Source organism: Misgurnus anguillicaudatus, chromosome 13, assembly GCF_027580225.2.
Source record: "Misgurnus anguillicaudatus chromosome 13, ASM2758022v2, whole genome shotgun sequence".
Classification (NCBI taxonomy): Eukaryota; Metazoa; Chordata; class Actinopteri; order Cypriniformes; family Cobitidae; genus Misgurnus; species Misgurnus anguillicaudatus.
This window is the reverse complement of record NC_073349.2, coordinates 2,391,112-2,463,200: the sequence shown is the minus strand read 5'-3', so window position 1 is coordinate 2,463,200 and position 72,089 is coordinate 2,391,112. Positions and strand designations below refer to the sequence as shown.

General features: G+C 38.0%; 1 protein-coding gene across 2 annotated transcripts; it reads right to left on the bottom strand.

Annotated features, from left to right (window-relative positions):
- Positions 1 to 13,075: 13,075 nt before the first annotated feature.
- LOC129430776 (pleckstrin homology domain-containing family G member 1) lies at positions 13,076 to 67,847 on the bottom strand. Of its 2 annotated transcripts, none has more exons than XM_055188311.2 (18): positions 67,637 to 67,847; positions 40,893 to 41,341; positions 37,984 to 38,081; positions 35,391 to 35,460; positions 27,602 to 27,648; positions 24,870 to 25,020; positions 24,631 to 24,762; positions 24,114 to 24,296; positions 23,511 to 23,606; positions 20,793 to 20,879; positions 18,219 to 18,252; positions 18,052 to 18,141; positions 17,894 to 17,932; positions 17,514 to 17,536; positions 17,239 to 17,409; positions 16,682 to 16,801; positions 14,554 to 16,399; positions 13,076 to 14,336 (listed from the first exon to the last, which is right to left on the bottom strand). In XM_055188311.2, the coding sequence occupies exons 2-18, from the start codon at positions 41,226 to 41,228 to the stop codon at positions 13,342 to 13,344; spliced, it is 4,518 nt and encodes a 1,505-aa protein (XP_055044286.2). In that variant the 5' UTR covers positions 41,229 to 41,341; positions 67,637 to 67,847; the 3' UTR covers positions 13,076 to 13,341. The 2 variants fall into 2 exon arrangements, with proteins under 2 accessions (XP_055044286.2, XP_055044284.2); XM_055188309.2 differs by lacking the exon at positions 67,637 to 67,847 and adding an exon at positions 57,919 to 58,189.
- Positions 67,848 to 72,089: the final 4,242 nt, after the last annotated feature.

Genomic DNA, 72,089 nt, shown 5'->3' with positions numbered 1-72,089 from the left:
CACTCTCGTTTCCTCTCTCTCTCTCCACAGGTGATCGCTAAGGCACAGAAACACTGTTACTGAACTTTGAATGTTTCTCACCGGCTCCGCTGCTTACAGCTTTCTGGGTAAGTATCCGTTCACAGTCGGTTCTTCAATGATTCACTCTCGTTTTCCTCTTTCTCTCCACAGGTGATCGCTAGGGCACAGAAACACTGTTACTGAACTTTGAATGTTTCTCACCGGCTCCGCTGCTTACAGCTTTCTGGGTAAGTATCACGTTCACAGTCGGCTCTTTACTGATTCACTCTCGTTTTCCTCTCTCTCTCCACAGGTGATCGCTAGGACACAGAAACACTGTTACTGGACTTTGAATGTTTCTCACCGGCTCCGCTGCGTACAGCTTCCTGGGTAAGTATCACGTTCACAATCGGTTCTTCAATGATTCGCTCTCGTTTTCCTCTCTCTCTCCGCAGGTGATCGCTAGGACACAGAAACACTGTTACTGAACTTTGAATGTTTCTCACCGGCTCCGCTGCTTACAGCTTTCTGGGTAAGTATCACGTTCACAGTCGGTTCTTCAATGATTCGCTCTCGTTTTCCTCTCTCTCTCCACAGGTGATCGCTAGGACACAGAAACACTGTTACTGAACTTTGAATGTTTCTCACCGGCTCCGCTGCTTACAGCTTTCTGGGTAATTATCACGTTCACAGTCGGTTCTTCAATGATTCGCTCTCGTTTTCCTCTCTCTCTCCACAGGTGATCGCTAGGACACAGAAACACTGTTACTAAACTTTGAATGTTTCTCACCGGCTCCGCTGCTTACAGCTTTCTGGGTAAGTATCGCGTTCACAGTCGGCTCTTTCTGTAGGTCAGCAGGGGGGCGAAGGTCACACACCACCTCGCCGGGTCGAGCGCTGCCCTATCCCCACTGTCCGTAGGCCGATCGAATCCCGGATAGGGGCGCCCTTTCGTAGAGACCACGGGGGCGGCGGACCCTTTCGCCTCCGACTCTGCGACAATACAAACACAGGTAAGCTTGCACCACAAATGCTTCTAATATTTTACTCACAGTCCTTCACAGCTCTTGGTCTGCGTCTCTTCGTACTCTTAAAAACAGCACACAGCGTATGATGGCAATGAGGTCTGAGGTCGTTGGCCCCTCCGTCCTCCGCCCAGGGAAGAGAATGGATGGTGCGGGGCTTCTCTGACAAGACACACAGCAACCCACAGCAAATACACAGCACCACTCTAACGTGAAAAAGCTTATGATCTGTAAAGTCTCACTCACCACACTGTAAGTGCAACACCACAAGGGAAACGCCCGATATCCTCCACTGTGCTTGGGGCTAACGTAGAGGCGATGGCAAACCGACCAGACCAAAGTCGCGTTGCTGTGGCTGTATGGACGTATGCTTCTAGCGGCTCGCCCACCACGCTAATTATAGGGGTAGGGCCGCCTTCCTAATCCTGGAGGACTCCAACGATCACACAATGTAAGTTTCTGCCAGTTATGCTACACCAACGGACATACTCACAGCGGATGGCCTTTGTTTACGTTGTGCAACGAGGTCAAATCCCTTCTCGCTTTACTCCTTCCAAAATACTAGTTGGACCAGAGTTCCTTTTCTACCCGTAGGGTTATTCATTAAATCCAGCCGGTCCACCGTAACTGCAACAAGAGAGGGGGGAAGAGAGAGAAATATAGCCAGTCACCACGTCTAACAATGAGCACAGCTCCGTTCCTCAGCACACACTAAAACTGCCAACTGTCATCTAACTGTGCTTTTTATACTTCTCTTTACACTCCAGTTATCCAATTACCCGACGATCTCTTTAACTAGGCACAGCTGTGCCCAATCGGCTGATTACAACCTTCGCGGAGCCGCCGGATGTCCGGTGTTTCTATTTTTCCGGTCGGGGCGGAAACATCCGGGCGGAACCAAACTTCCTCAACTTTTGGTTCCGCCCTGAAAAGTCGTCACCCCGTGACAGGATTTTTTGGCAAAATTAAATTAAGAATTAAATATTAATTGCATATTCTTCAATGTTATAAAGTAAATATGGATTCATATATGTTACAAAGTGATTTTCTTTTCTTTTTTGACAAAGACTTAAACAGTTACTGTTTATTAGGCTCTATAGGACATAACAAATTGTTTATTATAGTACATTACATTTGGGATGGCACCGGGGGTGGTGAGTCAGATGTCACTGAGTAAAGAGCATACTGAGTTGTCTTTGTCTTGTTTTTGCAATGCGGCCATTTTATTTATGTCCCCACCAATGCCAGGAGCAAACCTACGCCCTTGAAAGAAATATAGCGCTATTTGTGGCACACAAACGGTTAACAGATGAGTCCCGCCTCCAAAATTCACATCGCTAATATGATTGGCTTTACCTTTCCTTAGTCCCGCCTCTCTAACTTATTTCGCTTTATGATTGGCTTGTCTACACTCGTGCTGCATCATTCGCGCTTCAAGTGCCACAGCTGAGCCTGAACGAGGCGCGATGTCCTTGATTTGCAGGCAGCTACCGGTAAGTGTGTGAGAAAGAAAGCATTCTTATATTAACAGTTTTATGCACAAAATATGGGACACGTTGTTACACATAACGATTCAGGGACATTGGTTTCCATGGCAATCCCATATTAACCTGAAGAGTTGCAAACGTGTAACAGTGTAGTGTGTATGTAGTTTAAACAGACTGCTCATAAAATAATAAAGCACAAACAATAAAATAATTGCTAACTGCAGTAGTAAGCTTTTTTGTTTGCGTTTTTTGTAATGGCTGTTAAATAAGTATAATGTGTTACACTGGAGTGCTGGAGTAGATTGGGAAGAAATCTGATGGTTCAGTATTTTACTTGCCCAGTCAGAATTTTCACTGACATCACAAAAAAGTAAAATGTAAAATACAAATAAAATAGGCCTAATCTATATTAGTTGTTTCTGACATGTGTAACCCTAATAAATATGAAACCTAAGATTAAAGGTGCCATAGGATGTGTTGTCATAAAATGTTAAATTGTTCTTTGACAATTACATAGAAGGTATGTTGCTTTATTAAGTGCAAAAATTATCCAGAAACGTTTTTACATGTTTATTTACAACCCTAGAATTTGTCATTTGAATGAAATGGTCTATTTTTGCCCTGTTTGAAAGGGTCATGAATAATAATGTTGAGCTCTGCTCTGATTTCTCTGCTTTGAGGCTCATGCCAGAAGCTCACATTAGTAAACAGACCTTATACTTTGAGCCCTTATCAGACAAAAATACATTTTGAGTAACAACTAACAACTAATCAGCTAAACGCTAGCATATGATATAGCATTTATTGGCATGTAGCGCTAACTCAGCAGTTACAACTCTGTTATTAGCATTTTAACAAATTTGTAATTAATATGTAATTTAATGTTTTCAAAACATGCACATTGTGTAATGGCTTCCTTTGCTGCTCTATAAACCTAGACTACTAAGGAGACCATGGTGTCTGTGTGAACTGATTATTTCGTAGACATCTTTTGAAAATTAAACAATTGCGTGAGTTTGAGGAAGATAAAATGAATTAACTTTTTTAAATAATTTTTTTAAAAAGGAACTCAGAATTGTGTTAATATATATACTTTTTGTTTAAAAAAAAAAAAAAAAAAAACATAATTATGAAAGGTGCCCTTTATTTCACTTGAGCCCCTGCCCCTTAAAATGTCTGTGCACGTCCCTGTTGCAGATTCTAGTCAATGCTTGGCTTTTCCCCCCACGCTTTACAATTGACCTATGGCTAAGACTGGCCCCCCCACTCACTCGGACAAACAATCAACATTCGGTGACAGGCGCTATGGCAGCTGTCACAGTAGGAGACATTTCACAGGAGGCAATTGATGATTTTTGGAGACAGAGAGACTATATATCATCTCGAAGTTACCAAAAGGGCCTTAACTATGTATTGGAGGTTTATATTAATAATTTTATTGTTGAGAAGTTCGATGAAAAGCTTCAGCATGCATTTCCAGGACAAGCCTTTTTACCATCTTTACCAAGTGTAAGGGGAGAGGGGGTGGTGTAGCTACAATATACAACAAAATTTTTAAAGTAAACCAAAAATCTGAAGTAAAATTTAAATCATTCGAACTAATGTTGTTAAATATGGAAATAACCGATCGTAACCACAAACAGCTCTCTTTTGCCTTAGCTACAATCTATAGACCTCCGGGCCACCATGCAGATTTCCTTAAAGAAATAGCAGATTTCCTGTCTGAGCTTGTAGTCACTGTAGATAAAGCTCTTATCGTTGGTGATTTTAATATTCATGTGGATAACCCAAAAGATGCACTAGGACGTGCATTTATGGATGTTCTAAATTCTCTCAATATTAGACAAAACGTGACAGGGCCAACGCATACTTGTAAGCACACATTAGACATAATTCTGTCACTCGGGCTCAATATTAATGACATCAAAATATCACCTCAGAGTGATGCAGTTTCTGACCATTACCTTGTGTCATACACTGTACTTCTAGATAGGATCAGTCAATCCACAACATGCTGCAGATTAGCCAGAACAATAATTTCCACCACTAAAGATAGATTTATTAGCACTCTTCCAGACCTGTCCCAAATTAAACATGTAGCAGATAACTCTGACGACCTAGATATTGTAATAGAAAACCTAAACAATGTCTGTTCTAACACATTGGATGCCGTTGCTCCCATTCGAAAAAAGAGAATCAAAGAAAAACCGCCAGCTCCATGGTATGATCATCACACCGCAGCACTCAAAAAGGCAACTAGGAAAATGGAAAGAAATTATAGAAGCACAAAGTTAGAGGTATGGCGTGCAGCATGGAAAGAGAGTGTTAAACAATACAGACAGGCTATTAAATCCGCCAGATCTACCTATCTTAGCAAGCTTATAAATGAGAATCATAATAACCCTCGTTTCCTCTTCAGCACGGTTGCAAAACTGACTAGAAATAAAGAACAAACAGAAACCAATAGTAAACTTCAACACAATAGTAACGACTTCATGAACTTCTTTTCTAACAAAATTACGGCTATAAGGGAAAACATCGTAGCTACCCAGGCAGCCACCACTCAACCCGTTAGTTCACTTAACACTAGACTACCATACGAACATCTTGATTCATTTAAACCTACTACAATAGATGAGCTCTCTAGACTAGTTACATCATCCAAATCATCATCCTGTATATTAGACCCCGTTCCCACAAAACTGCTTAAAGAGGTATTCCCTGTAGTGTCAACCCCGGTTCTAAATATCTTTAACTCATCGCTAGAAATAGGATACGTTCCAACAGCTTTCAAACTAGCAGTTATTAAACCGCTGATTAAAAAACCGCAGCTTGATCAGGGAGAGCTTAATAACTTTAGACCAATCTCAAATCTCCCTTTTCTTTCGAAAATATTAGAAAAGGTAGTGGCAAGCCAGTTACGCACATTCTTGACAAATAATAGTACATATGAAAAGTTCCAATCAGGATTCAGGCCCCACCATAGCACAGAGACAGCGTTGCTTAGAGTTATAAACGACCTCCTATTAACATCCGATCGTGGTGAAATCTCAATTCTTATATTATTAGACCTTAGTGCAGCCTTTGACACAATAGATCATACAATCTTACTCAATAGACTAGAAAACTATGTTGGTATCAGTGGTCAGGCGCTAGCCTGGTTTAGGTCGTATCTAACCAATCGCTATCACTTTGTTTATGTAAACGAGGAAGAGTCATATCACTCCCTGGTTAAATACGGTGTACCGCAGGGATCGGTTTTAGGTCCTATCCTGTTCTCGTTATACATGTTACCTCTAGGAGACATTATCAGGAAACATAACATAAGTTTTCACTGCTATGCGGATGATACCCAGCTTTACATCTCCTCACATCCCAGCGAAACACACACGTTTTCTAAGCTAACAGACTGCCTTAGCGATGTTAGTGACTGGATGGCACATAACTTTCTTAAGCTGAACTCCAATAAGACAGAGATACTTATTATTGAACCGAATCGCTACAAACATAATATGTCAGATTACAAGTTGCACATAGATGGCTGCACTGTGGTGCCATCTTCCACGGTTAGGAACTTAGGTGTGATGTTCGACAGCAACTTATCCTTCGATAGTCATATCGCCAACGTCTGCCGCACAGCATTCTTCCATCTTAGAAATATCTCGAAAATACGCCATATACTGTCTACATCTGACGCAGAGAAGCTTATCCATGCTTTTATGACCTCTAGAATAGACTATTGTAACTCACTACTCGGGGGATGCCATGCAAATCAAGTAAACAAGCTTCAGCTAGTTCAAAACGCTTCCGCAAGGGTACTTACTCGATCTAAAAAGTATGACCACATAAGCCCAATTCTGGCATCTTTACACTGGCTACCAGTTAAATATCGCATACAATTTAAAATATCACTAATCACCTACAAAGCTTTAAATGGCCTAGCACCCTCATATCTTAGAGAATTACTATCAGAATACAATCCATCACGCACACTACGGTCGCAAAATTCTGGTCTCTTGATTATCCCCAGACTATCAAAAGTGTCTAAAAGTGGAAGGTCATTTTCCTACTTAGTCCCTAAGCTCTGGAATGATTTACCAACCGATGTCCGAGAATCAGACACAGTCGATAATTTTAAATATAGACTTAAAACATTTAACTTAAACAAAGCATTGGCATAATTTTTATATTAAAAGTAAAAAAATAGAAATATTTATCTGTACGGAACAAAGCACTCGCGGTCATAACACAGATCAACCAAATAAATAAATAAAAATCTTATCTTAAACTATAGTCGGATTGCGATTTTTGAACTTTCGTGTTCTTGTGAATATTTTGCCATACAAACCCGTTTGCCACTGAAACTGCATTAACGACGACAGTGGGGCCTCCAGCCTTAGTCAAACGGGTTGGCACGTATGGTTGGGTTGTGATTTTGGCGCTTTCTTTGTATTGCAAATAGTATGCCATACAGACCCGTTTGCCACTGAACCTGCATTAACGACGACAGTGGGGCTTTTGGCCTTAGTCAAACGGGTTGGCACGTATGGTTGGGTTGTGATTTTGGCGCTTTCTTTCTATTCGAATAGTATGCCATACAGACCCGTTTGCCACTGAACCTGCATTAACGACGACAGTGGGGCTTCCGGCCTTAGTCAAACGGGTTGGCACGTATGGTCGGGTTGCGATTTTGGCGCTTTCTTGTGTCTTGTGAATAGTATGCCATACAGACCCGTTTGCCACTGAACCTGCATTAACGACGACAGTGGGGCCTCCAGCCTTAGTCAAACGGGTTGACACGTATGGTCAGGTTGCGATGTTGGCGTTTTTTCGTGATCTTGTAAATAGTATGCAATATAGACCCGTTTGCCAATGAACCTGCATTAACGACGACAGTGGGGTTACAGGCCTTAGTCAAACGGGTCGACAGGTTTCATTTTCTCTTAAAAATCGGAAGGTGACCCTTAGTTACCATATATACCGTCGCAGTGGGCCCCCAATTTGCAAAATCCTCAACTGTGGATAATATAATTATGCCGCAATAGTTAGTCTGTCTGAAACTAAGCTGATTCAACCACATCACTGTGTGACACTTGCATTACATGTGAACGGCCCCTACGCTAATATGATTTTGTTTTTCTCTCCCTGTCTCGTCCCTGGGTCCCATTGACCCTGAGGACAATGGGACAAACAGACCCAGTTCCGGTGGATGTGGAAGTCGGCACACCTCTGATCTACTGGTCGTCCTTCAATGTGATGCCCAGCTGATGCCTGACCAACGACCACCGGCAGGACCCGCTTAATATCCGCTTAATCTCTGCTTAATCTCTGCTTAATCTCCGCTTAAGCTCCTTATCCGTTAATATGTGTGTATATACATGTATATCTCCCAAGGGTTTTTCCCTCCTAGGACTTTTATTTTTATTTCCTCGGCTAAACAACCCGGGGTTGTTGTTTTTTTCTCCTAGGGGGTTTTTTACCCCGGGGAGGTAGCCTGCTTGGGCTTAACTTAGCTTCTTCTTCTCGACGTTACATTAGTAATATGCTCGCTCATAATGTCGCGTCATAGCCGCAGCAAATTTGACTGCTTATGCTATTGTGTATTATGTTATGCTATCTGTCGTTTTTCTGTGCTTTTACTGCTTCTATTAATGTAAAGCTGCTTTGAAACAATTGAGTATTGTGAAAAGCGCTATATAAATAAAATTGAATTGAATTGAATTGAATTAAGTTAACGTTACCTCTCCATTAGTTTGGTGCTACAGTATTAACATGAATCATTCAGCCCAACATTGCGATTACAAATACACTGCAAAAAATGACTTTCTTACTTAGTATTTAGGGGTCAAGCACCGAAGGTGCTGAGACACCTATTGGAATTGTACTTTCTTCTTCTTCTTAGCCATTGGTGTCTATGGCAGCCCTATGAACCATATGTAGGAAAATGATGAAATTTGGCACAGTTGTAGTGGTGGTCATAAATAGTCAGGTGGCCAAAAATGGGGTCTCTAGCAGTAACTCTATAGCGCCACCAGCAGTGCAAAAATTCAATGTTCAAATGGTTATAACTGCAGATCTGTTTGATCTATGAAAATTCTACTTAGCACACGTGATTGCTCTTCTCATGCTTATTGTTTTTAATACCTTACAGTAAGACTCCACCCATTACAGTAGCAGCCATTTTGAAATGTACAGTATTTTGTTTTTTCGCTACTCCTCCTTCAAATTTGGTGCAATTGTTATGAAATTTGGCACAGGTGATCTTTGGAGTGAGCCGCATAGAAATGACCGAACAAAATTTTGATATTTATCTTTGTTTAAAAGTAATAAATGCACAAACTTAACGAGGTTGACGCAAAAATGGTTTTGAAGCTGTATCTCGGTCATTATTTTATCAATCGAAATGAAATTTGGTACACGTCATGTCAAGCATAAACTGGGGGACCATGCCGAATCTGGTGACAGCGCCACCTATGGGTCATGAGATATGAAAAAAGGCTATTTTTGCCCATAACTACTGAATTGTTTGTCAGAAAACTATGATTGTGGTGTCTACGGATTCCTTGGCTCATGCCGCATCTGTGGATGTGTATTATGCAGGGATTGACCGGACCGCTTGTCTGCCATTTTGAAATGAGTCATAAATTGCTATAACTTTTGAAGTATTGGCTATATCGGCGAAAAAATAGGTAGGGAGCTTTGGCATTATGTCCTGAAGGTACCTGGGAAGTCAGAGTATGGCGCCACCTAGGGGTTATAAACAATAACAGTTCTTATAGAACTGCCTATAACTTCTGAATACTTTGTCTGATATTAATTTTCTTTGTGAAATTAAATTCACTGGTTTATGCCGATTGCAACGATACCTCATTTGTCATTTTCCAACATTCTATTAATGTGTTATTGTAAGGCATATGGTAAATGATCTTTTCGCTACTCCTTTTACAAATTTTGTTTATTTTATGCCAGGTTCTGCTCGTAGGTTCTTTGGAGCAATCCGCACAGAAATGACTGAACAGATTTTTCTGGCACCTAGGCATTTTTTTGAGAAATACCTCTGTAAAGTTGATCGTGCCTGTGATGTTGTCTATTTGTCATAGTTAATTACTGTATATTACATTTTATAGCATTGCTCTACAGAATGTTTTCCTTGTCTTCAATCTCACTTGAGCTTTTTGATTCTCATATACATTGTATTTCTGTTATTTCTGCTCTGCAGTGTCATTTCTACATCTTTGGTAATTGGCATGTGTCAATCCTTGCATCTCTGTAATTTCTTTTCTGCTGTTCCTTGAATTGTGTCAACTGAGTGGCGTGGTGGGTAAGGCACACGCAATGAGATTCTGAGTTCTTGGGTTCGAATCCCGCCTGAGGCAAGTGTTCATCGCTTCTATTACATTTTGTTTTCGGTTGCTTCTTGGCACTGCGGTGGTTCTGCTCTGTGATTGCTACGCTTTGGGTTCTTTGCAGCGCCTTGTGTTCTTGATGCACCTTGGGTGCTCAATGCGCCCTGGGTGATTGATACGTTGTATGTTTCTTGCTGTGCTTTGGGTGCTTAATGTTCTTTGTGTGCTTGCTGTGCTTTGTGTGCTTTCTGTGCTTTGTGAGCTTGCTGTGCTTTGTGTGCTTGCTGTGCATTGTGAGCTTGCTGTGCTTTGTGTGCTTGCTGTGCTGTGTTTGCATTGTGCCGAAGGTGCTTGACCCCGTGTTGCTGCTTGCAGCTATATTTTTGTCTTGTTTTCAGTAGAAATATCTAAAACTTCTTAAATCAAGATGTATTTTCATGAGCAAAATGACCTAAGAAAATAATACTAGTTTTTAGACAAAAAATATACAATTTAAGTGAATTTGTGCTTAAAACAAGCAAAAATAACTGCCAATGGGGTGAGAAAATTTTACTTGAATTAAGTGTTTAAGAAAAAAATAAATCTTATTTCACATTTTTTTTCTCATCCCATTGGCAGATAATTTTGCTTGTTTTGAGGGCGGTTTCACTTGGATTGTATGTTTTTTGCCTTGGAACTAGAGTTATTTTCTTGGGTCATTTTGCTCATCAGGAAAAGGCATCTTAATTTAAGAATTTTTAGATATTTCTACTGAAAACAAGACAAAAATACTAAGTGAGAAAGTCATTTTTTGCAGTGTAACATTTTGTTATCTCGATTATTTACAGTTACGTTAATGAAGCTAAGTGACATGATGTACAACGCAGATGCTAACGTTAACGTTTTCTAATGTTAGGCTAACGTTACGTTAGAGATATTAAAGATAACGTTCAAATACTTGTTGACTTAGAACAGATGTAGACATCCTTGTTTAATTTATCCACGTTTAGTTAATGTTGTGGTCTACCGCATAACTGAATCTGGATTAAGCAGACACTTATCTTGGTAGAGATGTGGCTTGGAAAAGGGTTAAAATACACACCGTCGCCCAGCCTTTCGGGATACCTAATGTCGGAGTTGCATGTACCCCATGCAGACCGTTTGACCATTTTAAACTTAAAATGACAAGAAAAACATATAAAAACGAATGAAAACTGACTAACTGCAATGCATTTCAATGGACGTGCGAAAAGATTGTCAGAGTGTATTGGGTTGCTATGTGCACTGTGGCTTATCACATTTGGGGGCGTGGCTTAACCATAGGTCAATTAAAGAGGTCTCATGATAAACTAATAAGATATGAAACAGTTATATTTTAAAAGGAGAAACTGGATGCTGAGGCTGAAGAAAGTTTTTGTTTTAATTAAAGGTTTATTTGTTGCCTAAAACACTAATCCTCAAAGAGTTATAACTGGCAGTTATAAAAAATACACAAAAAAGCAAAATCTTAACTTAAGTTCATGAAAACATTTCAATGGCAATATTCATGAAAATGTACATCTTTACAAACATATATTTTTTAAAAAGAGCAAAAGTGCACAAGAAACAATTCTAATGAAGAATAGCAGTCCCCATCAGTTGAAACGGAAAACAAAATATCCTGAAAAAAAAATACATAAACTTACTTCATTCATCCACATTTATATTCAGTTAATGGTGTTTAGGAGGTCAAGTCAAGTGAATAAATTTCTTCTTTTAATGTAACATTTTGAAATGATAATATCTTTGAACAGTGCTCATTAAAAAAGAAACAAATAAATGAAAAATGCAACATTCACAGCACTTTTAAACCTAATTTTTGAAAATCATACCAAATGAATAACCAATTCAAACATTTAATAAATATTGTTTCATTAAAGTGAAACAGACATCTCAGCATTTAAAAATTCGAGCAAGACCAGAAATGTTCAAAAGTGAATAAATAAAAACCATAAAAAGAAGAAAAACTGAATTGTGCGAATGAAAATCTTTGGGATGACAGACAGTGTGTAAGCCAACCAGTGTTTTTTTATAGGTGGAGACAGAGTAGAGCCAACCAATGCTGAATTTTTTAAACACTAAAGACAAGGAAATTATAAGACAATAAAAAACATTGAACTCAAATTTACATTAAATTACAGTACACTTTTATCACCTCACATTCTCCAACATGGTCCCTGAACACAAAGTATCCTAAAATTTAAACACTATAAATGACATATTTCTGTTTGCCTAGTGATGGTTTCTGTCATGTGCAAAACAAAACAGACAAAAATCACATACTAATATTTTTTTCTCAGGTTTACTCATATTAAGCTAATGTATGTAACTAGTTTGTTGTAATGTGTGTAACTAACATTTTATCATGAACTTACTTAATTGCTGTGTTTTGAATAAACAGGACATTCCAGCCTGATACATCTATATCTAATGTACATTATAATAAAATATATATGAATTCTATGCATTCTTGGCCTCAAACAATCATAACATGCAAATATTACAAAATACACAGATTTGTCACTGCTAATATTAGCATAGTGCCACCTACACAACCAGATTTACATATGGCATTATTCTACTCAATAAGAATGAAAAATCTGCATTATTTTCATATGAAGGTACGTGTGTACACTGAGGCTGTGTCCGAAATAGCTCTATATACCTTTAAAGGTGGTGTGTGTAAATTTCTAGTGGTGAGATTGCGAATTGCAACCAACAGCTTACCCCTCAATTTTTAAAATGCATATGGTAGCCATTACAGGACAAACATGTTGCCATCTGAGAAAACGTAGGGATGAAAGTTTGTCGGTTTAGGGGCTATTGTAGAAACATGACGGTGACTTCCATGTAAAGAAACCCACGGTGTATGTGGCGTGTGCCAAATTTACTTCCGTGTCTCCACACAAGATGGTACTTGCCGCGCTTCCACCGCTTAGTATCCGAATTCACTGCCGCGTTGTCATTCACTGGTTTTTAGTGGACTACATTAGCAAACTAATGTAGTGGATAGGGAATGAGGGTATAGGGGGCTATTTCGGACACAGGCTGAGATAAAAAAAGATAATTGAATTAATATCACCAATCATGTGTTCTTAGGCGACATCTTAAAGATTGATTGGTGACATTTACAGACATGTACTAGAATAATATAACCAGTAGTTGAGAGTATTGTAACAGTTTAAGAGTTGTGCCTATGATTTATTTTTGAACTATACATAAACTTGGAATCCTTATATGACCTGAAAGTTAGCTTAAATAAATGCAGATATGAGAAGAGGAATGCTGAATCCATCATTTACAAATTGTGTGTTGTTGTGTATGGTGCGTAAGTCATTGAAGTACATTTCAATTTGAACGTTTTCTGTATGCTTTCCGTTGTGTCTTTAAGGTGTAACATGTTCCATGTGGATGTTTAGATTTGCCACGTCTCAGTTTTTTCTGGCATGTTGTCCATCATCAGTTTTATGCAAAACTGCTAGAACCGAGACACTGGAACTTTTCTCTCAGTGACTGTACAATTTTTGGCTGATTTACACCCTGACTGCAGTCAGCATCATTCCACTGGTAACCCTGTAGGGTCATCTCAGAGTTAGCTGAAACCTGCTGCCCTTTCCCCAGGGTTTGCGTGCTGCTCTGAGGCTGGCTGCAGTACTTAACGGCAGTTCCAGGCAAAGTGTGCAGCTCTTCATCTTGCTTTTGTTCTTCACCCTCGTCTTCGGAACGGATTTCTGCGTAATCATCATCATCATCTCCATTGTCCTTAAAGTTGGCCAGATAATTCTCAGTGGCAAGTTGAGCATTCAGTGGTGCCTGTCTGCTCATCACCAGTATTTGCTGCGAGTCTCGCAGAGTGATATCACAGGGCATCGAGAGATCCGAGGTCATCTGGTTGGGGCATTCAGGGAGGCTGTGTTGCCGAGGCATGTGCATCCTTGATTCGTTTTCATGGACCTCCCACATCCGATTGCACAGCCCCCTGCCGTTCTCTTTTCCAGTCTGCTCTACCAGTGAAGATGAGGACTGGCAGCGATTGTTGGATGAAACTTTAGCGGTACGTGGTCCTATTGAAGAGTAAATGTGATCGGAGTCATCTTGACTCTGTGTTATCACACTGGCACTCCAGCGCTGATTGGGTGGTGTGCTTGGAGTGGGTGGAAGTTTCTTCAACGAAGGGGTTGAGCATGCAGGTGTCATTTCTCTTTGCAAGGTTGAAGTGCAAGATGCTGTTTCCACAGGCCAGGACACAAAATCAGCAAGTTCCCCATTGCTGTATGTGCAGTTCAACCAATCAGATTCTTCCATCGAGCTCTCTAATAAGGAAGGAGAGGAGGTGGTGTTGGGGAAAAGTGGATGAGGGCCTGCGATACTGGCAGATGACTTCAGTACTGGAGGAGTTGAAGGGGAACCCTTAAATCCAACTTGTTCATACAAATGTGAGTATTCTGCTATTCTTGCACCTGCACAAAACAAAGAAAAAGGCCATAAAATCAATTGATTTGTTGGGTCAGTTATGCTGCAAGCACTGTCATGAAGTGGTATATGGAATAGAAGAAAGTTTGAAAAAAATTACACACTTTAAATTTATTGTTTGTATCAATGAAAAACACTTTTGTAAACAAGAAAATAATGACATTAACCATGCCTATAACAGTATAAGAGAGCAATATCTCTTACCTATAGCAGTACCACCCTGTTTCTTCTCCTCCAGTATGGCTGCCAGGTCTTTCTGTTTGCTTATCTTTAGCCTAGCACAACTGGGTTCATGGTCCATGCTCTTCATTTTAAGTAACTGGTTGGCCTTTTTGATCTTCTGACTGTACTGCCTAGCCATGAGGAATACTCTGTTCTTGCCCTTCTCCCCTTGCTCAAGAACCATATCACAAATGTCCCCAGGAAACAACAGGTTAGAGGAGCCAGACCCTAAACTATTAAACATGGCCTGTGGCTCTGGGTCCTTCTGTGAGGGAATGTCTTCATCATCCATACGGAAGCTTCCACTGCTTAACCTTGCTAGTTTGTTACGGATACTCTTTACAGTTCCAGGTTGAGGCTCAGGGGTGGGAGAAGCTGCAGGAGAAGAGCATGCTTTGTCTCTTTCCTCCAACTCATTTTCTGTAAGGGGGTCTGGAATGTTGAGGACGGGAATGTGGAAAATTGGAGGGGGGGTTGAAACCTGAGGTGTAGGTGATTCAGGTGGAGCCTCAACTGTAGGGGTGGTGGTTATTAAGGGGATTTTGCATGCTGAGTCAATTGATTGTTGCCTGGATCTGGCTTTTTTGCTTGGAGATTCTTGTGCTTTGCACTGAGAATCATTAACTCTTTGTTCTAACCTGTTTGCTTTACTTGGGGAGCTATGTGTTTTCCTTGGCGAGTCCTTTGCTTTGTGTGGAGAATCGTGTGCTTGTTGTGGAGAGTCAAGTGTTGTGCATGTGGGATTTGTTCCATTAACAGGAAAGGCTGCGGGAAGTCTGTCCGGTTTCTTTTCATTGTTCCGGATGTAGTTTTCCAAATCATTCCAGATCTCATCCACTTGCTCCAACATGTGATCAGCTTTGGAAGATTTTTCTACATCAGAAAGTGCAGCAGGGGGACTTTGGGGCTGATCAACTATTGTGTTGTTCCTGGTATGTAGGCTTTCTTCAGAAACAAACCCTTTTAAAATCTGGCTAGCCATGAGATCTATCTCAGATGTCTGCAGGCTTTTTGGTTCCTCCTGATCCATATCAGCTGAAAGTACAGGGCGTTCCTTGAAGACAATGGTGTCATAGACATTCTCCTCGTCCTCAACAATTTGTAACTCACACTTTTCGAACACCTCTCCCTCTTGACCAGAGGACCTATTGCTCTCACATGAACTCTCGGTTTCCGTTGGAGTAATTATAACTTGTGGGGTTATCCTAGGTTTAACCTCTGCTACTTTAGGAAGGGCAACTTGGTCCTTGCGAATTAGCCCCATGGCTTGAAGCTCCTCGTAACTAATGTTGTCATAAACATTCTCAATATCATCGATCGTCAACTGCTCAGCTGAAGATGACCCTGAGATTTCATTGCTTGAAGACTCAGTCTGGTGGTTGATTTTATCCTCTTGTAAGGTGCGTTTGGTAGGGCTTTGTCGGTCACTCTGTTTTTCTCCAACACTGCTGGCCCTGCGAAGTACCCTGCGCACAGCTGAGGGAAGGTCTAGCTGTGATGTCTGAGTCTGTTCTATGTGCCAGCTACAAGGTCTTCCTGGATGGTCAGCAGTTTCGTGATCACTCTCTGCATCGTGACCGCTTACGTCATTCTCTGTTGGCAAAAACATTTGGTAGATGTCCTCATCATCATCGATTTGGACAGTCTTTTGACGAGTGGGAAACATAGCCCTTCTAATTCGATGGTCTGCCCATATGTTGCGAACAGAATGTTCTCTGTTTGTTCCCAGCATGTGGGAAATGTGTTCATCTGCCGCTGTTTCAGGAGGACCAGTCACCCGTAGGATAGGGGTGTTGACGGCCTCATTTTGCAAGGACTGTTTGACTGTCTGAAAAAATAATAATAGGCACTTTTACCATATATAGTTTTCATCATATTATCCTCATACAAAAGGAAGTTTGTGTCTGTTAAAATCATGCTGTTCAAATCCTATCATTGCCAACTAAAAAATAAAAAGCAGTTTTCCAAGAGCATTTATATGCAAATGTACTGAGTATAAAAGGTACAAACAGAAGCCTCTATGCTAAATGGTCTGATTTTCCAACAAACAACGTTGTTTTGAAGCAAATGATTTTCAGGATGAATTGTAAATCGGACTAGGCCTTCTTACCTGGAGATCTGCATGAGTAAGTTTGTTGTTTCGCCACTGGTCAATGCTGTCTACTGATACTTGTTGGTTCAGCCTTTTTCGGTTGCTCTTCCCTGGCACTCTCAGCTTACCCCCAGAGCCCTGGTTATACAAAAGGCAGCTCTTATGACATTCTTGATAAACTGTATATGGTACAAACATGATAAAGCATTTGCATAAAAATGTGATCTTTTATTTCTTTGGTTAAAAATACATAAAAAAGTACATAAACAGTTAGTGTTCACAACTTTCTGCTTACTTTACATGATTCATAATGTAAAGCTTATAATGATTTATAAGCTGATCTATTGGAAATGCAATTGTTTTTTAACCAATGTACGTAAGAATGTAAGTACATAAAGTAACAGTTTTATTTTTCAAACAAACATGGCGATAGTGAGGCAAAAGTTACGGATTGCACATTGCAGCCTTAAGTACACAATTGCGATAGAAAATAACTACTCATCCTTATTTCAGTGGATCACAACAAATCTGAAATCTTTAAAACATCAGTTAAATAATAATCAAACCGCACTAACCAGACCAGTATCGTCCTCATCATCAGCATCTTGTGGATGCTGCTCTTCATCTACATCACTGTGGTCACCAGGGTCCAGAGACTCTTGAGATTCGCTGACAAGGCTACGTGATCGGCCAATAGAACCCAAATGAGCCACAGGTGACAGCAGAGTGATTCCTAAACTAGAACGCTGTGTGAAGAACACATACAAGTCATCAACATGTACTCTTTAGTATGCAGGTTTTAGGTAAATTCAGATTATTACAGTCAATGCTGAAATGTGATGTTTCTTACCTTGTGTATATCTGGACTGGATACTATAGCAAAATAAATAAAAAAATAATTTTAATTATTAATTATTATTACATTTTTTTATTTAACATGGACATCACAGTTACATTGAAAAAACCTTATGCACTTGATTAAGTGTTTAAGCATGCATGCTAATTTTCAACACCTGTCCACAGGAGATTTTTCAAGAAAAAAACAAAACAATAATGATGCTAATAATAATAATAATAAATAACTTTTGGCCCTTTGGTTTTTCCATAGAAAACAGATTAGCCAAAAGAGGTCTTATACTTTGGAACAAGACAGTCCGACTAATAGTGGCTCGTGTGTTTACATTACAAGCATAATATTTCTCAATCACTTTTAAAACAAATTCTACTTACTAATGTGTTTAGAGTTTTTCAGTAATTTAGATAAGGGCTCTGTGGAGAAGAAGAGATACGAAGAAAAAAACATTTAACAAACATCAGAGAAACAATAAAAATCTATAAAAGCAAATCAGTGAAATTATTATGTTTTTAGTTTGCATAGTGGATCTTACCTGTTTTTCTCCGTGTTCTCCGGGGGGACGGACCCTCTTTAGTGTTCATTCTCTTGTCACCTGCAGAGTTGTAATGAAAACCTGAGTGATCTAAAAAAAAGTGAAAATAAGTGTCTGAAGTTCAGTTTCAGTATCACACTATACTTATGCTTTAGCGTAAGACTCACTTGCTGTATCAATCTCCAGAATTGCCTGTTTAGCCTGTGAAAAGATAAAGAACATTATATTTCATATTTCAACTGAAAATCGAAATAGACTTTAATATAATTCACAAAAATTAATAAATATATTTAAAATTCATAAAACTTAATATAAATTACACTCTTTATTATATTGACCCAGCGGTGGGTCAAAAAGAGACAAACCCATCCTGTTGGGTTGAAATTTATCCTGTGCTAGGTTGTTTCAACCCAAAATGCTTGGTTGTTTGAACCCATTGTTGAGTTAAATATAAACATTTTCTGGGTTGATTTAACCCAACGGCTAGGTTTAGTAAACTTTTGAGTAGTGGTTTCCCGGACAGGACTTAAGTCTAGTTCAAGACTAAAATCCTTGTTTAAGTTGTCCTAACGGAAATCAACTTGCACTGACATATCTTAAATTATACAACAGTTCTTTCTGGTTCTCGAATCTGATTGGCTAAGACCTATGCGATATTGTGCTGATATCGGCACTGTAACCGCTTCACCTTTCGTATCATTCCGCCACCTAGTGAATGGAGGTCCTAAGCAGGCTCATCTCTGAATGGAAAAACACAGACGCGCTGTTTGAATCACTCTCCAAGTGTGTGTCTCATTAGTTTACTAGCTCATAAATCAGTCTGTGAATCCCCAATCAGAAGTATTATTCCGTCAAAGATCAGCGCTCTTGGATGTTACGTTACAGTTAATGGGAGAAATGTCTTGTCACATCGTGTGGACGATTAACACTTGGAAAGAGGAATATAAACACTCGTTTTTTTTCTGGAGCTATATTTCTTATCAGAACGCGAAAACACTGTGGAACTGCAGGTAAGCACCGCAGCTTTTAAATGTGGACATTGATCATTTACTGTATCGTGACGTGACTATTAAAACATGTTATGAAGATATCGCCACTGGTATATTTATAAGCAGCATGCAAAAACATCTCTCTGACACTTATAAAAAACCGTTTTGTATAGTACTGACAAGAACAAAGTTTAATAATAATAATCGAGTGCTCGTATCACGTTAAGAATAAATGAGAAAGCAATAGTAACGTTATACAAGTAGTTTTATTAACTTTTACCTCGCGCCAAAACAATAACAACACAAAAGACACTAAATATGAATTAAAAAACAAGTAATAGTTTGATCATGACACCAAATACTGCTGATTTGATCTCATTTTGACGATCATACACAAACAAGGCCAACATGAGAGCCAGGGTATCTCTTTCAGAGGTGTAGCCCAGAGAGGGCGGTGGTCAGCGGGGCGAGTGAACACTGATGTCCGCTCATGCTTTGGTTCTCATTCGTACCGAATCTCACTAAGCAAACGTTCAAACAGGCGCTATCTTTACTAATCGACTGCAGATTTAAATATAATACATATTCATTCTCGACTGAACTAATCTTAAAACTACACTTTGTGACCAAGAAACGGTAATATAAAGTAACGGCTTTTCTGTCCATTGAGTTAATATGAGATTAAAAGCAGCCGAAAGTTTTACCTGTCATTCTGGCCGCCCTCAAATCCGTGGCGGAAGAAGTAGTTCTCAAACAAAGAGGCTTTTAAAATAACTCCGTTGTTGTTTTCTAGTTTTCGTTTTTCAAACGTGTGCCGTCGAACTGTTGTATAAAAGCAATATCGCTCTCGGAGTCGTGCGACACAGCTCTACATCATCACGGCTGTGATTAGGCCGGAGGCAATCACAGCCGTGATGATATAGAGCTATATCACACTCCTACTCGAGCGATATTGCTTAAATATATGACAGTGCCACTGTTTTGTCTCAAGATGCACACCAGTAATGGTTTCATGTATATGTACAAGCACAATAAAAGCACTTATTGTTTTTGTAAGGTATGTTTGTAAAAACTAAATGTCCTTATATAACTAGGGTTTACTCCTGGATTCATCTAAATCATGTCCGGAAAACCGAGTAGCCTAAACCATTTTTAAGGCCATTAAATATTGTTGTATTGTTACGGTAATTTTTGACAGTTGAGGACAAACAAAACATTGTGGGACTATTATAATAAAACTAAACTTTAACTGCATTAAAGTAATGAGAATTATACAAAGTAAAGCATTTGTGTGTGAGGGGATGTATAGTACTATAACAAGTTTCTTATATATATATATATATATATATATATATATATATATATATATATATATAATTTTTTTTTTTTTTTTGTGAAATATGACTCTGATATTATCATGAAAATCACCACAATTAACAATCAAATGTTGCCTCAATTGATGCAGTAATAGTAAAAAAAGCCTCTAGGTGGCGCCGTCCCATCACCTCTGTAAACAGACAAACTTCTGTTTCATCTTCAATGTTTATCAAACTGTGAGATGAACTACTTGAATCATAAAACAGTTCAGTAAGAACAGCCAGATTTGGTCTGAGACAACTGATAGTGAGCTGTGAGTTTATTCTTCAGTGTGTGTGTGTGTGTGTGTGTGTGTGTGTGTGTGTGTGTGTGTGTGTGTGTGTGTGTGTGTGTGTGTGTGTGTGTGTGTGTGTGTGTGTGTGTTGTGTTTCTAACCTTGGCTGGTATTTTGGCAGGATGATTTTCGAGAATCAGACGTTTTAGATGCAGGACCCACATTTTCTTGTCTTGCTGGGACTTTGCCTAAAAGTTAATTAGAGATAAATCAGCTCAGTCAAATCATTTACATCAACCCTCAATGTGACCGACTGATTCATCAAGCAATCAAACAACTTAAAGGAACAGTATGTAAGAAATGTATATCAATTAATCATAAAATGGTCCTTATATGTCACTAGACATTAAGAAATAATTTTCATTTCAAATACTTATATCACTGACAACAGTGGTCTGGCCAGGATATTGTCATTTAAAAAGTGGAGTTGCAGCCCTCAACTGATGTTTATGTTGTCATGTTGTGTATTGACCACCAGTTGTGTGATTGCAGTACCAGTTTTGACCACAATCCTACATACTGTTCCTTTAAACAATCAAAACACACAAGTTCTACTGTATGGATGTCAGTAACATCAGAGACTAACAAACAGATGTGATGATCTGGAACCGACCCTTAGCAGTGACGCACTTATACACACTTCATTTCATAGACAGACTGCTATTCAAGATAAATCTCAGATTAAAAGCAAATAACTGAGAAAAACAACACATAAAATTATGTCAAAACATGAGATTTAGAAGTAGTTTATGTTCAACCTTAGGACAACATATGACTTGACATACAATATCTGACCATGAACTACAAAACAAGTCAAAGGGTAATAATGTTTTTTTATTCATATACATTATGTGACTAAATAAGTTTTTCATTGATGTATTGTTTGTTAGGATAGCACAATATTTTTTGCCAAAATACAACTGAAAATCTAGAATCTGAGGGTGCAAAATCAAAATATAGACGCTTTCAGCAGTAACAACATAAATAAGCGGCTGTCGTGGTCCGCACGTAACTTCCGGTAAACTCCGCTAAGAATAAATAACAACAAAGTTCTTTAAAAGTAGTTTATTTATATAACAAGCAAAAAAACAACACATAGATTAGCTAGGAAACCAAAACATTTGTTATTTTCGACGAGGCATTTGTTCAAGAGATCAGTTTAGAAACTAGTCAGACCATTAAAAAAACGAAACCGGAAGTAAAGTTCGGATCCAGACGTGTATCGCGCCAGCGCACGTGCGTCTATAGAAAAAAATCACCTTTAAAGTTTAGCAATACATATTACTGATGATAAATATCCTTTTGATATATTGATGGTAGGAAATTTAGAAAAATATTTTCACGAAACATGATCTTAAATGATGATATTAAAATCCTAATGATTTTTGGCAAAAAAAGATAATTTTGATCCATACAGTGTACGGTTGGCTATTGCTACAAATGAAGAGTTTGGTTCCAAAACGCGATAAACGCCATTTTTGAAAAAAATGAGTTACTGCCAAAATCAGTATTATATCAGGTCAGTATTTAAAAGTAAATTCTTAATTTTACGCAAAATCCAATATCCGCAGTGTTATTCTGTCATCTTTTCTCCCTTTTTTCCCAAAACGCGATATATGCCACTCCTCCTTTTCTACAGAACGCAATAAATCCTCTCCACAAATTACAGCGCACCATTCATGCAATGTAAACAAACAATGGCGTAAACAGAGTCCTGGTTTTCCTCATCTACTTTGTACTTCGTGATCAACAAACAAAACAAAATTATACTTTAATTGCATTGATAAACCTGTGATGGTTTTCTGTGACAGGAAAGAAACGTAAGCCTTCAACATCTAATAATTTCCGCGAGAGGCACTCGGGTGCTTGTTCTCCCGACAGCATCAAGCTTCTCATGCTAACACATTGACCCCAGAGGATCTTATGAAAACTTTACATTATTTTACTCAAAGTCAACGAAAATCGAGCAGGACCAAAACATTTTACAGCTGATCGCTGTGAAAAATGTACAGAGACGACGTCAAGTGTAATCGCAGCAATGACAGTGTTCTTAATATAACAAAGTAAGTGTTTTGATTAATGCCATTAATGTTTATTTTTTAATCATTGTATACCACTAGTCAACTAAATGAATATAAAATGGTAAAGATGAATGCACATTTATACATTGATTTAATAGATTTATAGCATTTAATAAAACTGTCATGGATTTATTGCATTTTGTGGAAAAAAGAATTTGTTTTTATAATAAATCTTTGAAAATCAAGTTATGGATTTGAATTTTTTATGTTTTTATAACCTAAAGATGCTATGTGAAAGTTTGTAACAGAAAATAGTGGTTTTCATCTTGTCACTTTCTTGGTATAGAAAACACGTTTTTACCGAAATTTGTCAAAATGGATTTATTGCGTTTTGGAACCAAACTCTTTAAATATACACGTGCTACATATGACTGGTTTTGTGGTCCAGGGTCACATATGTTAGCTAGAGAGTAAGCCTTCTAAACAGATCAGATCTGAAGAGGAGTTGATTTATGGGCGTTCTGTAACTTTTAAACTCTGTGGCACACAATGCATCATAATTATGAATGTTCGGCTGAAGTCCAACACACAGGTCAGATGTAACATCACTGGCTTTAGGCAAGACTCACACACACACACATACATCTACGCATGCATGCTGAAGCCTGTACGTAAAGGGTGTGTGATATTTCTGGAGTAAAGTTCAAGGTGATCGGCCACCTGTCAAAAGCCTGGCCTCAGGCTGGACATTCCTGATCTTGGGTTACATGCTGTTTGTTTGTGAATATTTGTGGTTACCTGCACAGTGTGTTGAAGTTTTGGGTTCTTGTAGTGGAAAACACTGAAGCTTAGAGGTTCCTTAGGAATGACCTCAACCAACATTAGATTACAGCACTGCAGAAAAATGTAAAAGAGAGAAAGAGAGATAAAAGGAAACCGTCAGATAAATTCTAAGCGTATCATAAAACTATGATAACTATTTTCTACACTACAGGAGAAAGCCAACAACAAGCTTGGTTTCTGATTTGACTCCTACACCTGCAGGTCTGTTTTTTTAATTGTAAATTTGTGTAATTAAACTTCATTTGTCAGCCACGAATGCATTGTAAAAATCCAAGCTCATCTTTATTCAGTAAAGACCAGCCACCATATAATGTAGAGGAGTTCATATGAACTTTTAAAAGCAGACTCAAATTCCAAAATACACAAAAAATATCCAACCAAATATAGCCAGAGGCTCTAGTTTAAAAGTTCCCTACTGGCTGAGAGGGCAAAGGTCAAGCACATGGCAAAGCTGCTACCATCAAAAGAACAGTTACCATATAAAACCTTTATGGTTTAAGCTCGACCACCTGTATGATGTGGATTTTTAAACTGGTGAACATCTGGTTGTTCTCTTACCAGGATGTGGGCCTTATAGGTGTAGGTCTCCTCTCTTTTCTTAGTGATCAACAGCAGTTTGTCAAACAGGAAGAGCGTTCTCTCATTCTTTGCTCTCTGGATACGGAAAGTTCCCTCAAGAACCAGCTCACCGTAACCAATCAGATCTGGCCCGTTCCAGTTAGTCAACAAACTCTGAATCTCCTGAAAGAATGAAGCAGAAGAAGGAAAGTTTTACTTTAATCACTTTAATCAGTTAAATTAGTTCAGGTAGCTCATTTTTGAAGATGATTCTCAACCCAACATTTTTATCGTTACTATCACACCCACAACATGTTTGTTTCCTGCTCGAAGATCCAGTTGCTAGCTGGTTATGGGTCTACTTGGTTGGTCATTTTCTGGCTTTTTGACCTAAGTAATTTTACCTTTATAACATTATTATAACATTATTGGTGCTTTTACTCTAAACTGAGTGGTTGGTTTATTTTTTTTCTGTAAATAGTGTTTATATGTGTAAATGTGTATAGGTTACACTGACCTGCAGTCTTACTGCATGCTCATGTTTTCTCTTCATGTCATTGATGTGCCAGGCCACCCTCTGCATGGTGTCAATCGCCTCCTGGATCACATCATACATTTCCGAATCCTTCTCAAGATGAGTTGCGATCTCCTGTAAGGTACCAGTTGATGTGTTACAGACTAAAAAAACAGTCCGACAAATGTGTGTGTGTGTGTGTGTGTGTGTGTGTGTGTGTGTGTGTGTGTGTGTGTACGTACATGCAGAAGTAGATGGTACTTTAGGATTCTCTGGACAGGTTTAAGCAGGTAGGAGCCGAGAGGAAGGGAGTGTTTGAGACTCTCTTGACGTTCTCGAAGAAACTTTGCCACCGTTTTGTTACGCATGCACTCTGTTAAGACAGCAACAGACCTGTAGATGCACATGAAAACATGTTATCAAAAAATCTTTCGTTTTTATTTCCACTTTGTTATAAAATACTCCTGCAGAAATACTTCATATATACACACACACACTCAGTCTCACAAAAACATAACATTTACGCATACTATACACTCTTATCTAACATACTAACCCTTTTTTTTGTGTTATATGTTGTACATTTTACAAATGTAAATTTGGGTATCATGTTGTGACTAAAAAATAAAACACTAGCTGGGTTTCCATCACCCAGATTTTATGTGCATTTTGAAGTATTGCATAACAAATGAGTGATGGAAAATCAAATTTTAAATAAAAATTCCTTAATTCGCAAAAAAAGTTTTTAGGCTCGCTTGAGGTGGTTTTTCATTTTATGCAAAAAAGAGTACATTCGAATTATGGGAGATGGAAATGTATTTGCCAAATAAATTCTGACATAGAAAACATTAAACCCACTTGACTGATCATCTAACCGAATTCCAGCTTATGTAAGATTTGAGCATTGTCAGACTCACCGTTTGCCTAAAATTTGCAAGATTGTACTCATTTGATTAGGCAGCTATTTGAGTTTTCATCCTTGGTTGCTTTGTAGTATCGAAGTAGTTGCCTTACTTTTAATCTTTTTTTTAAAATACATCTTAGGTTGTTAAGATCATGAAAAACAATTCAGTAAAGTGAATTTAAACTTTTGAATGGTAATGTACTAGGATTTATTTGCTCAAACAGCAACCAATTATTATGCTTTATTATACCACGGGACTGTTGAATGCTTTATTCTGTTTGGTTAAGACATGTTCCATGCGTATGTATTATTTTTCGATAAACGCACACATGACCTGTCAAATGTCTTAAAATAACCACCAGAGCAATGTTTGTGATAAACGTGTTATAAGCGTAATAATTATGTAAGGAATATGTGACGACGGGCCATTGAATTATAAGACAATAATGCACACCCAAGGTGGTAATGTGGCACAATGTGAAGCGGAGTGCAGTTACGCGACAGGAGTTACCACAAACATTGCTCTGTTGCCTATTTTTAAGACATTTGACAAGTTAGATGTGCAGTTTACAGAAAAATAATCAACACGCATGGAACATCTCTCAGCAAATCAGAATAAAGCATTCAACAGACCCGTGGTATAATTGAAAATAATGCACACTCTGCTTTGTACCGAATTATCACCTCGGATGTGCGAATAATTCAACAGCCTGTCGTCAATTGTTCCTTACTTATACACTGACCAAAAAGTTTATGAATGCACCTGTATTATATAAGTATCAAACCACTTGACATCGGCACACAAATAAAGTTAAACCCGTCTTAAAACTAATTTCATTTTTCCAAAGACTTTTTAAGCAACTGATTTAAGTCAGTTCACACAGATGAGCTAGCAGCCACAAATGTAGTTCATCACATTAATGTTGACAACTAAAATGAAAAGCTTTTTAACAATTAAAAACTTCCCTTTGTGAAATGCTTTGCCTTTAAGTGTGTCTGAGATCATGCGCAGTTTCTCAACGTATGGTCAAGCCCTTTGGTTAAAACACAGCTTTTACAGTATATTAAATCTACTGCCCCGCCTCACGGAGCACTGAGACAGACACTCACATTCCAGCATCCTGCACACAGACCTCACATTGTCCCAATGGGAAATATGACCCGGGTATCACCGCGATACAGACATCGCCTTCAGGACTATTACTGTATATATATGTGTGTGTGTGTGTGTGTGTGTGTGCATAGTGTGTGAGCGTGCCATATGACCTTGGTTAGGGTCAACAGCTGTGTGAGGGTGTGGGGAGAGGGTCTCAGTGGCCCAGAAAAAAATCCTTTCATTCATACAAACACACACGCCATACAGCCTTACTGACAATAGTGCTAAACCACATTACTTTTATTATCTCACATCAAAGTTAGACTCATGACAGCACGTGCACGGACAAACGCTCGAGCATGTGTGTTTAATAAAAAGATGCTGTAGGTCATATTTCAACTTATTAAAGTCATAATGTCTTTAAAAAGCAAACATTTTAGATACGGATGCCACTCAAGAAATACAACAGGCATACTGCTTAATGTTTGACTGATTATGACTGGAAAAGTTACATAAATGTCACCTGTACACAGTATTTTACAGGGTAAGACAGATTTGACTAGATCACTGATATGATTGAACATTTTCATTAAAAGTACTGGCCATTGCTTTAGTGTCCTTTATGAAGTGAAATAGAAATGATTGCATCTTTAAATGAAGAAAGTGAAGGAACATATTGGATTGGGTGATAGAAATAGAGAGAGAAAGAGAGAAAGGTCGAGGGACAGACACACTGGCTGGGGCTTTCCCTTCGGGAGGAAATATATAGGAATAGACTCTGAGACTCCAGTGGAGTTACACACATGCACACACACACAATGTATAATATGAGCACACAAGTCTCACATTCCACATGCACACATATACACACAAAAGCATCTGCGCAGGGCATTGCTGTTAAAGGCTTTATAATCCTCTAGATTGAGAGACGGATAGTGATACACATATAAAGATCCACGGGAATTCTTACTTACCTCGGATAATTTGTGCAGTACTGTGTGTATATATGGAAGTCTTCACTCTGAAAAATACAATTTGGAAATTAGCATTAGTTAATGAAAACAAGGAAGGAGTGAATTTTGCTCAAATTTGCAGACAGTACTGTCACCAGAAGATAATCAAGGTGTTGCAGTGATCCCTGCGGCACTCTATAAAGGTACAAAAGAGGTCACTGGGCCGGTACCCTTTTTAAAAAGTACACTTTTGCCCTTAAAGAATCCATATTAGTACCTCAAACGTACATGTTTATTCTAAATATCTTTACCTAAATGGTTCATATTAGGTCCTTTCTATCTGTGGGTTCACACCAGATGCGAGTTCAACAATTTGCGCGAGTAGATTACATACAAAGTCCTCGCATGGGGCGATGCGAATGACACGATATGGGCAGCGCGTTTGCCGTGAAAACACGCTATTCGCCTCAAACGCGTCTTCGCCCAAGTTAAAAATATTCAACTTGAGCGAAAAATACGCATGACACGAAGTTAAATCCCGCGAGTAATCGGTGTGTACGTAGCATAAAAGGCACAGTCCCAGTGACTGATTTTGTTCCCTTTTCTGACAGCGCTCTCCGAAACATTAGTTACTAATGTTAGAGGCCGTGGTCTCTTTAGGGTTCACTGTTAGGGTGCCAACATTACATTTACCTGAGTAAAAGTTGCTGCCACCAGGGTGTTGCTATCTCCTCATCTACTGTATTTGATATTTTGATCTGCAACCAGTGTTGGGGGTAACGCGTTACAAGTAACGTGCAGTACGTAATAATATTACTTTTCTGAAGTAACAAGTAAAGTAACGCATTTTTTACAAATGTACACATTAATATTTAAGTTACTTTATTAAAAAGTAATGCAAGTTACTTTTTTCAGTTTAATTAATTCGATAAAAAAAATATTATGTACTGAACTAAACTAAACATAGTCACGTAAAATTTGAATGCAACTTTATAAAAAACACATGCAAGGCCTGAAAGAAATCAAGCCTCAGCCAAGTAAGAAAAAGTAATGCAAAAGTAACTTAAAAGTAGCGTAGGCATTACTTTCCATGAATAGTAACTAAGTAACGCAATTAGAGTGTAGTTACTTTTTTGGGGAGTAACCTAATATTTTAATGCATTACTTTTAAAAGTAACTTTCCCCAACACTGTCTGCAACTATTGCTTAGGTCTCTTTCAATTTACATTTTAATTCAGTTTAAATAATATACAGTGCTTTTCCCAACACATATGGCACATTTAGAGGATGATCCTTGAACAGGTGAAAATTGTAAATCTAATTGTACAGAAAATTATACATGATTATTAAAGTACACACGTGATTTATCATCTATGTCCACAAATGGTATAGGAAGTTCAATAATTAGGATTAATGAAGTATTCATAAAAAACAGATAGCAGGCTTACTCTGAAAAAAGGTCATATCAGGATGGTACATTACGGAAAAGTAGACAGGGCTGCGGACACACACATTAACACACACACATAAACACACATGCGGTGATTGTAATAATAGAGTTCTGATGTTGTGTTTACAGTAATGGTAGATGTGAGACGGCTCTGATTAAATCTCTGCTTTGCTCCTTCATCTACAGTCTCTTCAGCTCTTATTCCGCCTATATGAACATCAAAGCGGCTGGAAAAGTACAGAGTGCATGAGTATCAAAGAGTCATTTATCCTCTTCCTCTCTGTTGACCGCCCCCGCTGGCTTTCACATATGCCCTCGTTCTCCTAACACACACATACAGTACACAAACGTACAAAGATTGGTTTATTAAGAAATGTGTCCCAAACACACATGCACAGGTGAGGTTCTCCAAACTATAGATGTAGATGTGAACAAACCAAGAATTGCTAAGAAAAAGTGTTAACTCTTATTGAAAACATGCTGGGTTCAGATATGTATGGGGATGACAAACTTTACTGCCATTAGCAGAGCCGGATTAAATAAATGGACTACACTAGGCAGGCTGCATTTTTTTGGGCCCCCCATCAGGGTTATTTATGAATTGAAATCTGAAACTTACCAAAGTTACTAATAAAAGTTAATTCACATTTTACATAGCCTAGTCTTTGGTTACAAATTGGTTGTTTGTATGCCAAATTAAGTCATGTGTTGTATATTAACCAGTCTATCAGACAATTTTTTGCTAAATGTATTATTTATACGTCATTACACGGCTCTATTAAATGCTATTAAATTATCCTCACCTTATCCATTGGGAGTGTCATTGTTAAGGCAGTAGTACAAGTAAATAACCAATAGGTGTCAGTAATCCGCGGGAGAGCTTCGCTGCATATTTCTTTTCAAGATTGAGAATCGCAACGAAATCCTCGTCGAGGAACACGTCCACTGAGGTAAAGTTCCTCAAAACACTGGTTATTTATGTTTCAGTTATATGAATTATATGATAACAGTTTTTATACAGTTTTATCTCGAAGTAATGGTAGTGCTAAAGTCTAATGTATCGTTTCTGAGGCTGCTAGATTTTTCTTTACGCTATTCACGTTTGTGAAGTGAATTTAAAGCACATATTGCTTGCATTTGACTTAGCTAGCCACTATCCATTGGTTTTGTTATCATGTTTGGTATCTAACGTGATTTTCGTGGGGCTTAAAGAAAAAAAATCTTGACTCCGCTAGTTCTGCCATTGCAGTCATGAATTATTATGCAAGGAACTGTTTTTTTTTGCCTCGTTATTATACGTAAACATGCCTTATATAACGTAGGGAAATGATCGTTTGTCCTTTATTTATTTATTTTTTGCAGCAACCATGTCTGTGTCCTTAAAGGAACTCTGTCAGGTACAGATTAGAACGATGAACTTGAAAATCAACCATTCTGATGACTGGCGTCCCCATCCGAGTCACCACCTCAGACAACAACAGTCATAAACTCACAAACACAAATACACTCAGTAATGGGCTTAATAAAGAAAGACTTAACTATGATTTTATCTGTGTTAACCTATGATATCAGTTATTGATGTATTTTAAATATTTACGTATCATAGGCTTATCATACATGCATTGAAGTTTTAAAATGTATCTAATATAATACTGTTATTAAATTGAATGTTTTGGATACCACCATTAAATTATTTTGTGCATGTAAAACACAAGAAGCAATGTTTTTATTGAATTCAATTTTGAATTAAATTGAATGTTTTGCATAACACCATTAAATTATTTTGTGAATGTTAAACACAAGTAAATGTTTTATTTATTGGAGATAAAATGGCTGTTTAATTAATATAATACTTCTGTTTGTTAGGCACTAACAAGTGAAAATAGTTAGGTTTAAGTACATTTATTAAAACTCGAGAGCTGTAATGCTTCTGTGCAGAAGGAAGCCCGTGAGCCACGAAGGTAAGTTTGCGAGCAGATTCATTTCCACTTATTAGACAGCAGTCCGCTCATCGTGTTTTGTATTGCATCACTTATATCGTAAACCTTTAAAATCGAGTTTAGTAAGATGTATACTACAGTCAGCTTTGGTTAACTATTGAAGCATCGTCTTTAAGGCTCAATGTGACCGCAGTATTTGTTGAACACTGCTGGCAGCGGCGACGTCTGTGTCCGTACCATTTTTATCAATGAGAGCATAAGCTCGTATCTCTCTGCTCCCGAGTCATAAAGCTCGTCTTTAATGAAACAATGTTTAATAACTTAAAAAATACGGTGTTTTTTAAATTTCCTAAAAAAATAATGGTTTTGGAGATACGGGGATTCCGCCCGACAGCAGCAAAATGGTAGATGGGACATTTGTAAAAAAAAAATTCCCCCTCTGTCTGGGCCCCATCCCGCCAATCGGGCCCTAGGCACGTGCCTAGTTTGCCTTTGCGTTAATCCGGCTCTGGCCATTAGTAGTGCCACCAAATTAACATTAAACCAACATGGTGTGTGTACATGGCCAAAAGTGAGTTCAACTATAGATGATGTTGAGTATATTTCCAAACCTCACTGCTACTTAGCTCTAGATCAAAACAATGTGTTGTATAAACAATTCTGAAAGCATGTATTGTACAATCATCATCTAAAACTGAAAAAGTGTTTGTAGGGTTGTGTTATTGTGTTATATATTAGACATCCCATCACTGCCCACAAATGATATTCTGGAAATGTATTATTTAAGAACGTGCAAGTTCGAGTAGTCAGGTTCACTTATTTTTTTACAAGGTCTCAGTCTGAAGAAAGTGACAGAGAGCGTATCCTGATTGGTCTGTCTTTCTGATAAATAGACTAGTTTCGCTATGGGCGGGCTTACAATGAAAGTGTGTTATCTCTCTGGAGTTTATTTACACAGTATTAGTGTAAATGACAGAGTGCCAAAAAACAACAAGCAGGAAAATACAAACATAAATAATTACACTGTAAGCACAACAAAGTGGATCCCTGCTTAACAAGGGTCATATTTAATGATTATAAAAAGAGCTACCCTATTAAAGGGTCAAATTGTTAAAATATTGTAACCATTGACTTCAATAGTAGGAAAAACAAATATGATGAAATTTAATGGGTACGGTTAACTGTGTGCTTACCATCATTTATCAAAATAGCTTCTTCATCATTTATCACAATACTGACATAATATTTGTTTTCCTACTATGGAAGTCAATGGTTACAATCAGCTTTGTGCTTACTTTTGATTATCAAAATATCTTCTTTTGCGTTCATCAGAAAAAGAAATTCACTGTAAACTATCCCTTTAAAGTCATAATATATCATAACATAGTGTTATAATAATGTTTAAATGATTGTAGTTGTTTATTTTGGGGAGGAGGGTTGAGCTACCTCTCTGAAATGACTTTTGCAGGGTGGGATATCTGTATGTCCATCTGAACAAAATAGATACAACACGGTCAGAAATGCTCTCTGAGAAATACACTGAGTCAGTGTTTGTCCTCGAGAGAGAGAGAGAGAGAGAGAGAGAGAGAGAGAGAGAGAGAGAGAGAGAGAGAGAGAGAGAGAGAGAGAGAGAGAGAGAGAGAGAGAGAGAGAGAGAGAGAGAGAGAGAGTGTTCTCTGTATACCTTTGATATAAATCAGATGAAATAAAACCCCACACTCGCTTACTGGAATTGCAACTTTATCAGTATCACAGAACTGGCTGAGTAATAACTTGTACACACACACACACACACACACACACACACACACATTCTGGTTTCCATGTTTTGTGGGGCCATTCCATAGACGTTATGGTTTTGATAGCGTACAACTGTATATTCTATTCCCAAACCCAAACCATCTCAGAAAACTTTCTGCTACCTTAGATTTTCAATAAATATCATTCCGTTTGATTTAAAAGCTTGTTTACATCACAAATGTCCCCACGAGGTCAAAATTTACTGGTATTTATCTTTGAGGGGACATTTGGTCCTCACAACGTGATATTACCAGGCACCCACACACACACACGTTTAGTTTTTGTAGTGAAGATAAATCATTCATTACTACTTTAGTTTCAGTGATTCAAATAAACAATTAATGTTCAGACTAAATACTGAACTATATTTTAAGGACGACACATGGGTGTTTTAGGGCCCTGAAATTAGACTTTAATGCTAAAAGAGAACTTTGCCTTCATTAAAATGTGTAAAAATGATAAGAAATAAGATTAGCAAAAAAATTATGTAAACATTTATTCACTCTTATCTCATTTAAAACCTGTGTATGACTTTGTCTTCTGTGGAACACAAGGGAAGATGTTTTAAGAAATGTGAGTGATTTTGTGTTCATACTATAGTAGTCAGTGGGGGCCAGTGTCATTTGGTTGGCCGTGATCTACAAAATCTCTTTTTTTGTGGAAAGAGATTGGAACAGATTTGGAATGACTTGAAGGTAAATAATGCAAGAATTGTCATTTTGGGGTAAACTATGCCTTTATGTCTTTAGGAAGACTTAGTCCCAATTCTATTGTTTACCTCTTGCCTACCCCTCATTTCTTCCCCTTGCCCCTTGAAACAAAGTGGAAAGGGCAAGAGTTAAAAATATTCCCCTAAAAAATAGGAAACCACTACTACAGCATCATACATCATCATACATCATCATACGTCTGTAGTTGTAGATGCAATGTGTATCACAAACGTCAAAGATGCTACCTTCACCTGTAGTCATATAAGTTTAGTGGGTTACAAGTGTCCCTGGACTTTTTCACCAAAAGCAGCACAACCCTTTGTTAGCGATTTGGGGTGTTTTCCCCCTCCGTCTATTCATTTTCCAGCAAATCTGAAGCATAGGGAGTTTTTCCCAGTGTGCCACCTCCGGAACGCGATCAGACCGAGGGAACCAGGATGCGTTCACACTGGGGGAACAGGGGCGGTTTCAGTCAGGGAGAACAGGGACTTGATCGTGCTCCAGAAGTGGCCGGAGAAAACTCCCAGTGCTTCAGATGGCCATTCAACGTACAGTTGAAAATATCTTACCTTTCATTTGAAGTGAGGTCACAAGAAATCTTAGTTTGTAGGGCTATTTGGCCCTTCCCCTACCCTTCCAACTACATCCCTAGCCCTTCACGTGATCGCACTAAATAGAGGGGTAGTGGAAAGTGTAGGGGTAAAAATGAATTGGACTGTACATTCAAGAGTTACCTAACCTTTAACTGTACATTTACCTCAAAGACTTGTTTTTACCTGAGCTGTGCACTTCTGTTGGAGTACACTTGCAGTCAGGTTTATTTGGTCATTGAATCATATTTTTGAACCCGCTAATGTACTGTAGGTATTACTACACGAAGCACTTTTAGGTTACCTGACAACGTATCATGGCACTTTCAAAAACATACAAAGACCTCAGATGCAAAAAAAAGGTGTGAGCATTTTTTTTATCAGACTTTTGATGGATTCTGCCAACAAAGTGGTATTTCTGAATGCCCTGAGGCCGGGATTAAGTGGATTTGAAGCGAATGCTATTTGATAAAGAGCATTCAGTTAATATCATTATTTCATTTTTGACAGAGGTGACATTTAGCTGCTTCTGCACCTGAGCTCCTCATATGTAATATCTTTATAAGTAATAATCAGCGACAAACACAATGAATGTTTGTTTATCTGAGTGTGTGTTAGCATTGAAAATGTCTGTGTGATGTGTGTAATAAGAGAGGATGAGAGAGAGTTAATTTCAGAAGGAATGTGGCAAACAAAGTAAAGAATTCAATGCTCAGGAATCTTGAAACCGATGTGCGTTAATCAGAGCATTTCTCTCTTTGCTGTTTTTCCATACAACAGTAGTAAAAACCACACATTTCCTCGCAGACATAAGCAAGACGAACACACATGGCAGTTGTCTTAAGGCATGTTTTGTGCTTGGGGCTTTGCTGGCTGTGTGCACTTTTATTTTTTGGCTTTATATGAGTTCTTGTAAGCCACAATCATTTGTGCTGTGCAAATTAACAGCCCCCCGCTAACACCAAAACATTAACTCGAAACAAGACCCGTATGACACCACAAGACAAAAACCACTGCAGCAAATATTCCTGGAGGTGTTAATTACAGCTATAAAAATTAGTCAAGGACTTGTTATTAAGATAGTCAACAGAAACACAGACGAAAGAAACTAATTCTAACCTGTAATTGCTATACGACTTGTTTTTACACTTTGTGCTATATATCGTATAAGTATCCCAAATGTTTTTATTTCAATGGAAAAGCATACAAAATCCACTAAGCGTTTCCTTCTGTGTTCCACAGAAGAAAAGAAAGTCAACATTTTCATTGTAGGGTGAACAATTCCCTAAATGTAAGAAGAACGTAAGAAAAAGGAGTTACCTTGGCTACAAAACACTTGGCAATAGCAACCGGGTCGGCATTACACTTCTTCAGGTCATGAAGGAGATCGCTGCAAAACAAACACACACGTTTATGATATTGATATTATTACTCACATCCGTAAAAGGGTTGTGCTGTTATAAAACTATTCAAATTCTCTTCCAGTTATGTGCTGTATTGTATGAATTATAAGAAAAGGTCTGCTTCCATGAATTGAACTACGTTTGTGTGGTCACGTCTGCATTGTAATGGTACGAGGTAACAGTCTGTGTGGGCGCTGAAATGAGAATCTGTGAGATTGTGTATGTGTGCTCTGGTCTGAAGTCAAATGAACTCAGGTCAAATTAAACACACTTTTTTCTTTACTTATAAGACACAGAACAAAACAGCGTTTATTCTGAAAAACCTATTTCCTTATTTCATCTGCTATGAGGTCAGAAAAGCCAAAAGGCGCTGCTGAGTTTATTGAAGCTTATATTTGATATGTCACAATCATAGATGAATAGTCACATTTTATTAGGTCCTATTAGTAGCTAATACCAGTAGTGCAGTGGTTTTTAAACTGGGGGTTGAGATGTTGCCAGGAGCCCCATTTTTATGATTTTTTCCAAATACATTAATCATTAATTATGAATTTTCATAAATGGGGGATGAACCCTACACAATGGGGGGGGGGGGGGGTGTTGAGGAGTTGAGGACCACTGCACTAGAGCAACATCTTTAATATTTAAATGCAAATTTTCATTTTTATCAATATTGTTATCATTTAAAAATTACTAAGCTGTTGACTAATATCTTTGGTTTCTTTAAAGTTTTGCAAATAATCATGATTTTTGACTTCCATGTCACAGTTTTACAACTAACTGATGTGGAGTAAATGTGTAAGGACATACAAATTTGATATTTGTCATACTAATTATTTATGCATTACAAAGTGTTAACTCAGATTTATGACCCTGGACCACAAAAAAAAAAATCTGAAATTGAGATTGATGTATGATTTGTTACGATAGGACAAATTTGGCCGAGATACAACATTTTGAAAATCTGGAATCTGACAGTGCAAAAAATCTAAATATGGAGGGAAAATCACCTTTAAAGTTCAAAGTCCAAATTTAGCAACGTATATTACTAATGAAGAGGTTTGTTTTAGCACTCTCTACTGGCTTACTGCTGTAATGATGTTGTTGACTGAACATGGAAATTGTAAGGTTTTACATAAATAAACAAACTTGAATGGGAAATCTCCAAAGAGCGGATAACAATGAGTAGTTTGTAGGCGAGTTTTGGCCAAGTTTGCTCGAGATTTTGCTCCATTGACTCTATTGACTCTATGAATATATTTACAATAGGATATGTACAAAATATCTTCATGGAACTGGATTTTTACATATTATTTTTTGCCATAAAAAGAAAATCAATCATTTTGAACCATGACGTGTGCCTTTTCTACAAATTAAGAGTTTGGTTCCAAAACGCGATAACACCATTAAAAAAAATTGTTACCACCAAAATCAGTAATGTATGATGAGGTCAGTTATAAAAGGTCAATTTTTAATTTTACGCAAAATCCAAAATCCGCCGTGTTATTCTGTCATCTTTTCTCCCTTTTTTTTCAAACCGCGACAAACGCCACTCCTCCTTCTCTACAAAATGCAATCAACAAACAAACAAAAATAAATAGTAATTTTGATGGCATTGATAAACCTGTGGTGGTTTTCTGTGGTGGGGAAGAAACGTAAGCCAGCAAAATTGAATAATTTACGAGAGAGGGACTCGGGCGAAGGAAAAATGCTGGCTGTTGCTTATTCTCACATGACAGCATCAAACTTCTGTAATGCTAACACATTGACCCCAGCGGATCTTATGAAAAACATTATTTTACTTGGTCAACAAAATTCGAGCAGGACCAAAACATTTTACAGCTGATCGCTGTCAACCAAGTTCAGCAACGACAAAGTGTTTTGATTAATGCCATTAATGTTTTTTTTTGTTTTTAATCAGTGTATACCACTAGTCAATTAAATAAATATAACATGGCAAAGATGAATTGACATTTATATATTGATTCAATAGATTTATTGCATTTTGAAAAAAAAACTTAAACTGGATTTATTGCATTTTTCAATTAAAATAATCAGTTTTTATAATAAATCTCTGAAAATCAAATTATTTATTTGAATTTTTAATGTTATTATAAACTAAAGATATGTGAAAGTTTGTAATAATAGTGGTTTTCATCTTGTCACTTTCTTGGTATAGTAAACACATTTTTACCCAAATTAGTCAAAATGGATTTATTGCGTTTCGGAACCAAACTCTTTAAATATACCCAAGTAATTTATGACTGGTTTTGTGCTCCAGGGTAACATTTATGTTTATGAATTTGGCAGACACTTTTCATCTAAAACATTATTCAGTGCATAAAAGCATTATTCAGCTCAATGCTCTACAAGAGATACAGGCGATCTTAAAAAATTTCTTGATATGTAAATTAATTCTTTAACCTAATCTGTAATCCACCGCCTGTATAATCCTCTAAAGTGACACTTTTGTTACCAACACAAACATGAACTGATATGTGCGTGTAAACCTGTTAAAACGGTAGATGTCACGGATATTCCCAAACAATGAATTCCTCTCCTCATCCCCGAGCAGAAGAGACTGGTTACTGATGCACTCCAGGTAATCCTATAGAGAGAAAGAAACAGATGAAAGGATTAATAATCCCATCAGCAGTCATGCCAGATGGGCAGCGTGTCTGACATCATACAGCAGGGAGAAAGTCTCGCCCTGTGACTGCCTTTATAATATTAAGAGTGACTATGATTTACCATATTTGTTTAGATAGACAGACCTGCCTGAGTGCTCTTTAAGTCAGTTCAGCAACTGCCAGCAAGCACAAATATGACATGAACATTTATGCACCAGTAGATAAGTTATGTATACTTGTATTGTGTACATGTTGCGATACGGTAGTTTTAAACTGTGGAATTGTGAAACAAAGTATTACAAAAATATTGGAGAATATAATTATTAAGAAGGTAAAATAAGGGAAATTGTAAGATGTGCAGAAGCCCCCATTGAGCTTACATTCACACATATAAGCATGTCAGAATCTGTACTTGCGCTGTAATTTCTATTCTGCTCCGCCCTGCATTTAAATGCTTCTCTCTTTGGTTGACAGACAAGATAAGTGAGTCTGTCGTTCTGATAAAATCTTTACCTGAACACCCTCAGGCTGTGTAAAATAACCATTCTGTATCGGCCCCAAAACACACCCTGTGTGAACACCCGCACACACATACACACCGATGTGGACAGTTATTGAGAAACTGAAAAATAAAGTATTGTTATCACCCTATGAGGAAAAGATACACTTAAAAACATACACATGAGCGAGAGAAACCACGATTGACCCTATTTACTTTAATACATGTTCCTGGACTTATTGTGCATGATTCATCTGTTGTTCATCCGTGCATGTTATTTCAAAGAAGGAGTCTCCCTCTGCTTATCTTTCATCAAAATGTAACAACTTGTGCACCTTGTGGATAATATTACAAAGCCCTCTTATTTTATTCTTCAAAGTTACACCCATGTTAGGCACCATTGGATAACCACAAACATCAAACACCCAAAGTCACAAAGCATGCAATCTATCATACATTATCAATAATTATTAATTCAACTAACGATTTTGGAAAATAAATGTTGAAAACAATAAAGCGTAGCTGAACACACAATGAAACTATCGGACGAAGTGAAAGCGTCTGCCAACCAATCTGCATCAGCGGTAAAATAGCTGATCAAACCTTTTAAATAATTCCTACATCCTTGCATATCGATAACTATTGTCTTACTCTGCAACCTTACTCCCTAAAAACATGGCTTAATGGATCAGGTGTCTGCTTTTGAGTCAAACGATAGCAGTTTTAGTCATGCTGTGGTCTTTGGCTGCAATAAGCATTCCAGTAAGCTCCAGTCAGCAACTTCTGGCTTGATTTTAACAGCTCTGTCTTCTGATACTTTAACTGAACAAACACAAATGACAACGACTCACTACAATGAGGGATCAATATTTCAGGTTGAAACATTGAAATGAGCATTATCACTCCAGCTCTAATAATTAATAAATGAACATGCAAGGCATGTAAAGGTCTTTATGAGTGAAAGGCATTCCAGTTCTGCAGAAATCTGCCAAAGTTTCCTGCAATCTGGCACAGATTTTGTGTGCAACTAAAGCCTGGGATACACTGCACGATTTTTGTCTGGCTCAAACGGAAGATTACCATTGTGAAACAATCGTGATGATTTTTGTGATCTTGGCTCTAAATCGTTGGTCCTATGTTGTACAGTGAGAGAAGTTCAAAGAGAGACGTTTCCCTAGTCTTGTGACCAAATATAACCTATGATAGTTTTCTGCCAGTGTCAGAAATTCAGCATGATCACCGCATAGTGTGTTTGCTGCTATGACCTGCATACTTGTATTTGTTTACAGTCGTTGAAGCCTCCGATTTATCATCGTACAGTCTAAGTCAGGGTTCCCCAAATCTTACCCTGCAGGTCCCAAGCACTACAAAGTTTAACTCCAACCCTAATCAAACTTACCCACCTGTGATTTTCTAGTGATCATGAAGACCTTGATAAGCTTGCTCAGGTGTGTTTGATCAGGGTTGGAGCTAAACTCTGCAGTGCTCCGGCCCTCAAGGGTAAGATTTGGGGAACCCTGCTTGTCGTACCCAAGTTTAAACGGGATCCATGTTGCACAGCGTCTTATAGGATTGAAAAAAATCCTGCAGTGTATCCCGGGCTTGACAGTGCAATGTGCATAACTTGATGAATTCACACCCTTGAGCTCACAAACGAGTAACCAAGAGCAAAGTAAATGAGAGTATGTTGCCTCCAGAGTTTTACAAACATCAGTGTTAGCAGAAAGCAGTTTGTTTCACAGTTATTTCCCTAACCTACTTTCCGCTCCTTTATCTGCTATCTCCATCCATCCTGACAGCTCTCCTTTCTCCCATTCTCCATTCCAACCATCTATCATTCTCTCAGTGCCGAGGGTCCGTGAATGTGTGTTTATAAAAGGGAAAGGGGGTTGGGAGCCCCTTACTAAGTACTCAAGTCTCCACATTAGAGAGACAGAGTGAGAAAATCACGGCAAGGGTAAAAGGAAGAGTTAAGCATTCATCTCCTCTCTAGATCATATAACAGTCATGTGCAGGTTACATTTGACAGCTATATAAATCATATACAGGAACACACAAACATGCCTCTCAAAGAGCTTCAGGATTTTGTGTCTCGTATAGTTTGTGGGTGGTGGTAGCATGAGGGCTCCAGTTTGAAAAGAGTTACTATTCTTTTGTACCTTTGAGATGATCCCGTAAAGGGACTGTTCACTCAAGTGTAAGTAAATGATGACAACATTTTAAGTTTAACTAATCCTTCAGCCGTGGCTCAGTGCATCTTTTCTTTGGATATACAGGATTAATACATCACCTGGACTATACTGCGAAGGTCCTGGACGTAGGTTTTTTCCGTGTCGAGAATTTCCTGCACCACTCGGTCCACATATTGGACTTTACGTCCTTCCGGTGACTGAATATCCGCATCCCCCTGATTGGTCGGTGTAGGTGTCTGTCTTCCTGTCTCCTCCTCCTCTAGCTGACGGGCAGGCACCAGCTCCAACCGGATTGCCCCAGAATCTCGATCCCGCTCAGGGGTGGAGCTTAATACCGGCCGGCCCCCGAGCGAACAGTGGCTATCCCGCGAAGAGGAGGATGATGAGGTGGAACCGTAGCTGACGGGTCGATCGTTGCAGTGCGTGGAGTCCATGCTGCGTGAGGAGCAATATCTCAGGGCAGAGTTCCTAATGGGGCTTAGGACCGCCCCACTGTCAGGGACCTCCAGTAATGTTGGTAAAACATCAGTGGAGAATGAGTAATCTTCTGAAAGAGACAAAAAAGAGAGCCCACAGTGAGCAGATACAGTCAGTCTTACAGGATGTTCTGGGTGCAATATCAATTCTGTTGATTGTTTGATGCACACTGTTGAATACCACACAAAATAAATGTAACTTATTTATTAGTTGTTGTAGGTTTTAGAGCAAAAAAAAAAATCACATTCATAGTAATGCTCTAACACAAAAACAAGGCTTTGGAGGGTTCAAAAGCATAAATGTAAAGCTTGTATCTTTGTTAAAGCACTTAGGGAACATTAATTATTAAGGAAAGATCTTTTTGGTATACTGTGTTTCTTCTTCCATGGAAGAAGGAAAGGCATGTCTTGTTGAATATGACACATTTTGTTTATCATATTATTCAATACCATTTTATTAGATTATAATTTATTTACGAGCACAATAAAAATAGCAATTATATTGTATATTCTATTCTACACAAAAAAAACTTTTTTTATTTGTGTCTTGTTTTCAGAACAAATATCTAAAAATTCTTAAATTAAGATGCATTTTCTTTATGAGCAAAATGGCCTAAGAAAGTCTAGTTTTTAGACAAAAAAAACATAAAATTTAAATAAATTTGTGTTTAAAACAAGGAATAAAATCTGCCAATGGGTTAAGAAATCAAATCTTGAAACACTAATTCAAGAAAATCACAATTGGCATACATTTTTGACATTTAAGCACAAATTAAATTGTAATTTTTTAAATTGTATATTTTTTTGTCTAAAAATAGACTTATTTTCTTAGGTCATTTTGTTCATCAAGAAAATAGAACTTGATTTAGGAAATTTTTGATATTTGTACTGACAAAAACAAGACAAAAAGAAAGTCATTTTTTACTCTAATTTTCCCATTTTATATTCTTTTTTCGTCTGTCTTGTAAAGCTTCTTTGAAACAATGCAACATTGCAAAAAGCGCTATACAAATATATAAAAACATAAATTATATATATTAAAAAACTTTATATATATATATATATATATATATATATATATATATATATATATATATATATATATATATATATATATATATATATATATATATATATACATAAATGAAGGGAGAAGACAAAATTTATTTCTGTAGATTGAGATAATGCTACAAATGCAGATGATAAAGATACAAGTGTATTTAATGGAATATTCCACTTTTATAAAAAATATCTTATAATTTACTCACCCCCATGTTATCTAATATGTTTATGTCTTAGTTTGTTCAGTCGAGAAGAAATGACATTTGTTGACGAAAACATTCCAGGATTTTTCTTCACATAGTGGACTTTAGTGGACCTCAACAGTTTACAGATTCAATGCAGCTTCAAAGGGCTTTAAACGATCCCAAAGCATAAGGGTCTTATCTAGCAAACCATCCCTATTTTCACCCAAAAACCACAACTTCTCGTCTTGCACTAGCCGTCTAACCCCCCAGCATGACCTTACGTATTGCATAATCACGTTGAAATTCACACATGTGAGAGGAGCGTTCAGACGTTGTTGCATGTGGAATGATACTAAGGGGGCGTGTACACCAAAGCTTTTACACCCATGGCCGGCGTAAGTTTTTTATTGTTTCCAAAGAAAGCTCAGCGCTTTTTAAAAAAGCCAGCAGCTAGTGATTTTTATCTGCACCATTTAAAAGCTTTGGCTTTGTGTCAGTTTATTGTTTAAAATGGTCAGCAAGTGTGCATTTTACACGTTACGCGTAACGTTTCGACAGGATAATTTAATATGTAAGGTCATGCTGCCACTAGATAAGACCCTTATGCTACGTTTGGGATCATTTAGAGCCCTTTAAAGCTACACTGAAACTGTAAACTGTTGAGGTCCACTATATAGAGAAAAATCCTGGAATGTTTTCAATTTATGCATTTGGCAGATACTTTTATCCAAAGCGACTTACAGTTACAGTGCATTACAAGGTACACATTTTTATCAGTAGCCTATTTGTGTTCACTGGGTTTGAACCCATGACCTTTTGAGCTGCTAACACAATGCTCTACCACTAAGCTATATCTTTTCCTCAACAAACTTAAACAAACCTCAACAAACTTTCTTCTTGACTGAAGAAAGAAAGACAAAAACATCTTGGACGACATGAGGGTGAGTAAATTATCAAGAAACCTAAAAAGAAATCCAGATAATTTACTCACCACCATGTCATCCAAAATGTTGATGTCTTTCTTTGTTCAGTCGAGAAGAAATGATGTTTTTTGATGAAAACATTGCAGGATTTTTCTCATTTTAATGGACTTTAATAGAGCCCAACATTTAGGGCGCACTCACATTATCCAAACCAAACCGCGCTCGGGCGAGTTTGACCCCCAAAGCCTGGTTTGTTTGACTAGTGTGATCGCTCTGTTCCGCGCCCAGGCCGCGGCCGGGTTGCAGAGGTGGGCCGGAGCGTGGTTCACTTGGGCTCATGCGCGGAAGGCTGTGGTGTGAGCGCAAGCGCGCCTGAGCGTGATTCAAAAGGTGAAGACGTCAGTTGCGCGACGACTCACGTTCATCTGCCCCCCTAAAAATCTTTTGATGCGAGCAGCTGGGTTACGTGAATGTCCGAGCTGCACACGTGACAGATCAACTAAGCAATATAATGACATGTGAGAGGGCTGTCTGTAATCGCGCACCAAACGACTCCGAATAAAAAACACAGACTTATCATTACGGTGGGTTCCAGTGTTAAGAGAGAGCTTTACTTCATGCTTTTTTCAAAACAATCGCATCTTAATGACGAAAGCTCGCCCGGACTCGGATCAATAATAGTACAGTGTGAGTGCCTGCACCTGGGGGAGTAGGGAGGGGTGACAATCGCAGTGGGGCATGGTTTGGTTTGGTTTGGATAATGTGAGTGCGCCCTTAATACTTAACTCAACACTTAACAGTTTTTTTCAACAGAGTTTCAAAGGACTATTAACAATCCCAAACGAGGCATAAGGGTCTTATCTAGCAAAACGATTGTCATTTTTGACAAGAAAAATAAAAAATATCCACTTTTAAACCATAACTTCTTGTCTAGGTCCTGTCCTGCGTGACCTAACGTAAATGCGTAGTGACATAGAGAGGTCACGTGTTACATATATGAAACGCACATTTGTGGATAATTGTAAACAATAAACTGACACAAAGACATTAATTAGTATCATTCGACATACAACAACGTCGGAACGGTCCTCTTTCAACACACTTGTAAACACTGGAGAGGAGTTTCGCGTTCGTCCTCTGTGACCTCTTGATGTCATGACATATTGCGTGAGGTCACGCTGATGCTTTAAGGACCGGAGGAATATGAGAAGTTGTGGTTTAAAAGTGCATATTTTTTATTTTCTTGTCAAAAATGACAATCGTTTGGCTAGATAAGACCCTTATGCCTCGTTTGGGATTGTTAATAGTCCTTTGAAACTCTGTTGAAAAAAACTCTTAAGTGTTGAGTTAAGTATTAAATATTGGTGTCTATTAAAGTCCATTAAAATGAGAAAAATCCTGCAATGTTTTCCTCAAAAAACATAATTTCTTCTCGACTGAACAAAGAAAGGCATCAACATTTTGAATGACATGGTGGTGAGTAAATTATCTGGATTTTTCTTTTAAGAAAAGGGACTATTCCTTTAAAAGGACATTTGAAACTTTCTGAACATACAAAAAATTACAGTTCATTATTGTAACTCTCATGGACATCTCAAGGGGCAAAATCAAACACAAAACATCCTGTGTGAAACCCACAGAAATCTCTACCATTCCTGTGTGGTAATAACCACATACAACTCACAACAATTTGGGGTTTGTCTTGTAGACAACAATGCTTGCACCTCCCTCTCTTTTCCTGTCTAACAAGGCTTTAAGAAAAGCTCAACTTTAACCTACTTTTGGCTTGTAGCTGTCAAATAACATCAAAATATAAAATTTAACTTGATTCCAAAGAAATGTGAGAGGTGTTCACCTCAGTAAAACTAGCCAGAAGTAAAGGATGTTGTTATGAAGTGGTACTGAGTGATTTTTTAGTGGACTGCCAGGTGGTTGCTTACAGGTCCAAGTCAAAAGAGTTCATCTCTGAGTGGGCCATAATATTATCTCGCTTGATGGAGTAAACATCACTACAGAATACATAGAAATCTGATACCCAATAGATAAGCATTGCTATTATTTTTTTCATTATCTTGAAAATACACACACACACAAACACACAATGTCACACAGACTTTCCTTTCATTTCACATAGAGAGTAAAATGTCTCCATTACATGTTAATCTCCTCATTAAAGCCTCTCTCTTTCACTGCTGGCCTTTTCTTTTATGAAAGACTCTCTCTTTCTCTCTCTTTTACTCTCTCTCTCTCTGTGTGTGTGTGTACGCGTGTGTTTTTTAACTCTCTGTTTTCGCTGACACAACAGAGTTTGTAAGACCATCCATTCAGACGCACCCTCTCCGTACACACACTTGCACAGGTGTGCACACACAATAAGCTCACTGTAACAAGGCAATATTTCCCCTCCACTGACACAATGGTTAGGTTACCTTGGTAAAAAAATAAGGGGTAAGTGATATACATATAGTTATAGGACAAAGTCTACGATAACAATATATTGTGTGATTTCCATCAAATGGCACCATGGCAGATACTCAAACAACACAACTTATTGCATTCTGTAAACAAAACCATAAAAAAGGTTTCCGGGAACTTCTTTGTGTCTTGCGGTCGGTCACAAATCTTCAGCTGCCAGTTGTAAACAATCACTATCATTACTCACTCGGCACATAAACGTCTACATTATCCATGACTCCAGAGCAAAGCCACGGGATTGGCTCGTGCCTGTCTGGGACTTCCTGCGATTGGTTGTTTCCTGTCCGTGCCAAACTCACACACTGACCCACTTTCACCTTACTGAGGGCGGACTCATTTTATACCTAAAGCAACCAAACCGTGCCAAAGTGCAATTGTCCCCCCACTTCCCCAGAAGCACGCACTCACACTGTACTTTAAGCGGTCCGAGCCCAGACACACTTTAGTCATTAGGATGTGATTGTTTTGAAAAAACAGGAAGTGCTTTCTTATCACTGGAACCCATCATAATGTTAAGTCTTTGTTTTTTATTCTTAGTCATTTGATGGACGAAGACACTGTCCTCTTACATGCCATCATATTGTTTAGTTGATATGTTGCTTGTGCAGCTCAGACAGTCATGTATCCCTACTGCGCGTTCCGCACCTGAGCCCAAGTGAACCGTGCTCGAGCCCACCTCAGTAAGCCGGCCAGGTCGCGATTTATCAAACATGGTACAGAGTGATCACACTAGTCAAATAAACCAAGGGTCAAACAACCTTGGGTGTGGTATGGTTTGGATAATGTGAGCGCGCCCTAACAACCACAAAATTAGTTGCCACTTGACTGCTGATTTTGTATTTTGGTGGACAGGTCATACTACATTAATACAAAGTGTGTGTGTGCATGTGCAGGTGTGTGTGTGTGTGTTTGTACACTATTCATTCGTACCGCACAAGTATCCTTTGTGTTTACCAGCAAGCAATATTGCATTTAAAAAGATGTCTAATAGCAGTCCAATCCCTGCCCAGTCTTCTACACTAAAACAAGGCAAGTGAAAATTTAATAGATGTCTAACCATAGCCCAGAAATAAATACATGAAAGCAAACACCTTGTAATTACTGTTGACTTTGCTTACAAAGGTTTGGTTTTTGCAAAAACAAAATGTAACCAAAAGTTTATTTTGGCTAGAAGTGGGATACTCATAGCCGGACTATATTGGCTATAGACGGGGGAAATGTCAGCTATTGCTTGCTAGGTGTGTGATGTTGCTGTCATTATTAGTGATCAAAATTTGTGACCCTACAAACTGAACTTTATTTCTCATTAGTGTGACCGCAACTTATTTTAAAACAGAGCAGTTTTATATAGTAACAATCAATTTAAAATCAGTTCAGATGCATGTCTTGAACAAAAGTGCACCCATGTTTCCTCAAGGTAATTGCTTTGCAAAAACAGCATCAATGTGTTGACTTTGTATGCATATGTTTACAACTGGGAACTTGATTTCATATTAGCAAATGCTAGCTTGATAACAAGCTACGTTTTTAGTCTCTCCTTCTCACTTGCAACATGATCTCTGTGCAAATCTGCAGAAAACCAAAGTGAGGAGAGGAGGAGTCCAGTAGGGCGAAGGTTGATATGATGGATGGATGGATTATTGCTGTTCAAACCTCAAACTTGTGTTTTCAATCATTTGAATTATGGAAATGATCAAATCAATAGTCTGTCTCTTAGGTTGGTATATGTTATCTGCCTTGTCATAAAAGTATTACAGAATTGAACTGGAGATTCGAAAGTCATAATGTTGATATAAAAATAGATACAATACATATAAGAAATACTAAATGCAATGAGTTAGAAGAGTCTTTAGATTTCTACAAAGTGCCAAAAACCCAAATAGGCATTAAAACAGGATTTGTAGCTTTAAAGATGTGCAAATTTGAAACAAGGAGGTAGATCATGAGACAGATTAAATAAACATCAGATAAACGGAAATAAAATGTAGAGACAATGCGAACATTATACTGTAAAAAATAGCTGTAATTATGCAGCTGGTTGCCAGTAACTTACTGTAGAAGATAAAGACTGAAATGTTTCATGTTCATTTAACTTTGAACAAACTGTTGCCAGTAAATAACAAATGTAAAATCTACAGTATGATACTGGCAGCTAGATGCCAGTAATACCCAGTAATACTGTAATTTCTACAGCATTTTTTTACAGTATGCCACAAACATAACAGCTATGCAAGCTCTGATACTAAACAAACAAGAATAAACTCCCAGATTATATCTGTCTCTTTTCACTTATGCTGGGAAAATTATTTTAAGAGTCCATATATGGCGTTTATTTTAAATATTTAATTAAATATTGCTTTCACTTTGTTTTACAAATATTTCCTAGTTGCTTGGATAGTATTTCGTGTAAAGTTAATACTACACTGTAAAAACATTCAGCATTTTTGTCAAATCAGCATATATTTTTATGCAACTTTAAAGGAACAGTATGTAAGAAATTTGCATCAATTAATCATAAAATGGCCCTGATATGTCACTAGACATGAAGAAATCATTTTCATTTCAAATACTTATATCACTGACAACAGTGGTCTGGCCAGGAAATTGTCATTTAAAAAGTGGAGTCGCAGCCCTCAACTGATGTTCATGCCGTCACCCTGTGCACTGGCCACCATCTGTGCGACTGCAGTACCAGTTTTAGCCACAAGTTTTGTGATTGCAATACCAGTTTTGGCCACAATCCTACATCCTTTAACTTAAAAAAATTTGGTTAAACAATTGCAACATGTTTTAATAAGTTATGTCAAGTATTATAGTAGGTTGAACTGACTTGCAAAACCAAGTTCATGCTGCATTTTTTTACAGTGTACACTAAACCAAAACATTGCTGAATTAGGCAACGTATATGAGTAAGACAAAAATCACAAAGCAGCGATGATCATCTAGGTATTTATTTAGAAATCATTTTAATCCAAAGTGACTTTAGTACATATATTATAGGTTCAGTGTCCAAGAGTATCCTGAGGTTAAGTAACAAAAGACTGTTTACAGTTTGCTACTCGTAGGGAGACCTCCGGCCTGTGTTTTGGCAGCTAGACCACAGGACTTTCATTACCTTCTTTTGGTAAAGAAAACTGCAAAAAAACTAAAATAAATAAAATGGACAAATGATGTAAAGAAAGATAACCTTGCTTTTAATCCACTTTTGAAATCCACCCATAGTCTGAAATTGAAGCTTGTGTTTGTTCATTTGCATGGTGTTTCCTCTTCCAGAGATGTCACATGACTGGAACTACATTTGTTTGTTCATGAACCCCTACACACATGCACCCAGTGACCATGACACACCCTGTTACAAAACAGCGGATTTCGAATCTAAATGATTAGCATGTATGTCCAAACTTATTCATACATGTACATGTGTACATACATGAATATACAAAAAAAAAAAATGTCATAAACTCTGAACCAGCATCATAAATCAGTCCAGAACAAGTTTGAAATGAATCTATACTGGTCTTTTTAACAGGAAGACATCTGTATAAGATCGTGTTCACTTTGATCTTTGCAACCAAGCCTATTAGAGAGCTAATCCTCTGGTTTATTTAGCAGACGTTTCTCTGTGTTTTACCATCTAAAATTACAGCTAAATCTGATATGCAGTTTTTGTGTTACATTTACTCTTTGATCTGGGAAAGTATAATCATATATGTACTCAGTGTTGATGGATGGTTGCTTACTGACCCAGTTACACTTCTTATACTGAGTGACATTCTGACACCTGCGTATAGCTCGGGTCCCACCTTCAGTTTAATTCTTTGGGATTTTTAAAAGTCCACCAAAAACGCAGTATATCTCATCACAAAGTAGTTGCACACCTCTCCTGCACATGACATCAAGCCATGTAATTTCAGGTATTACTCATGTCTGTGACATAAATGTTGTGGCATGAGTTGGCAGCGAGACCACAGGATTTTCTTTAGCTTCTTTTGGTAAAGAAAACTGCAAAAAAAATGGCCAAACATAATGATGCATGCTTTTTAGCCACTTCATATATGATAGCATATATATTTCACTTCCTTGTTGTCAATGTGTCTGAGGATACATTTACACAACAATGATGTAGTAAAAATTTAAAAGTTTTTGCTTTGCATGTCTGAGAACTTCCATGTATACGCAACGACAGTGAGTGCATTTACATGCACAGAATAAGCGGATAACTATGAAAAATCTGCTTATTTTAGAAACCTGTTTCATGCGTTTACATGCAAATCAATAGACCGGCTATGCAGAAAACTGTGTTAGGATTTGGAGATTTGTCAGGTTGTGAATTCACCGCCTATAGTACACATAGTCGTTCAAAAAAATCTGAAATCTGTCTCAAGCTATACCATTGTAACTCTTCTCATGTCAGCAAAATCTGTAACATGAGCTTTTATTTTCAGTTTCTCTGCCAACTGCATGAGTCGTGTGATGTTTATATTTCACATGTGCACATGAACAAAATTGCGAGGTGTTAACATGCGACGCAAAATCGGGGTAATGAGCAAAAAACTATCCATGCTGATAGTTTTTTGCTTATGCCATTTCTGTGCTTTCCCCTATAAAAAGAAAACTGTTTTATGCGTTTATATGAACCCACACATTATCACTTTATTAATTTATTCCCCGCCAGCCTTTATTTGAATTGTTTCCCGCCAGCATTTTTGTGATTTTTACTAAATGCCTTTCAGGAAAATTTTCTTCTAAAAAAATATAAACATATAAATATATCAAATGAAAGAACAGACCCTCTGCTTTCAAACAAACAACAAACAAACAAACAAACTAACAAACAAAATGGGGGGAAAATTTTCATCCTATCTATATTTTTTTCTGAAAAATACACATTTTTAAGCAAAAAGCTGAAATAATAGCATTTTTGTGAAGACATTTAGTTAGAGATCAGATTCAGAATGATTATCAAAACATACACGGAGTGTAAAATAAGTTTTTTTATAAATTGAGTAAGTACGGTATTAAATATAACCATAAAAACTCACCAGGAACACGTTTTTTATGCAAAAATGTTCTCTTATTTGACAAGATAACTCATCAATGGCGGGGAAAGAGCACAATTGGCGTAAGACATGTAAATGCACTCATTATCAAAAAGATCTGTGTTTGCACAGATCCGCGAACATGACAAAAAATGCTGCATTATGGGTTCCAGGCCAGTAGATGGCGATGTTACTTTGTAAAGAAACTGTACAAGCCTGCACACAGTAACATTCTTCTACAAAGAATTAAGATGGAAAAAGCATTAAGCAGTTGTGTTTAGACGGACGACAAGGTAGGTGAATTTCTACAAGTGACCCTGGATTATAAAGCAACAAAGATTTTGTAAACTTTGTTGGAGAAGCGCTAATAAATTCAGTATCTTGAGCACACAGTCCTTGCCGCCACTGTTGCTATAGTTGTCAAATATTTGCGCCTGCCTGTAGACTAAACATGCAATATGCATCGTCACAGATTCGCGTTTATGACATTTACACAGAAACGATAATGCCGTCGTTTTCCGAAACTTGACACCATGTTTACAAAAGTTTGTGTAAACAAACAGCCAAACTGCACAAACAGTTTCCTGTTTTGTTTGAAAACGTTGTTGTGTAAACAGCCCCCTAGAGGTAGTGCTGTCGTCCACTCTCCTCTTCTAATTGAGAGAGATAGAGAGAATGAAGAAGGGGGTGAGAGTGCTGCGGAGAGGGGCTTTTACGGCGGATTAAGCCCCCGTCTGCTCCCCTTCTGAGTGCTACTGCTGAGAGACTCAAACATGACATAATTCAGAGCAGACCCAAAAGACAAAGACCCCTCACACACACGCACACACACATTCACTGCTTCTTTCTCGTCTGCTAAAAAAAACACTGACCAACACCATCAAACAGTTTCTCTCCAGCAGCTCGCTTCAAATGAATGCTACACGTTTTACAGTTTTACAAACATAAATGTACTCTTTCAGAGGGTTATAGGAGTTCAGTTCGACCACAGAGCTTTTACTGTTTAATCGAGGCAGAAGGAGATTAAGAGAGAGTCCTAAACTGAAGTCTGTGTGTGTGTATATATAGCATGATGTCAATGAAAGTTTTAAATACAGACTGAAAACTCAAAGTCGATCCAGCTGTGAGCTGAGTTTCCTGAGACGACATTAAATCTAAATATACTCTACACACATTGGTGGTCGACCAGTTTGGTTTTTCAATGGACAAACTAGATTCACTGATGAAAATGAGAGGTGCAAAAGTTACAAATGCTGGGCTGTTCAGGATGTTTGCCTTGTGCATTACTGTGCAGATAAGGTGTAGTTGATGGTATTTGCTTTATGGTTGTAAAGATTTCCTAATGATTTTTAGCACATTGCTATGTCTTCTCAATCATAAATGTAACATAAACTATGTTGGATGAGTTATGCACAGAAGTTTAAAGCACAGGGTTAAAGGTTTCTTCAAAACCTAATACTTGACTCAGTAAAGACCACTAACAAACAGGCAAACATGTTATCTCACCCAGCCGTGCTTAACTTCACGGTAATAAATGCAGACACGCTGAAATAATCTGTGGCGTGTATGAGCTATAGTCTACGGTCTGTCTGTCATATAACTGCAGACGTTATGTAGAGTAAGCAGTTTCTGACCACACACCGTCTAGTGATTATTTCCAAACATGCACTCATAAATATGTCAAGAACTTCGCAATTATATATTATAATTGTTATTATTAATGTTGGCGAATATAATTACATTTTAACCAGGCCCATTATTTTGTAGGACAATATCAAATTCCATTACGTAAGGATACATCCAAAACGAGCACGTTTCTTTTGTTGGCAATGTAAATCAATAAATCAAGATGGTAAATAAGCAGTTCAGCACAAATTCACAGACTGTCCCTTAACACAGAGTTAATACGAATACGAATGCTCCTAAATCCAAAATTGCATGTGTCATACTTCATTAACATAGATGGACAACAAAGCAAATTTAACATATTTACATATTTCTACACTGTAAGCAAGTGACATGAATATAATAAAAGAAAAATAGCAACCAAAAAAGCCCAGTTTATACTTCTGCATCGAGTGTATGGCATAGCCTACGTACAGTATCCATACCCTAACACGCACCTTCCCAAAAATGTAGCAACGTGTGAATTTTACCCTACTGCAAGGTCTGCTAGAGTCCCTCTCTCAGGTAAAAAAAAGCAATATACATCAGCGCATTTCCTCATACGCTTTATCACTTGCAAAGGTAAAAACAAAGATTGACTGAGTTGAGAAGCGATATTTAAGGCTGCAATCCTTAAAGGACAAGCTCTGAATTTTACACTTAAGGCCCTGTTTTTATTGATTATAAATGCAGCCTTACGCAAAATACTTAAACACAGGTGAACACAGCTCTACAATAGTCTCCCCATAGTCCCTTATCAGAAGTGTATATAACATTTACGCATTGGCCAAACGTTTCTATCCAAAGCAATTTACAGTGCTTGCATACATTGCATATGTCTGTTCCCTGGCATCAAACCCCCATGACCTTTATGACACTACCAATTGAGCCCATACAATTGTAAAATGTGCATACAATATCATTCGCATAATATTCTAGTGTGACGTTTACATAAAGATCAAACTGTAACTAATATTACAACAAACATGTCGACCTGTAGAGATTGTGAGCTTTTGAGGTTTGTGTATTCTTTCCTCAAGGTTGGGCAGTGAACTATGCTCCACTGTTTTCTGGAAAGTCTTCAGAAGCCATTCGTCTTCATGTGAGGAACAGAACTGTATTTAAGACATTATTCACGGATTACCTTCCCTTCAGTTAAGGCTCTTACCTCATTTAGGTTTTTCATTTAACATGGTGCCCACTGATGGCAAACGCCATAGTGGCGAAATAAAATGTGATGCAATTATAAACTAAACCCCAAATGAGATTGGAAAAACATTCGGTCTGTTGCTCACATAAATGAGACTTTAAATACAGTGCATGAGTTGTATGAACTGCTTTATGGTGCTTAGTATTTCTTTTGGAGCTTGACAATATAATTCAACACACATTGTAAAAGATGTGACAGTAAATGATGACAACATTTGGGATAAGATATTCCTTTAACCAACAGCAATTTGGCTTTGCTTTTGCTTACCGTTATTAAGTTAGCTTTTTTTTGTTTAAGACTACGATTAAAGGTGCAGTGTGTAATTTTTAGAATGATCTCTTGAAAAAAATGCAAAATAATATACAAAGCTATATTATCAGGGGTGTATAAAGACCTTTTAAAATGAACCGTATGTTTTTTTAACCTTAGAATGAGACGTTTTTATCCACATACACTGAGGGTCCCCTTACATGGAAGTGGCCATTTTGTGCCGCCATGTTTCTACAGAAGCCGTTAACAGACAAACTTTTTTACTAAGTTGTCTCTGACGATGAAATGTTTGTCTGGTGGTGGCTATCGTAGCTTCTCTATGCATTTTAAAAGCGAGGGTTGGGCAGTGGACTGAGCCGTTGGTTGCAATTTGCAACCTCACCACTAGATGCAGCTAAAATGTACACACTGCATCTTTAAAAGTGAATGCAGTCTTTATAAAAGACAAGGATACTTATTTTACAGTATGGTGCATTCAATCCAAAGATAGCATTACCATATGTGACATGAATGTGTTATCCAGTCTCACGAAATTATTTTTTAGATTTCTTTTTTATGATACTGTCACGAATTTCCTTTTTTTTTTGTCATCATATCATGAATTTCTGTTTGTGTGTCATTGGTTACTCAACTGCTTTTTCCTGTTTTCCAACCATTGTCACTTCGGTTTAGGGTTAGTGTTTGCGGTGTTGGTTTATACAATTTTTTTTTAGTTTTCTGATTTTTAAACCATTGTCGCCTGGCGTCAGAGTTGAGTTGAGTTTGGGTTAGGATGTCATTTTATATAAATCTAAGCCTAAACCGAAGCGAAAATAAGACAAAACAGTTGAGTAACCAATATGTGACAATGACACAAACTTTGTGATATGATCACGAAAAACACAGAAATTCGTGACAGTATCACAAAAAAAATCAAAAATTATGTGACTATTGGTACGTAATTTCGTCTGACTGGGCTGAAATGTACACATTATTATGCAAATGTATTGGCTGTATGATGCTTTCCACTCTTAAAATCACACCGAAATTTCAAACAAATATTTTATACTGATATGTCACTTTTGCTTTAAGAGAACTCTGATCAATGATAATTCACACAAAACTGAACAAATCTCTCACGGTCTTGATATCTCCATGACGATGTGTGTTTTTTTGTGAAGAGTAGCATGTCCATAACCAATGGGATTAATTCTCTCAGGCTTGGGTGCACGAGAACGGCACACACACACACACACACACACACACACACACACACACACACACACACACACACACACACACACACACACAAGGATCGCAACTCCTATTCTGGTCCCTGAAACATGTTGAAACTTCCACCACAACTTTCTGCAGAGCTGGAATGTTTGTAACAGATTCATAGCATGCCGAAAACATTTCCAAAACATCACCAAACATCTGCTCTGGCTAGTGCTGAAGTTCATGAGAACAAAACCCAACTTCTTGCTTTCTTATCTTACGATCAAACTTTTAATGACTCAGAGTGATCACATCTCTATAAAAAGCTCTTCCTTGCTGACCATTTCCTGCAATCAGACCGACTCATTATCACTCATTTCCAACCCAAAACTACTGAAGATTTCACAATGTTCCGGTGTAGAACAGAAAACAGGACTTATTTATTATTAAAATAATTGAATGCTGCGATTCAAGGGTTGGATAGATGGTTGGCATTTCATACTAAGGTGTTCAGAGTTTTTTCATTTAAGAGTTTGATTTGCTATTGGGTGGGTAGGTGGTTATGGTTGGTTGCTAGGTGGTTGTAGTCCACCTCCAAGTCTGGTCCTTAGAAATTACTTCTGATTTGATATGTCATCTATGTTCACACACTTAAATAATAAAGGTGTTTAAAGGTTCTTCACAGCGATGCCACAGAAGAACCATTTTTTGGTTCCTGAAATAACCATTAGGGAAAAGGTCCCTAGAAGAGCCATTTTTACACCTTTTTATAAACATAAAGATTCTTCGGATGCTCAATGTTCTTTATGTAACCATTCAGTCAAAACATTGTTAATTTATGGCATCGTGAAGCACCATTTATTTTTTAAGAGTGTAGCACAAATGATGCAGGATAAATTAGACTCCAGTAGTTAAATTATTATTGTTAGTATACCTATGAGCAATATTAATAATAACAGGCATCACTCACAGCATACATGGGTTCCAGATATACAAAGGGAAAGCTTTCAATTTATTATTTTTTTTATATATTTTACTTGCAGACAGTTCCTGTATTTGTTATAATAAATCAAATAACTGAATTAAGTACTTTGACTCTATTCCTAGACAATCTTACATTTTAAATGATCAACCACAAAAACTATTATACATCGGACAAAGACCCATATATATGCAGACAACACCAGCACACTCTTGATAGATGACTGATCATAGATCAGTTTCTCTAATGATGTTTGCAGTCATCTGCAAAGCGGTACTGTCCATTGTGTGAACTTTAACTTGTCTGGAGGTTTGACTCTTTTATGTGAATGTGATATACTTTATTACACATGAATGACACTGCGCATGTACAAAGTCAATGTGTTTATTACACGTTTATTACTAGCTTAGCCAATAAAACAAGAGTTTTCCTGAATTAATACCCACATACATGATATACAGGGTTGAAGGTCTGGATGTGACCCACTGCCCCAATGCTAACCACAGAAAATAAACCTGACCTTTATTATATTAAATAAATTATATATATTAAATAATAAGCGTAAATTGAAATAACGTGTCTGCTAAACATCACAACAGGGTTTTTTCAACTAAATAAATATCTCGAAAACCCTTTTTTTATATATAACTAGCATCGTTTAAACGAGTAATTGTTGTCTGCAAATAAGTTCTGACAAGTATTCAACTGAACTTTTCTATCCCTCCTTCAAACTGGGTTTTGCTCTGTGTCTCCAGCTGGGCTGTGTCCCGAGGGGGTGTATAGCTTTAGGGACAGATGTCCTGAGGGGGGACTGGTATTGTCTAAAGCAGCCTCTAAACTGTTATTATCCCCCCAAACCCTCGACCCGTGGGGGACTAATTTAGGTCAGGGGTGGGGGAGAGACAGTGAAAGATAGGGACAGTGAGAGAGGTTTCAAACAGAAAATCATCAAAAGATACCATCCACGCACATACTTTAGTTAATTGGGACTCTATTGCAAATAAAGCAAAACATGATGACAACACACATTATTTAATTTACATTCTTCAACATGCACTATATGTAGTTTCCTGGTTATTTTTACTTATTTCTGTATAGTTAGTATCTTCTGTAAAGCTGCCTTGCAACAATGCAAATTTGTGGAATGTGCTATAAAAATATTTTCCTATAGAAATAATAAATTTGAATGTAATTAAATACTGTGGTCAATGTTGGATCCATAGCTAAACAGGTTCACTCACTAACACAGAAGCAACGCAATGACAAACATTTCAGTCAGTTAGGTATGTGTAGAGGAAAGCAGCTTCTGTTATACACACGCCAGCATGTAGGAAACCAAATAAACACTCGACATTCAACTTGCCAACACACACACAAACTCTCTTTCATATACAGATATATACAGTTTTGGTTAAACACAAAGTGTCCTAACAACAAAAATGAAACACAAAATACTTTAAATATTGGCACACACACTTACGCAAAGAAAGATAAAGTTTTAAAATAGTTTTTAAGAGCTACTATGATGCATTGAGCCATAAAGATACAATTTATAAAGCATACATTACTATGTGTCTAAAGAAATCAACTGCACACAAAAGCACATTGAAAAGCACATTGAAAAGATGTTTCATGCTTACCCGTAGGCATTGCAGTTAGATCCAGATATGATCACATATCCACTTAGTATTCCAGACAAGTGTCCCATACACACACAGGCAAAACACACACACTCCTCTAATCCTTCAATTCACTTTACATTCCCATTGGATTCCCGAGACGGATCCGTCTGCATGTGCCTGATACTGAGGATATCTGCCTAAACACACACATTCAGTAAATCCTTGCTTGCGCTGAGCTCCGTCTTTTCAACCTCCTTGTCACTCACGCACTGAGCGGTGCTGGATTTCTCCCTCTCCGTTTCCCAAATCTCCCTCCCCGTGGCTCCTCCCTCTCTTACTGCAACAAATGACAAACTCAACTTCCACAGGACTTTCCTCTCGCTCTCTCCTTTCACCTCCTGTGAACCCTAGAAAGCTTTTTCACATTAACCCTCAATCATTTATCAATTTGTGTTCCTTGGTCTCTTTTTTCCTTGATGAAGCCAAGGGTCTTTCTTAAGTATTTCCACTCAAACAGGAAAGGTTTTGACTGCTTGGTTCTGCTTAAGAATGTATAGAGCTGACCTGATGTCCACAAAGACAGCAACCTAAAGTAACTGAAATTAAATCTTAAAAGTGTTTCATTTGGCTTCAATCCAGTGGATCAGTCAAATAACTCTTTATGGAGTTACACAAAGACACAACTCACAAAATCGATTTGAATAGTGCAAAGTTTGGCAAGATATTGACTTATATATATAACTTATTGTTTGTCATTACTGTGTTATTATATGCTTCTTGTTTTATGTATAAATGCTTTGGCAATACTATATGCCAAAAAAGTATCATGAGAGAGAGAGAGAGAGAGAGAGAGAGAGAGAGAGAGAGAGAGAGAGAGAGAGAGAGACACACACACACACACACACACACACACACACACACACACACACACACACACACACACACATGCTGTGAAATAAAGGCAGGGGGTTCAGGTCTGATCAATAGCTGAGAACAGCCATTCCCATACAAGATGAGCCCCCCGCCTTTAACAACAATACACCACATCTACTTCATCAAACACTATCATCAATAACAGAGACTCATTTATTTCACTTAACAAGACTCAACAAATCATACACTGTTCATGACACATTAACAAATCAGTATTAAAGTTATTGGGTTTCATATTGCATTGATATGTCTTCACTGTAAAAAGTGTTTCTATGCCTTAGTAGATTTTAAAAAAATTAATTGAGTAAACTGTATTAAAAAAATAATAATTCTTGTTTTTTTAATCAAAATATGAGTTTAAATAAAATAAAAATTGGAATAAATTGATTAATTCTAAATGAGCACATTATTGAGTAAATTCAACTTAATTTTATTATCTACAATCAATTTAAATTTGTAAGAAAGAAATTAACTTATTAATTTTGTGTTAAAACTACATGAATTATTTGAGTAAACACAACTAACTAGGCAGTGGACTTGCAGTTCCCAGCATGCTTTGCATGGGACTGCATTTGGAGAGTGAAAATTGAATTGAAACTTTTTTTGTTTTGTTTTTAACTAAAAAGAAAGACTTGTTAGTGTTTAATGTTCATTTATCTTCGATATTTGGAAGAGTTTCTGTTTCTTCTTTGAGTTTTGTAGTTACCATTGTTCAGAAGACTGGTGCTTGTGCATAGACTGCATACTGAAGTATGTCGCGCTTTACAGCTGCCCAAAACGAAACTGAGTGGGTGTGTTGTTTGAATAAACGTTTCTAGCCCTCATCTGACGGCATAAAAAACAACAACTAACCATAAATACACTACCTGTACCAAGAAAAGAAGGTTTATCTAACTGAGTAATACTAGCACAATTAGTTAACTCAACTCAATTTTATTGCATTCATATTAAGTAATGTTAGTGTGTTCGATATACTTAAAAAAGGTTGAAAGTTGACTCAACCTAAAACTTCCCATGCAGTCACTTGCCTCACTTTTTATAAGTTAGATCTAGGTATTACTTTTTACAGTGCATTGTTGCATTAAGTTCTTAATTCATATAGTTTATTTACCAGATTAACTAATTACCTAACAAAGAAACTAATGAAGCCACACACAAATTAAATGATGAAGAAACTAAATAACTAATAATTAACTAAGGAGGCATTAAAGGAATTAATTAACTAACTTAACAACTATACTAATTAGCATGTAAAGGGAACAAGTCACCAAATGGAACAAATTAAATAATCAGCTCAGAAAACGGCAACAAAATTGGCTAATGAGCTTCAGAATGAAAAACTAATGATAAAAATTGTAACACTTCAGTTTGGGTAACACATATTCACTATTAACGAGATATTGTCATAATGAACCCCTAATTTACTGCTTATTAATATTTATTACACAGCTCTCTAAAATGCTTGATTCTGATTGGCCAGTCGCAACATTCCAAGGTCCGTTCTTTTCAGATAACAACTGCTCAAAACCAATAACGCAGTAACCCAGATGCTGCAAATCATTTTGACAGGTACAGTTTAATATTACACCAAATGTCTTTTATATTACATTATATTACAAATGATTAAACCAATTAGTGTGTTTGTGAACTTCTGTCTTATCTTTAAACCCAAAGTAAACATGTTTTCCTTGCGGAAGGTCTGCATAAAAATTAGGGAAATAAAATAATGTTCCTTACCTTAATTATGAGGTACATAGCCGTGTAATAAGCAGAATAATGTATAGGCAGCAGGTTGTTTTTGCGAAATAAGTCCCTTCAGTGTGATCACATTGTCAGTGCTCATTTCTCCGATAGCAACCTGCTGCCTATATATTATCCCTTACGTAGTAAGGTAGTTGCTGTAACTTTTAAATGTAAGTTGTCTATGGTGTAGGATTAAGAGATGAAGATTATGGTCATGTGTTAATATGTGCTTTATAAGTACTAATAAGCAGCCAGTATGCTAGTAATATGCAAGCTAATAGGCAACTTGTTAATAGTGAGAATTGGTCTCCATACTAAGGCCTAGTCCACACGGACACGGGTATATTTATAACCGGAGTTTTCCCTAAAAGAAAATCCCGTCCACACATGCTCAGTTTAAATTAAATATCCATCCACACGATAAAGCAAAAGCAAGCTATCAAGCGCTGTCAAGAGCATGCCACGCCAGCAGGCGGGGATATAACCCAAATCGTGTTCCGCAATATAGTAAGATAACTGAGCATTTATCTGTATACATGTTAGAAGCCCTGTTGGCACAGTTATTATTAGCAAGATACGTCCGCCATTGCACAGAATCATCAACAAAACAGTCAGCGGCGCACAATCTTGACGTCAAACACAGTGGATAACGGCGCACACTCTGACGTCGCAAGGCAAAACCCCCAGTTTTACTCTCTACACGACACCACTGTAACCGGGGTTTCTTAAAAAGCTCACCCTGGCCGGGGTTTTCAAATATGCTCGGTTTCATTGCCCTGATACTGCGGTTTCGTGTGGACGAACGGCCGAACCTCGTGAAAAAACTCACGGTTATAAAAATACACGTGTCCGTGTGGACTAGGCCTAAAGCATGATTTATGGTTCCGCGTAGGACCTACGCCATAGGCTAAGTGTGGGCTGTGCCTAGCTCTGCTTAGCCTGACAATGTAACAATGCGTCCATGCTACGGTACGTAGATCGCAAGAACTGTGATTGGTCCGCTAGAACCTTTTTACGTCAGGTAAGAAATTTACTCACACACAATTCCACTTGCGACAATAAAAACAAAGATGGGCTAAGTTGAGGAGTAATATTTTACCCAAGCTGCAACAAATTCGCTGTCTATTTACCTCCATCACTGCTGATGCTTTTACAACAACAAGCTGGTCCTTATTTGGCTTTGCCTTTTTACTTTGTATACACCATGACATGCCCAGTGTGGACAATACCTACTAGCGATCCGCATGTGTAAGTGCACACTGACGCAAACAATGCCGCATAAGTATGAATGAAAACCGACGCCCAGCCTACGGCGTTGAGGTCCTTCGTAGAGTTTTAATAAACCCTTAAAGTGTTGCTGGAAAAATGCAGCTCAATGTTCTTTTAGAATTGGCAAATGCTGAAGAGAGACTCTGGACAAATTCTGGAAAAAATAGCACAGGTACAAGCTAGTACAAGTGTTTCACCTGAGTGACTCCAACACACCTTAAATACACATACAGTACACAAATAAAACACACTCCAAACACTCAACAAGTGAAGCACTATTTTACACAATAAGATAAGCAAGTTTAAAAATAATAATGGGTTTTAATGAGCATTTGTGAAACACACACACCCACAGTGGCCAGTTTCACAATCCTCGGTAGGCAAGACTACTATTCATATCCAGTGACCCAAATTAATGCAGCCCTCAGCTCCAGCATACAACCCAACCCTCTCTCTCTCTCTCTCTCTCTCTCTCTCTCTCTCTCTCTCTCTCTCTCTCTCTCTCTCTCTCTCTCTCTCTCAGGACATAGCCCAACAAGACATTCATTGCATTTTGTTGCATTGTGCATGTGTGTCAAACATCTGATGTGTACAAGTCAAATACACTCTATATGTATACAATGTATATAATAAGCCCTGTCCGGAAACTGCCCCATTAACTTTGAGAATGCCGAAGGGAGGTCCTGAACTAAACTTAGCCAACTTTAAAATACATATAGCAAAGGCATTCCCATCCTACACACACATGACATTGGGGAGGGGGTCTGCAGGTTGCAAAAAACACTGCCCTGCTGCAGGGACACGAGGAGCAGAAGGGCTATGCAAAAGAACATTGATAAACCAGCCTCGAAACATCACAGTAGTTCCTCATGGAATAACACAGACATACACAAACACTGAGCATCACTAAATACTGTAATACTATTTGTAATTCCATATACATGAACTTCTGTTTGTCATCATCATCAACCTGAGCAGGAACGTTATTTTATGTTTGTTGGGTGTTTAAAAGGTTGCATTCTTTCTGATCCCATTTTTCAAACTTTAGTTAGTGTGTAATGTTGCTATAATAGCATAAATAATACCTGTATTGCAATATATTTTCTTTAACAGAATTCTCCTTTCTAAGCCTACAGCAAACAGCCAGTTTGGACTACAGTCCTTTACTTCCTGCTTTAATGACATCATTAGAACAGTTTTTTGACTAAACTTCGCCCACAGGAATACATCAGTCGCCAGCTAAGCTAACGGCAAGCTAGCTGCTATCAAATCACAACACACTAAACAAACTACACAATCACAACTCATTATGTATTTCTGAAAGAGGGACTTCATAGAACAAAGAAGACATCAGCCCGTTTTGAGGACAGTGAAAACAGATCATACAGATAAATCAATTGTGTGAAAAATACCGCGTTTTTTACACGTGAAACGTAACATGGCTACTTCACATATTTCTACAGGGCCGAGCAATCTGTACTTTTGGTCTTTTTCTCTTACTGTCAGATGATCTCCTCTGAATTTGTGAAACGTTTTTTTTCATGTGTTTTGGTTAAAATATTGAACAAAGAGTGTTTTGGAGGCATGAAAGTAAATTTCTTTGTATGTTTTTTTTATTTCTGAGTTGGGTGTAAGTAACCAAATCCAACCTTATATTATTTTAATCACTTTCTTGTTACCTAAAACATAACAGCATTTTAAAACATGTCAGCAACTTCTAGTAAATTATAGCTGGTATTGAAAACATTTATACACAGCGGGGTTAGTTGTCACGCAGTGTTACGATATCAGGGGGAAATAACTCACAATTATGATTGTTTTTGTCATTTCAAAAAAATCTCTTTATATGCATTGATGCTTAATACAAGGATGGTTAGATGAAGGATGATGGATGGATGAATGTGTAGATATCTATCTAATACAGGCAGATATATTAGCAATATCCACCTTTAGTATATAGACAGACCTTTATTGAATAATTTATGTTTAAACCAAATTTTCTAGCAGGTTTACAACAAACCCTCTGTTTGTTACAATTAAACCCACCTATGGGGTAAGTTGTAACGTTTGTCACTTTCTGTGAAATTATACAATAACCTGACCCTAGTCCCCCAAAACACATTGTCAACAGCTGCATCCCCCGAACCCCACACCCCCCAATGCACATTTACAAACATTTGGGTTATCTAGCATAATGCTGACATTTTATCAAAATAAATGCTATTGCTAGTTCAAAATATCTATCCAATGTGTATGTTTATAGTTTATAGAGTAAAAGAGGGCAGATGAAGATGTATTGAAGAAAAAATCCAAATGTATCCATATTTTTTTCTATTCATAATTTTGATTTTTGTGTTCGAGTTAGTCAGTGTTGTTTAATTAACAATTTAAACCCATAAAAAATATTTAATATGTCTGTTTTAGGTAGATAGCCAGCTGTGTGTGTGTGTGTGTGTGTGTGTCACGTACTCTAACTCTACTAATACAAACGATAACGAAGAAACAGGATTCTTAATATATATACTCTGGAACTTTATTCAATACACACAACGATGACGAGGAACAGCTTCACATTAGACATACATTCACATTCAACGACTGACAAGGGAAAGACACATGAGGGCAGAATATAAAGGGTGAGCAAACTAATTAAACACAGGAGTAAGAACTTAACTATAATGAACCACAGGTGTGACTAATAATGATAAAATGAGATAACAAATGAACTAAACAAGATGATTAACAATGAACAGAAATAAATGAAACACAAAAACCCTGACAGTACGCCCCCCCCCTCCCAAGGCGCGTCCCGCGCCGTAACTAAAACAACACCGAAGTGGAGGGAGGGAGGGAGTCTAAAACAAAAATGTCCAAGAATGAAAGAGGGATTAGGAAGGGGTCTGGACCAGGCCCCAGAGACCGAACGGGATGAAGCCCCAGGGTGGAGTCGCTGGTGGGAGGAGCCAGGGTGGAGTATTGTTCTTACTACCCACCCTGGGGACGGACAACGGCGATGACGGCACTTGGGGGATCCAGGGTGGAGCCGCGCGAGCAGAGAACCCAGGGGGAGCCGAGGAACCGGAGGGGCGGGGCAGAGCTGGTGGGTCTCCCGACCGAGATGTAGGAGGTGGAACGGAGCTACGAGGCGGAGCCAGAGCAGAGGAACCCAAAGGTGAATGCCCGTAGGAGGGAGGAGCCCAAGGAGCTGGAAGGGTGGAGTGAGGGACACTTGGGGAGTGAGGAAAACCCGGAGGCGAGGACGGGACGACGACCGACCAGGGCGGAGCCGGAGTGGTGACGATGCCTGGTGACGTCGCTGTAGAGACGGGAGCCGACGAAAGGGAGGGAGGAGAGACCTTAAGTGATGCCACTGGTCCGACGGGATGAGGCGACCTCTTGGTCTCAGGGAGCGGAGGCGGAGAACTGGAGAGCTCCCCGAAAGCAGCTGGCAGAGAGGCACGCCACGGATCAATCGAACCAGCGGCACTGACGCGCTGAGGATGAGCAGGGGCGTGTCGCTGTGATGGCTGCAGGTGCTTCAGACTGGCTGAGGTAGGCAGAGGAGGCGGGAGTGGGAGGTTGGGCGGGTCCAACTGTGACGAGGAGGAGCTGGACGGAACCAGCGGAGCTGACGAAGAAAGGGAAATGTCCATAGCACAGTCCGAAAAAAATTCCCCAAGAGACGTAATATGCTCACCCTCAGCAGCGTGGAGGTGGATGTCTTCCTCGACATCCTCAGCAGCTCCCGCGGCGAATCCCAGACAACTCGGCTCTCGCACCTGGTCGGGGGAGGGATCCGGGATCTCAGCGACGCTGGGCTCAGGGGTTCGCTCTGGCTCACTGGTCGCGTTGCCGGGTTCTCCGCCCGCAGTGGGCTCGAGGTCCGTGGAGGGTGTTGGCGTGTCGGTCTCTGGGGGTGAAGTGGGGCTGGCTGCAAACTCCCCATCGGCGGGGCCGACGGTGAATGGGGAGTTGTTGTGGAACAGCACCCACTCCACATAAGCGGCGAAGTTGTTCTCTGGACCGCCCGTTGGAAGACGTGCCCATGATCGATCGTTCAGGCTGGTTTTCAGAAAAACACAGAGCGCGTGATCGGTGAAGTTGGTTAGGCACGCCAGGTCTAGAAAGTCCTTGATGTGAAGCTCCAACGGGCGATCTTCCTGGTCCAGAATTTGGATTTTAACTGAAGGGGGAATATCCATAATGAGAAATAACTAAAAAACGAAACTGTGATTACGGAAAACAAAAAACTCTGGAAACAGGAGGGGAAACACTAAACGCCACATTAAACTTTTAGGGTCAGTCGTTCTGTCACGTACTCTAACTCTACTAATACAAACGATAACGAGGAAACAGGATTATATATATATACTCTGGAACTTTATTCAATACACACAACGATGACGAGGAACAGCTTCACATTAGACATACATTCACATTCAACGACTGACAAGGGAAAGACACATGAGGGCAGAATATAAAGGGTGAGCAAACTAATTAAACACAGGTGTAAGAACTTAACTAATAATCAAACAGGTGAAACTAATAATGATGAAATGAGATAACAAATGAACTAAACAAGATGATTAACAATGAACAGAAATAAATGAAACACAAAAACCCTGACAGTGTGTGTGTGTGTGTGTGTGTGTGTGTGTGTGTGTGTGTGTGTACCTGGTAATTATCATGTTGTGGCAACCCATCCATTTTTTGACGAACTGGGGACTTCAATACTATTACGTCCGTTGCATTCTCTTTCCTATTTTCTTACCATTTTCGCGTCGGTTTAGGGTCACATATTGACGAATGGTGAAGTGTCGTCAAATATTGACGACATGGGGTGAGGATGTGTTGGTTGTGGGGACCAATTGTCCCCACAAAGATAGGAATATCAGTGTTTTTATGACCTCGTGGGGACATTTTATAAATTAAACAAAATGATGTTTCTTGAACATGTGAAGTAGTAGAAGGGTTTCAGTGATGGTTGGGGTTAGGGAAAGGTAGGTAAGGGGAATAGAATATACAGTTTGTATGGTATAAAATGCATTACATCTATGGAATGTCCCCACAAAACATGGAAACCAGAATGTGTGTGTGTGTGAGGGGGGGTGCGTGCGTGCGTGCAATGTAGGAAGTGCTGTTTGGACTCAGATGATCTTGGCGGGCGAGTAGACAACAGGAGGTGTAAATGCTCTTCCTCTGACCAACACTGAAAGCTAATGAGTGTGTTTACCAAATTGTGTGTGGGTGATACCAAATCTCACAAAGAAAAGTAAAACCTAAATCAGCTACAGTGTGTGCACAGCAGCTCCTGGTCACAAATAGTCTGTCTATAGGAATAGGGAGATATAAGATATTTTTTATTAAATATCAGTGGAACTCCCCAAACTAGAAGATCGAAAAACAAATAATGAGTCATTTGAAACACTAACATTATTTTAAAACGGTGCCTAATGTCTATAAAGCTAATCAACTTTATTGACATTAAACATATACACACTGATATAATGACTTTATTTTCAATACTATGCTTCCAGTGTCAGATTAATGAAAACACACAATTCAAATCAAAATAATTTCACAATTTAAATATAATAGGACAGCAAATAAACATGTTTTTGGCATTGGCAGGTATATGCCAGAAGTATAAACTTCACTAAATGCAGTCCATATGCATTGTTTGCAGGTGTCTGTTCATAAACAACACTCTACTGTATGACGTTAAACAGCTACAACACACAAAGATTATTATCACTCATAAAACAATAATAGCACCACTGCAATAACTCACCTTCAAGCAGTTTTCCCACTGTTTCCTGCCCTCTGAATTGATTTACAATGTGTTCTTGGCAGTAAAATCCTTTGGACGTGTAATTCCATGTCCAGGGATTTAGTTTTGTTCATTGCCTGATACATTCGCAAACACACACACGTGCACACAATGCTCAAGATCAACACTCAAAGTCAAGCTGACTGAGCGGTCCACAGCCTCCACACCTCTATGAGATCTGAGAGAGAGAGAGAGAGAGAGAGAGAGAGAGAGAAAGAGAGAAAGAGAGAGCATGTATCTGATAATCATTCTTTCAGTTTATGTACCATCACATCACAAGACACACACACATACTGACACAATCACTTATATTATGTGAAACCCATCACTGTTGCTGTAGGCATCACAAAGGAAAGAAATTATGTCAGTTTTACTGAAAAAATAAAGTTTTTACCAAATGTTTTAAAGGTGCCAAATAATGCATTGTAATAATCTGTTAAATAGTTATCTGATATCTACATAGAAGGTTTGTAACTTTATTATGTGAAAAAATTATCCACAGATGTGTTCCATGTCCATTTACACCCCTAGGATTTACCTTTATAATGAAATGGTCTATTATTACCTTATTTGGAAGGGTCATGAATAATAATGTTGAGCTCTGCTCTGATTGGCTGTTTCTCAGAGCAGCTCCTTCAGGAGCTCTCTGTGTGTGTAAACAGATTATGTTTGAGCCTGTATCAGATTAAGATTCAGATTTTGAGGAATAATTATTTGTTTGGAGATTGTTAGGCCCAATCCCATTTCTCTGTCTTACCCTTTACCCTTACCCCTTAGTTTTGCACGTTCACGTAAATGTGCAAAACTGAGGGGTAGGGGTAAGACAGAGAAATGGGATTGGGCCTTAATGGATGTTGCTGAGTGGTAAGTTTGTGTTTTTTCAGTATGGACCTGCAAAACGTAACGTCAATAGTAGAACTTCAGCCTAAACGCTAACATATAGCATTAACTAGCATATAGCGCTAGCTCAGCAGTCACAACTTTGTTTTTAGCATTGTAACAACATTTAATTAATTTAATGTTGGGGTCTACATCTCGACTGTAACGTCACAGTTGGTGCTATGTTGAGATTGGTCTGTTTTCCAGCGTTTTTTGCATGCACAAGGTTTACATAAGGAGGAAATAATCGTGGTTGAGGCCCATGATATGTCATTACCATTTACAGAAGTCTTATTCATCTATGCCTACAAAAATACAGTTTCACATTCTACCGCACCTTTAACCATACCGATATCTTTGATACACAGAATTCCTACAAAGTATGTTGTCTCCCAAAAACTTGTGTCCAATGAATGATATCTTTTGATGTCTGAACCTTATCATAAGGGGTTTAGGAAAATATTAAAACAGATGGTTCAGTAAATTGGTAATAAATGCATTCCCTGAAAGATTATATTTATGTTTTCACTGCGAATGTCACATCCATAACATCCATCCATTACTCGCATAAACAAAATAAAAGAGTTTGCAAGAAATAAGAAAGAGTGAGAGAAACTGAAGGGTTAAGAGAATGTTTGAACAGCCAAGTATGAACCCTCACACTACACACACACACACACACACACACACACACACACACACACACACACACACACACACACACACACACAAATGTACAAGTGGGTCACTTTAAAGAGGTTACACACACAGAAATAGACTGGACTGAAAACGGTCTAAAGACAGATATTGAGATTTTCTCTTGTTTGAACTCAGGCACACACACACACACACACACACACACACACACACACACACACACACACACACACACACACATACGGGTGTAACAGTAGGAATAAGAGACGCTTGGCTGACCTTCACTCAACAGAAGTTGACACCATCATTACATTCACTTATGACATCACCAGGGGAAACTGGTGAAATCATTATACACAAAACATTCTCATTGCATATAACAGAGGTATTGTTTTGATAAACACTAAAACACACTTGAGGAAAGTCCCCTCGGTAGAGTCCGAAAGTCATTCCTGCTTCCTCTGATTGAAGTTTTTCCAGCGCACTTCACCTCTTACACTTATTTATGACTAATGATACAAAAATGTTAATAATTGTCTTTGTAAAACTCCAGTATGCACCTGAACTCATCGGTATTAACCAAATATTACATAAAGTATTTAAACAGTCAGTTTCAATGACTAAAGTCACTCATTTCAGATAAAATCATTTGTGGGAACTGCACCATAATTTGACATTACCTCAAAATTACCATTAAAAGACTGGTCATTGTAGTGGGAGGGGCCACAAAATCATCTCGCTTTCCTTATTGGCTGTGAGTCATTGATTGACTCACTGATTATTCAGATAAGGAGTCCTGTGATCTAACGAATGCTCAGTTTAGAGGCCAGGTGACCATTGCTAAAGCACGTTCACTATGGCAACAGGAAACTCCCAACTTCCTTCTCCGGATGTTTGGAGAAGCGAATGGGATATGACATCATTGTGTGGTAACCTCAGTCATTCATAATGACTATTTATAGTGACCCCTCGCAATCGAGATGCTACACAATATGACTGTTAAAGTGAACAACACGCAATGTGCATGTAAAAATTAATTTTAAGGCACAGAAATATACACTGTGGTTTTTAACACACACACACACTTGAAATAATCTTGTGGGTAGGCCTGTATCGCGATCCCATATGTTCAGTATTAAAGCTGAAACCACAGTCTCTGAAATAAATATAACTGATGTCAAAATTTTCTCTCTCTGTCTGTATATTTTAGGACATACCACAAAAGAGTGTATTAGCACACATTTATGATATAACACAACTGCTGCAGGATTAATGCTATTACTGCTTCATTACACTAAAAATGGAAAAAGAAGCAAACATTTTGCACATGATTTGTTGGATATGTATTTGACAAAAATAATCAAGTTTTTCCCCTTAATGTGATGGTTGAATGTGTCTTTTTATCCATAGCTGTGTGATTTCATGCAATGCACTGGCTGATTTGATGACTCAAGTCCCAAGTCAAATCCCGAGTCAAGACAGGCAAGTCCAATTCAAGTTGCAAGTCATCACCTTTAAAGGAACAGTATGTAGGATTGTGGCCAAAACTGGTACTGCAATCACACAACTGGTGGCCAATACACAACATGACAACTTAAACCTCAGTTGAGGGCTGCAACTCCACTTTTTAAATGACAATATCTTGGCCAGACCACTGTTGTCAGTGATATAAGTATTTGAAATGAAAACGATTTCTTAATGTCTAGTGACATATCAGGGCCATTTTATGATTAATTGATATTAATTTCTTACATACTGTTCATTTAAGTGATATGTGCACCATAACTTTAAACTTAAATCTTAATTATGGATTTATTTAATAAAGGTCTTCTTTATTTATGTTGAGTTGAGTCGCAAGTCATGTGACTCGAGTCCACATCCCTACGTACAGCTATTCCCAATATCATGCCCAGCAAGTGTGTGACGTGTTCAGGGCTCGGATCCTTATTTGATCCCCAGATAAAATATTTTGAAGATGAATATGGAGAATGGTTCACAATACCTGTACCAACACATCTAAAATGAGAAAACAGAAAGTAACGTAGTCAATCATATTGTGCTTGATTTTCTGCTTTCATTGTTGGCTGGACAACCAAAACCATTAAACAGGAGCGCACATGTCTGAGTAAATGATGGGTTATCTGTGTTGAAACCCTGCTTTCAGATATGCAGGCATATGCATAAGCAGTAACAGATGTTTGTTAAGCCGTAAGTATGGATATGTCAGAATGTAAAAAATGTCCTGACACAGCAAACTGACAGCTGATGGAGCAAACATTTCAAGAGAAATATCTTTTAATAGCCTTTCTAGTGTTTTCCACTCAAAAAATCCTAATGTATAACAAATACTTGTCATGTCAGTGAACATTATTTTATATTTTATCGCAGGATCGAAAACCAATAGGTAACCAACAGCACATTTTAAAGGCACACCATGTTTTGCATTAAAAAAAATCCACTAGCTCAGTGAAATATTCTGTTCACATGTGTAAACTGTAAAAATATTTTTGTTTAATTAACTCATTAAACTTATTTCAACTATATTTTTCAAGATAAATAATAATAAATTGAAACAACTTGTAAATCTGAGTAAATTAAACAAACAAATTTAAGGCAGCAAATCATTTTATACAGTGTACTCACATTATCCCAAATTTTAACAATGTTTGAATTCAGGGAATTTTAATCAGCACTGGAGATAAAGACCAAAACTCACATCATTCCACGCTCCTTCATACCGTCATCAAGCTGTGATGATGTGACCAACTTAACCTCAGTATTTTGACATTTCTGATCACGGAAAACAGAGGATTTGTTTTTTTTAAAACTTTGAATCGATTGGATCTAGAAAAGTAGGACTTTTATTCAGAAACAAAGC

Bases quoted from the DNA above. Each gene is read 5' to 3' on its own strand.
- LOC129430776 (XM_055188309.2), bottom strand. The intron at 27,649-35,390 runs GTAACTCCTTTT...TGTATTTTTCAG, and splicing joins CCAAGTGTTTTGTAGCCAAG to AGTGAAGACTTCCATATATA. The intron at 17,410-17,513 runs GTAAGAAACATC...TTCTTCACACAG, and splicing joins CCAGTCCAGATATACACAAG to CGTTCTAGTTTAGGAATCAC.